Genomic DNA, 72,089 nt, shown 5'->3' with positions numbered 1-72,089 from the left:
AGCTGCTGCTAATCCAGGACTGATTCATTTTGATAGATGTCAGCCTTTCCACAGAGTCTGTGGACAGATGCACTCTCTTATGTGATACAAAACCTCCGGCAGCACTGAATGCCCGTTTGTAAAGCACCCCAGATGCAGGGCAGCCCAGCAGCTCAATTGCTTACTGGCTAAGTTCTGGCCAGTGGTCTAGTCTCATGATTCAGCAAGCCAGTGGATTGTCAACTGGTAAACTCTCTGTGTCTGTTTTCACCCCTTAAAGTGGAGTTCCATTCAAAAGTGGAACTTACGCTCATCTGATTCCTCCCCCCCTCCGGTGCCACAATTAGCACCTTTCAGGGGGGGAGGGGGGTGCAGATACCTGTATAATACAGGTATCTGCACCCACTTCCGGGAATAGACTCCCACGGGAGTCACGCCCCTTCCTGCACCACGTGCTGTCTCCTGGGAAACACACAGGTCCCAGAAGATAGCGGGGACCACTTATGACACGCAGCGCGGCTTGCGCATGCGCAGTAGGGAACCGTTAACTGAAGCCGCACCGCTTCACTTCCTGATTACCTCACCGAGAATGGCACCGGCAGCAGCCAAAAGCGGAACGATGGCTCTGCTTCGGCTGCTGACGTTACCGGACTCCAGGAAAGGTAAGTGTCCATTTATTAAAAGTCAGCAACTGCAGTATTTATAGCTGCTGGCTTTTAATATTTTTTTTTAAGGTGGACTCCCTCTAATCTCCTACTATATGATTCAGACGCTGATGATGAGATGTGGAACCTGACAGCCCTGGGTGCCGAGGACTAAAAACATTTTGAAAAGCATCACGGAGGTGGCACTCTTCTCCACTGCTACTCTCTTGACCAACAGAAGTGCGGCCCCCCCACCCCAAAGCACCTTGTCCCCATGTTGATGAGGACTAGGGCCTCATCCCGACAACCCTGGCCGTTGGTTGTCGGGGTCTGCAGGCGGGGGGCTTATCGGAATTCGGGAGCCCCCTTTAATAACCGGCCCCCCCTTCCCCAAAGCACCCCCTATGTTGAGGGCACGCGGCCTGGTATGGCTCGGGGGGGGGGGCGGTCACTGACTTTTTCCTCCGGCACACTTTTTCGGATCGGAGCGGGTCAGATGTCAGCAGACTTGTCACCGCTGACATCCGACGCTCCATAGACCTCTATGGATCGTCCGTGTGAAAGGGGCCTAAGTCCGCCGAATAGTCTGATACGTGTGTACGCGGCATAAGGCTTGATTCACACTAACACGTTTTTTGATGCATTTTGCAGAAAAGCAGGGAAATTTTTTAAATGGAATGGAACATGTTCACATCAATGCATTTTTGTGCCTCTGCGTTTTTGGAAAGGGTTGGGGACTTTTTTTTCATGCAAAATGCAGCGTTTTGCATGTATTAGAAGTCAATGGACCTGCATCAAAAACGTACTGCATTTTTTCCGAGATTTTGCAGTGATTTTGCCGCGATTTGCGTTTTTTCTTCTTTTTTTTGTTCACTGTATATAGCTGGTTGCAAAGCAACCACAGCGCAAAAAACAAAATAAAACGCAAAACACGGCAAAATTGCACCTACTATGTAACTGAACTGTCAAGCAAGTAAATGGTCAGTTCATGGAAAAGGGAAAAGTCCTGGAAGTTGCACATCAAAGCTAATAAAGGGTCTGGAGGATATTAGTTATGAGTATGGATGAGCCGAACAACCCCCAGTTTGGTTCGCACCAGAACTTGCAAACAGACCTTAACTTAGTGTGAACTTTAAAACCCTATTAAAGTCTATAGGGCTTGAACGTTCAAAATCAAAAGTGCTCATTTTAAAGGCTAATATGCAAGTTATTGTCCTAAAAAGTGTTTGGGTTTTAAAAACTGCAGTTTTATTGGGAGCAGTGATTTTAATAATGCTTAAAGTGAAACAATAAAAGAGTAATATTCCTTTAAATTTCGTACCTGGGGGGTGTGTATAGTATGCCTGTAAAGGGGCTCATGTTTCCCGTGCTTAGAACTGTCCCTGCACAAAGTGTCCTTTCTGCAGGAAAAAAAGTCATTTAAAAGCACATGCGGCTATAATGAATTGTCAGCTCCCCGTAATACAGAGAACAGTCATTTATAAAAAAAAAAAAGAGTGGGGTTCCCCCAATTCAATTACCAGGCCCTTCAGGTCTGGTATGGATATTAAGGGGAACCCAGTGTCAAATTAAAAAAAAATTATGTGGGGTCCCCCCAAATATCCATACCAGACCCTTCAGGTCTGGTATGGATTTTAAGGGGAACTCCACGGCGAATTAAAAAAAAATGGCGTGGAGTTCCCCCCAAAAATCCATACCAGACCCTTTATCCGAGCACGCAACCTGGCAGGCCACAGGAAAAGAGGGGGGATGAGAGAGAACACCGCCTCCTGAACTGTACCACGCCACATGCCCTCAACATTGGAAGGATGCCTTGGGCCCCCCCAAAGCACCTTGTCCCCATGTTGAAGAGGACAAGGGCCTCATCCTCACAACCCTGGCCGGTGGTTGTGGGGGTCTGCAGGCGGGGGGCTTATCAGAATCTGGAAGCCCCCTTTAACAAGGGGACCCCCAGATCCCGCCCCTCCTGTTTGAAATGGTAAGGGGGTACAAAAGTACCCCTACCATTTCACAAAGAAAGTGTAAAAAAAATGTTAAAAAACACACACACACACCATTGCAAAAGTCGGTGAACAGGCGAACAGGCAATGTTCAAGTCGAACATGAGTTTGACTCGAACTCGAAGCGACACTTGAGAGGGGATAGGATTTAAATCTATAAATACCATACTGGTGACCCCACAATAGGGATAAAAAAAATTCACGGACGGGAGTTTAACAAGACACGTGGCCACTCATTAAAATTAGAAGAAAAGAGGTTTAACCTTAAACTACGTAGAGGGTTCTTTACTGTTAAGCCCCATACACACTATCAGATTTTCTGTTGATTTTTTGTCTTCAGATTTACCAAAACCATGTAGTGCAAGGGCCTGCCTGATTGCATACAAATTGAAACTCCTAAGGTTTGACCTCATATTATATGATTTTGGTAAATCTGAAGGAAAAAATCTGCAGAAAATCTGATAGTGTGTATGGGGCTTAAGAGCAGAAAGGATGTGGAATTCCCTTCCACAGGTGGTGGTCTCGGCTGGGAGCATCGATAATTTCAAAAAACAATTAGATAAGCACCTGAAATACCACAACATACAAGGATATACAATGTAATACTGACATATAATCACACTCATAGGTTGGACTTGATGGACTTGTGTCTTTTTTCCAACCTCACCTACTTTGTAACTGAATTGTCAAGCAAGTAAATGGTCAGTTCATGGAAAAGGGAAAAATCCTGGAAGTTGCACATCTTTGCAAAACCCTCCAAGAAGGTGCACCACAGCCTCAGCCCGGGCTCAAATCAGGCCACACCCCCAATGTGTATAACTCCGCCCATGGAGCCTAGTCATGGGGGATAAGGATCCCATACATATTTTTCTTAAATGGGAGCCGATGATGCATTTATTTCCCCTCTGTGCATGGGATCCTTATCCTCATAACTAAGCTCTGTGGGTGGAGTGAAATGCATTGGGGGCATGGCCTGGTTGGAGCCCGCTTGAGCTGTCGTGCAACTTCTTGTTGCCTTCCGTTCCTTTAAACAAAGTTGGCATCCCCACTGCAAGGGAACATTTTTTTAGTTGCCTGGAATTAGGCTTTTAGGAAGTTAAAAAATAACTTCTTGGCAGGATCACCAGGTGAAAAGAAGGGGGTGAAGCTTTTTTTTTTTTAAATAATGCAGCCACATCTATTTATTAGTAAGCTGCAATATTACATTTTGTTTTTAAGCACAACTGTAAGCATATTACATTCCTGTGATTTTTTCATTTTTTTCTTTTTTACCATCAGGAGAATGTTGCTGGCATCTAGTGGTCAAAGTAGGGTATTACGCCTCAAATTGTACCCCTAATATTTTATTACCTAGACTTGATCTGTTTTTCAGAGAAGATAACAAACTGGTTTGCATGAACACCGGAACCGCCACTTTGTTGAAATTTTGTTTTTTGGAAGACTAGAAAAATTTCACCACAAGTTTTGACTAGTAACAAATTCTTTCACCCATCATCTCTGTTTGCCAACTGACTCTAAATCTGTCTAAGTAGGAAGGTTTGCCTTTACAAATATCACCTACGTAATCTGTGTTCTTGTAAGAAAATCTGCAGCCTCAGTGTCTTTTTCTGATCACTTTGCTGATGATAGCTTTTCTCTGCATCAGAACACTTTTTGTGGTTTGAAAAGAGTTCTTTCATGCATATGATTGTTCTGTATGTCTTCACTCCAATGAGTGGAGAACGTGGAAGTCCTGAGATGGCTGTGACCTGCCTTTTTTCCTTTTATGCCCCTCATATCCGCCCACTGTCTGCCAGCTTACTCCAATTGTAAGAAAAGAGAGGAACAAAAGTTTCGAAAAAAGTGACTACAGATTGCTACTGGATTTGCTGGGGGTACGAGCGTGTTTATGTGGATGCAACAACAAAAAAAAGTAAGGGAGAATTCAAAAAAATTAAATAAAATTCAAAACAAACCCCCTACCCAAGTGCTAGAATTGTAGGAATAAATAAATTATCATCCTATAAAGAATTGTCTGAAATGTAGAAAAGCATAGTCAAACCATACAGTGGGGAAAATTATTATTTGATCTCCTGCAGATTCTGTAAATTTGCCCAGTTACAAAGAAATGAAGGGTCTATCATTTTTATCATAGGTGTGTTTTAAATGATAGAGACAGAATATCATCCAACAATCCAGAAAAAAAACCCACATAAAGCAAATGTTATAAATTGAGTAGCAGTTCAGTGAGTAAAATAAATATTTGATCCCCAAGCAAAACATGACTTTGTACTTGGTGTAGCAACCCTTATTGGCAAGCACAGAGGTAAGATGTTTCTTGTAGTTGGTTACCAGGTTTGCACACATCTCAGGAGGGATCTTGGTCCACTCTTCCTTACAGATCTTCTCTAAATCCTTAAGGTTTCTTGGCTGTTGCTTGGCAACTCGAAGTTTCAGCTCCCGCCATAAGTTTTCTAGGATTAAGGTCTAGAGCAGTGATTCTCAACCAGGGTTCCTCCAAAGGTTGCTAGGGGTTCCTTCAGCATTGGGCAATTTCTGCCTCTCAGATAAGTTCCCACTGACACCATTGATCTTTTTAGCTATCTGTAAGAAGGTAATTCTTCCCAATGACCACAAGTGTAAGGACCATTCTTCCCACTGACCATCACACTATTGTGTCATGAGTTTTAGATTTCTATTTTTTAGCAGGGGTTCCCCGAGACCAGAGAACTATTTCAAGGGTGCCTCTGTGTTGAAAAGGTTGAGAAAGGCTGGTCTAGAGACTGGCTAGGCCACTCCATTCATTACCTTAATGTGCTTCTTCTTGAGCCACTCCTTTGTTGCCATGGGTCGTTGTTATGCTGGAAGACTCATCCACGACCCATATTTAGTGTTCTGGCTGAGGGAAAAAGGTTCTCATCCAAGATTTTACAATACATGGGCCAATACATGGCCCAAAGGTACAGTCTGCCTGTACCTTTGGCAGAGAGACAGCCCCAAAGCATAATGTTTCCACCTCTGTGCGTGACTGTAGGGATGGTGTTCTTAGGGTCATAGTCAGCATTTTACTTCCTCCAAACACTGCGAGTCGAGTTAATGCCAAAGGGCTCAATTTTGGTCTCCTCTGACCAGAGCACTTTCTCCCAATCCTTCTCTAAATCATTTGGATGTTCATTTGCATACTTCATTGGCCCCTACATGTGACTTCTTGAGGAGGAGGTCCTTGCGGGTGCTGCAGGATTTCAATCCATGGCGGCGCATTGCTTTACTACTGGTTTGTTTGATGACTGTGGTCTCAACTGCCTTGAGAACATTCACAAGCTCCTGCCATGTAGTTCTGGGCTGATCCCTCACTTTTCTCATGATCATCCTTACCCAATGAGGCAAAGTCATGCATTCAGCTCCAGACCAAGGGCAATTGATGGTAATTTTAATTTTTTTCCATTTGCGAATAATCACTCCAACTTCTTGCTGATGGTCTTGTAGCCAATTCCAGCCTTGTGCAGGTCTACAATCTTGTCCCTGACATCCTTTGACAGCTCTTTGGTCTTGCCCATGATGGTGAAGTTTGAGTGGAAGATTCTGTGGACAGGTGTCTTTTATACACATAATGAGTTGTCATTAGGAGCACCTTCTTAAATTGACAGGACTTATCTGTGTACCATGTGAGCACATAATGTAGCCAGTCTATGGGAGCCAGAATTATTGTTGGTTGGTAGGGGATCAAATACTTATTTACCTCACTGAACTGCAACTGAATTTATAACATTTGTATTATGTTTTTTCAGGATTTTTGGTTGATATTCTGCCATATAACCCTGCCAGGTCTGTACGGTGTACGACCCTACAGAAGTGCCTCCAGGTGGCCAATACCTAATTTCTGCTTCTGCTATGAGCTCATGATCACTTCAGTGACCATGAACTCATAGCATAATTGTTCAGCAGGTACTGCTGAACAAATGGAAGGCTTTGATCAGTGGCTAATAAGACAGGACGGTGGCTACTGACAGGACGGTGAGGAAGCAATGTGACAGCTCCTCACTGCCAACATAAGCCCCATTTTAGTATTTTCTTTTCACATTTTTTCTGTGAAAATAGCGATCTGTACTGGTGGAAAAGGAGGCAGAATAAGCTACTCTGGCAGCTGTGGTGGACTGCACACTAGTCTCTGCTTGGGTGTTGGAGGATGATGAGGATGAGGATGGTTTAGTAAGCTGGTCCACCACATCCTCTGTGGCTGGATAGCAAGGGCAACATCACTATACAGGTGAAATGATGCCCTGCCTGAGGACTGACCATGTCCACCTTTGCCTGTGGACATATACACTGCTGGTCCCCTCACAGTATAACACTGCCTTGGGAATGTCTGCCTCTCCTTGTTGTACTACCAGACATGATGGGGGGGGGGGAGCACTTATTAACAAAATTTAATAAAGATGGAAAAATGTGGATGTGGATGCACTTTAATCAATGGAAAGTGGTGTTTGGTGCACTTTAACTTGAGTACTTGAGTCTCCCTGCACAGACACACTCCACTGATACACTGCAATATTCTGCAGTAAAACTGCACTGACGCACTGCAATATACTTTGGTAAATGTGCAATAATGCACTGAAATATACTGTGCTAAACATTCACTAATGCACTCCAATGTAATGCAGTAAACCTGCAATAGCGCACTGAAATATACTGCATTAAATTAAATGTGCAGTACGCACTGCAATATACTGCAGTAAATGTTCACCAACGCACTAAAATATACTGCTGTTAAACGTGTACTAACACAATGCAATATACTTCGGTAAACCTGCCATAATGCACTGAAATACACTGCATTAAACGTGCACTAATGCTCTGCAATATACTGCGGTAAACTTGCAATAACACACTGAAATATACTGTGATAAACATGCAGTAATACACTTGAATATACTGTGTTTAACGTCCACTAACGCACTGCAATATACTGTAGTAAACCTGCAATAATGCACTGAAATATATTGCGGTAAACATGCACCAACGCACTAAAATTTACTGCGTTAACCACTTGCCTAACAGCTCACACACATTTACTGCTGCAAGTCGGCTCTCCTGCGTGAACCGACGTACCTGTATGTGTCTTGTTGAAAATATGAGTGGGAAGGAGGGATGGGGAGGGAGGGAGGGAAGGCCATGGATGTTTTAGAGCTTCGGTAAAGTGTTTCAGTGTGTTTCTGAGGTGGAGGTTGTGCATGAGGGGCATCTTCAGGTGGGGAAAGGTGCGGGGGGAGGTGGTTAGGGGAAGATGCAACAGGAAAAGGGTTCCTTATGCCGCGTACACACGGGCGGACTGTATGGCGTACTTAGTCCGTCGTACAATCCGACGGACAGTCCGTCATACTTTCGACTGAACGGACTTGACCACACACGGATACCCAAACAGTCCGTCGAAAGCTTGCGCGATGACGTGTACAGCACGTATGACGGGACTAGAAATAGGAAGTCCAATACACAGCAAAGCACCCTTCCGCCGTGTAAATCCTTTCTGGGCATGCGCCATTCTTAGTCCGTCGAACTAGCCTACTGACGAGCGGATTGTCCGCTGAAACCAAAGTACGACGGACAGAATTTCGAAAAATCCGAAATACTTAGTACGCCAGACTGCACGCTGAAAAAGTCCGCTGAAGCCCACACACGAGCGGACTGTCCGCTGAAATGTGTTTCAACGGACTAAGTACGCCATACAGTCCGCCCGTGTGTACAAGGCATTAGGCAATACATTTCTCTACCATTGCTCTCAGTGATCATTCATGTGATGGAGCGTTGATATTTGTCGGTCGAGGTAAAATGTAACCAGCAAGACCATGCTTTACAGAATTTAGAGGGTGTGTCATGCACCTGATGTATCAGTTTCTCCATTTCTACAGACTTTTATATTAATTTAAACCATTCCGTTCTAGATGGTGGTTCTGAGGAGCGCCATTTTGCTGGGATTCACATTTTAGCTGCGTTGACCATATCCAGTGATTAATTAATGTTAAGTTTCCCAAGTATAATTTTAATTCTGTCCTCTGTTAACCATGGATGTGCTTCCTGTGATGTGCCATAAAGATAAACACTGCAGTTTTGGTTACTGAAGCCCCCCCCCATTCCCTCGTGAAGACTGAGGAGAAGAATAAATTCAATACCTTCGCCATCGCCCCATCCTTTGTAACCAGATGTCCTTCCTCATTCTTTATGGGGCCAATATGGTCTGTCCTCCCTTTTTTACTGTTTACATACTTAAAGAATTTCTTGGGATTTTCTTTCTCTCCTCCGCTATGTGTTTTCGTGTTCTATCTTAGCTGCCCTAATTGCAGCCTTACAAAAATGATAATTTGGGTGTTCATTGAATGGGCAAACAGCCAATGTTTGGCCTGAACTTATGCTCGGGTCAAACCATTCGCTCAACTCTACTTGCAAGTATGCTGTGCACATTATGGCAGGTGGCCATGTGACCAAGGCTACCTCTCTCATGGATAAGACTAATTTCTGCTTTATAAGACCTTTTTTTCTCATGGGGTTGCTGTCCTTGTTAGGAGGCACCTAATCCAGCATCTCTGCAGAAACAGGTCACTGAAAAAAGATTCAAACAACAGATGTAGGGGAGGGAAATAAGGACAGAGCTGGATCAGTTCTTCTCTGCTACAAGAAAACTGCTGGACCTTCGAGGAGATGTCATAATAGGAAATGTTGAAGCATTAAAGTTACTTTTTATTATTAAGTTCTTCCTGTCTTTGCCCCGGACCCCAGCTAACACTATTAACATTTCCATGGTTGGTACTTCAGTCCCTAAATCAGATCAGTGACAACTGATAACTATTCATCATTTTATAAGGACATCTGGGACTCCAGCGATTGAAGACAAAATTAAATATGTAATATTTTATACAAGTAAGCATGAACGATCCTTCCTCGCCTAACCTCCTTAGCTGACATTAGCATATTTACAGTATCCCAAACTAAATTAATTTTTCACAATTGCTAGTTATTATCCTTTTGTTGAAGCATTTTATATTGTAAATGCTCTCTGTGGATCATTACCCCTTATTGACGGAAAGTATCCATTTCATATTACCACATCTTATTAGTTATACAGTAAATGTCACATTTTTCAATTACAAGAAGGAACATTAACAAGATCGCAGCATCTGCTGAGCACCAACAGACTTTAATTATTAATGACATTTTGTAGTTAGCAAAGCTCAAACATTGCAGTGAGGGACTAATTATAAACTATAACAATCTTTTTTTGGATAATTGAAGATCTGTCTTTCATTTGCTCTCTAAAAGCCACACAGGATACAGAACAATTAGTTTTTTAAGTGCAAAGCAACAGGTTTGCTTTAACTCTCCCCCATACCCCCTTAGAAATTTCTTACCTTTCTTTCACTACTCTGCTGCTTCATTTGTTACAAGGGGTTGATTGAAAAACTGGGTACATATGGGCAGGGCCAGGACAAGGGGGTCGGGAGGGGCACTTGCCCGGGGCACAGTCTTTTGAGGTTGGATAGAGGGATGGGGGGGGTGGCAGATTTCCAGCTGCATTTACATGTAGGAAACTCCACCACATCAGCTCGCTGTGACAGCATCCAGTGCCCTTCTGTTACCAGAGTCAGAGATAATGGCTGGTAGGTAGGTATGTGGGGTTTCTCCGTCCCTCCAAGACCAGAGCGCCCCACTTCCTGTCATTACTAGTGGATGGTTGCTGAGACCACCAACATCCTAGCAACCAATTACATGCTTGCGCTGCCCCCAGGCTCTGACATTCAGAGGAGAATGGAACTTCCTCATCTAGACCTACTGGGTCCCAGTGCCCCAGCTTCCACCTGTCTGTCCTGTAGCTGCCTGCTGCACTGATGTAAGTGGGATCTCTGGGGACCATGATCCGAGGGGGAGTTCTTGGGGACCCTGATATAAGGGAGAGACTTTGGGGACCATGATGTGAGGTGGGGAATCTGGGGACACTTATGTAAGGAGAGAAGACTCTGGGGACTCAGATGCCAAGAAGGAGGATTCTGGAGACCCTGATAAAAGGAGGGGGTAATATGGGAACCCTGATGTAAGGAGGGGAACTCTGGGAACCCCGATGTAAGCGGGGGGACTTTGGGGACCCTGATGTGAGGTGGGGAATCTGGGGACACTGATTTAAGGGGGATCTTTGGGGACCTTAAAGAAAGGGGAGACTCTGATGGAAGGCAGGAACTCTGGGGATAAAGTCATAAGAGCGGAACATTGGGGGACTCCGAGCTGAGCTCCGATCGGCTCACATACATATATGGCAGCAGGCTAGCTCTCCTGCGCGATTTGCCGTATATGTAGGGCGGCTCCTTTTAGAGCCATATCAGGCTCGTGGGCACAAGAGCTAGAACGGGGAACAAATCCCTATACTGACAGGGGAGGAAAGACAGATTGGCTGTCCCTACTAAGTAGGAAGAGCGATCTGGCTCCTCCTCTAGTCGGTCCCATCCCCTCACAGTTAGAAACACACCTAGGGAACACACTTAAACCCTTGATCCCCCCTAGTGTTAACCCCTTCGCTGCCAATGACATTTATACCATGTACATAATATAACTGGGTACTAACATAGGTAAAGTTGACCCAGGGAAAATCCGATCGCCTCTTGGGGGATCAGGAAGGAATTTTTTCCCCCTGCTGTAGCAAATTGGAGCATGCTCTGCTGGGGTTTTTTTTCGCCTTCCTCTGGATCAATTGTGGGCATAAAATTGGGTATTTGGATTGTACGATTATTTTTTATTTTATTTATTTGTTTTTAAGGTTGAACTGGATGGACTTGTGTCTTTTTTCAACCTGACTAACTATGTAACTATACCGTAATCAGTGCATTTTTATAGCACTGATCGCTGTATAAATGTCAGTGCTCCCAAAAAAGTGTCAAAAGTGTCCGATCTGTCCACCGCAATTTCGCAGTCCTGCTAAAAATCGCAGATCGCTGCCATTAGTAGTAAAAAAAGAAAAAAATAATAAAAAAGCCACAAATCTATTCCCTATTGTGTAAATGCTATAACTTTTGCGCAAACCAATGATTATACGCTTATTGAGATTTTTTTAACCAAAAATATGTAAAAGAATACATATTGGCCTAAACTGATAAAGAAAATAGTTTTTTTTACATTTTTTGGGGGGATATTTGTTATAGCAAAAAGTTAAAAATATTGTTTTTTTTTTTCAAAATTGTCACTGTTTTTTGTTTATTGCGCAAAGAATAAAAACTGCAGAGGTGAGCAAATACCACCATAAGAAAGCTCTATTTGTGGGGAAAAAAGAACGTCAATATTGTTTGGCTACAATGTCGCACGACTGCGCAATTGTCAGTTAAAGCGACGCAGTGCCGTATCACAAAAAATGGCCTGGTCATTAAGGGGGAAAATCTTTCCAAGGCTGAAGTGGTTAAAGAAGGGGGACTCTTTAGGAGGAGGATCCTAGTGAAAGGCAGGACTCTGATGTAAAGGGGAGCAGGGTGGATTTGATTTAAATCAAGTTGATTTGAATCACGATTTAAATCATGATTTAAATCACTAGTAAAAAGGCTTGATTTAGATCAACTTGATTTAAATCATAATTTTTAAAAAGCAACTTTCATCTCTGTCCCGCAGTGGCTCCCCTGACCTGCTGTTGACTCACAGTCCCATTCACTTTAAGTGGATGTCTGGTGATGCCACAGTGACACAACAAGGTGAGGGAGGTGACGGCAGCAGGTGAGTGGATGCCCGCTAACAGGCACTGCCATGATGGATCTGAAATTACATTTGCTCTTTAAATGTGAGGACTTATTCTTACTGGTAGTTAGAATCTTTAATATTTGCAGATGTAGCGCCCTGGAGTTTAGGCAGGGTTGGCCCTCACAAATTTACTTGCCAGGAATAATTATCCTGGTTGATTGTTAGAGAGTTATTGATTTCTCCCTAAGTTTGGCCTTGTTGCACTTTTCTCTTTTACCACTAATAGGCCGGGTGCTTGGTGGTACTAGAAATGAGAAGGGAAATGCAATGTCAGGTTATGGGTATATGGGGTATCTCAGCCAATGTGCAAGGGTTTTCTTGAATCCCTTGGCCTGTGAGAGCCTATATATTTGGGTGGAGTCAGGTGATCTATGTTCTGTGCCACCTGAACGGCTGTCTGGGTTGGGATTGCGACTTGCAGTCCAACCAAAAGTGACGGTTCTGCCGGCCGGAAGAACCTGTCGTGGTTGGAGGTAGTGGCGAAGCTGGCGCCAGTATGGGACTATCCGCCTAATTACCAGGGACCACAGTGACTAATGAATAAGTGCACCTGTTAGTGTGTAAAACGCGTCTACCATTTGAACTGTCTGTAACACTTGGGATGTTCGTTATTAAGTAAGAAATTGGATCTTGGAGTGCAGCCATTTCTTCAGTGTTGACCACAGTGAGTAACTGAAGCAAGTCACCAACCGGGGACGGTGAAGAATTGGGAACCTTCAGTGGGTATCAAGCCAGGGACCCAGCCAGTGTAGGTAACGCTTGCAGAGCAGCCTTGTGTGTCAAGCCAGGGACCGAGCAGGCCAGTGAGGGTGAAGCTTGAGACCCAGTAGAGGAGCAGACGCTTGAGGAAGATACCACCGTGAATATTGGAGGAGCTCAAGGGATTCAGTGACAGTGGGTTGAAGAACTACAAGAAGCGATTAGTGGAATAGAAAGGAACTGTTCAGCTTTGTGTTAGGAACTCAGACTGTTACCATAGGAGACAGCATTCCTGCTCATACAGATGTGGCGTCTTGCTGGATGCCTTTTCCTGCATGGCTGTCCTCCTGTTGAAGTCTTGGAATCTGCCAATTAATCTTGCAACTACCTAAGGGTGTCCTAGCCTTAATCCTCCCAAAAAGTTTACATTCAAGAAGTGTCTGGCGCCCAATAACTTTAACTACTCTGCAACCACCATGCCTCAAAACCCACTACATACAGAAGGATGTCAGCTATCCCTGGCCCTGGAGATCATCATTAGCTGGGACCTTGCTACACAAACAAAATGAAGGTTTCCTATTTAGAATAATAAGCTATCAGGTTAATAAAATAGTGATATCATAACCAATTCAATTATACAGTTTGTAGTGTACATAGATTTGCAAAACAATGGGATAAAGCAATATTCCTGAATTCTGTTTTATCTCATGGTTAGAGTAAAATTGTGTGAATGCATCAATGCAGTGAATGTTATCTTAGCTTGCAGAGCTTGGATTCATTGAATTTGTTTATTCTGCAATATTTACATTTTTGGTATGCAGCCTCATGCTACATAACTAAGCTCCATTTCATGCTGAATAAACAAAATTATTAATGTATCTTGAATAGAAATATCTTTAGATAGATTCTTACTCTAAAGGCATTTTATTAAAATAAATTTGATAAAAATCAAAAAAATTGATTTAAATCAAAATAATCAGATTTAAATAAAAAATAAAAAAATAAGATTTATTTTATTTTATTTTTTTAAATCATCGATTTTTATCAACCCTGAGGGGAAGGGACCCTAATGTAAGGGGGGGGGGGTGCTTGGGACCCTTATGTAAAACAGAGGGGGGACTCCGATGTAGGAGGGGACTTTGGGGACCCTGATGTGGGGGGGGGGACTCTGGAGGCCCTCATGTAAGGGGGGACTTTGGGGACCCTAATTTAAGTTGGGATTCTGATGTAAGGGGGGAACTTTGGGGACCCTGATGTAAGGGGGGTGGATCTAGTAACTTTGATATGGGGGGGACTCTGGGGACCCTGATTTAAGGAGAGGAGGTCTCTGGGGACCCTGATGTGAGGTGGGGAATTTGGGGATCTTAATATAAGGGGGACTTTGATGTAAGGCGGGATTTCTGGGGACCCTGATTTAATGGGGGAATTGGGGGAACCTGATTTAGGGGGACTCTGAGGGCCCTGATGTAAGAGGGGAACTGGAATTTTGGGGACCCTAGAGAAAGGGGGGACTCTGATGTAAAGAGGGAACTTTGGGGACCCTGATATAAAGAAGGGGGGCTCTTTAGGAGGAGGATCCTAATGAAAGGCGGGATTTTGATGTAAGCGCTAGGGACCCTAAATACCCTGATGTAAAGGGGAGATGCTTAGGACCCTTATGTAAGACAGAGGAGGACCCTGATGTGGGGGGGGGGGACTCTGGAGGCCCACATGTAAGGGGGTGAATCTGGGTACCCTGATGTAAGGGGGGGCCCTAATTCAAGGGGGACCCTGATGTAAGGGGGGGTTTGGGGACTCTAGTGAAATTGGGGACACTGATGTAAGGGGGTGGTGGGTGGATCTGGTAATTGCGATGTATGGGGGGGGGGACTCTGGGGACCCTGATTAAAGGAGAAGGGACTCTGAGAACTCTGATGTAAGGAATGGTGACACTAGGGACCGTTCGGGATCCTGAATTAAGGGGGGGGAACTCTATGGACCCTGATGTAAGGGGGGGCACTTGGGACCCTTGTGTAAGACAGAAGGGTGATGCTAGACTTGCACCACTGATGCAGGAACATTTTTCCTACTAGTGACATAATAGAAGGGGGCATGGCCTGACATGGCATGGAGTAGGATGTGAGTGCACAGAGCTCCGCTAACTAATACTCCTGTATTGCTGATCTTGTGACCCTATGATCTCTTGTTCGGGCTCAATCTACTTTGGAGGGATCCCTACTCCTGCCCCAATATGTCCCCACCCAAAAAAAAACACAGACACTGTGGCTAAACTGGATCAGTATCGTCGGCAGGACAAGGAAAATCCTGGCGGTGCCGCAGCAGGAGAGACTGAATCAGCGGGAGGTGACACTGCCAAGGTGCTAGAGGCCACCTTGTCCTGCCAAACTACACTGACGATAAAAATTGAGAAAGTAAAGGTGGATATATGACTTATTAGTCAGAACCTCCAGAAGCTTAGAGAGCGCGTCAAGACATCTGAGACTAGTCTGAGTAGGATGGAAGACGTTATCTCGCCATTACAGACTGTCTCTAACTGCATGCAACTTCAGATTAGCCAACTGACATTTTTGCAGATTTATTAAAAAAGAAAAACTGAAATATCACATGGTCCTAAGTATTCAGACCCTTTGCTGTGACACTCATATATTTAACTCAGGTGCTGTCCATTTCTTCTGATCTCTGTACCACCTTAGAACATTTAAGTGTACTGTGAAACATTGCAAAGACATATTTATAACATATATTTATACTATTTCTGAGAATGTATATTATTACATACTTTGTCACCCGAAGAAGTAATTTTTATTTCGAAACGAGTTGGAGTTTTACGTCTTGCAGCAGTTTTCGTCCAGCTGTAATATGCCTATACAATTATGTTAACTCGCACATTTTTGTTATGTACCCATGGTTCTTTCCAATTGCACACCAGTTGTTTCTTGTTGTATGCCAGGTTTTAAAATGCAATAATAAATTTGTTACATTATATTTTTGTCTATACATGACTTTACCTTTTTACTTTGGGCTGCTATAATTCCATTATATTGGCAGACTAAGAGACGAGGACATGACTAGTAAGAGGAGTGCTCTGACTGCAGGGGATGCAAGTAGGAGAAGAGCGCTCTGACTGCGGGGGACGAGATTAAGAGAGAAGGACATGACTAGAAGAGGTGAGCTCTGACTCTAGGGGAAATGACTAGAAGAGAAGGAGTCTGATTTCAGTGGACATGACTACGAGAGGAGTGCTCTGACTGTGGGAGACATGACTAAAAGAGGGGCACTCTGACTGCGGGGGACATGACTAGGAGAGGAGCGCTCTGACTACCGGGGGAGTGGCTAAAAGAGGAGCTATCTGACTGCTGAGGACACGACTATGAGAAGTGCTCTAACTGCAGGGGACATGACTAAAAAAAGAGCGCTCTGACTATGGGGGCCACGACTAGAAGAGTAGGAGAGGAGTGCTTTTACTGTGGGGGACACAATTAAAAGAAGAGCGCTCTGACTGCAGGGGACATGACTAGAAGAGGAGCGCTCTGACTGCAGGGGGACACGACTAGAAGAGGAGCGCTCTGACTGCAGGGGGACACGACTAGGAGAGGAGTGCTCTGACAGCAGGGGACACGAGGAGTGCTCTGACTGCAGGGGACACGACTAGAAGAGGAGCACTCTGATTGCAGGGGACATGACTAGAAGAGGAGAGCTCTGACTGCAGGGGGACACGACTAGAAGAGGAGCGCTCTGACTGCAGGGGACACTACTAGAAGAGGAGCGCTCTGACTGCAGGGGACACGACTAGAAGGGGAGCGCTCTGACTTCAGGGGACACGACTAGAAGAGGAGCGCTCTGACTGCAGGGGACATAACTAGAAGAGGAGCGCTCTGACTGTAGGGTGCATGACTAGAAGAGGAGCGCTCCTACTGCAGGGGACACGACTAGAAGAGGAGCACTCTGACTGCAGGGGACATAACTAGAAGAGGAGCGCTCTGACTGCAGGGGACATAACTAGAAGAGGAGCGCTCTGACTGCAGGGGACACGACTAGAAGAGGACCGCTCTGACTGCAGGGGACACGACTAGAAGAGGAGAGCTCTGACTGCAGGGGACATGACTAGAAGAGGAGCGCTCTGACTGCATTGGACACTACTAGAAGAGGAGCGCTCTGACTGCAGGGGACATGACTAGAAGGGGAGTGCTCTGACTGCAGGGGACACTACTAGAAGAGGAGCGCTCTGACTGCAGGGGACACGACTAGAAGGGGAGCGCTCTGACTGCAGGGGACACGACTAGAAGAGGAGCACTCTGACTGCAGGGGGAAATTACTAGAAGAGGAGCGCTCTGACTGCAGGGTGCACGACTAGAAGAGGAGCGCTCTGACTGCAGGGGACACGACTAGAAGAGGAGCACTCTGACTGCAGGGGACATGACTAGAAGAGGAGCGCTCTGACTGCAGGGGACACGACTAGAAGAGGAGAGCTCTGACTGCAGGGGACATGACTAGAAGAGGAGAGCTCTGACTGCAGGGGGACAAGACTAGAAGAGGAGCGCTCTGACTGCAGTGGGACACGACTAGGAGAGGAGCGCTCTGACTGCAGGGGACACAACTAGAAGAGGAGCACTCTGACTGCAGGGGACATGACTAGAAGAGGAGAGCTCTGACTGCAGGGGGACACGACTAGAAGAGGAGCGCTCTGACTGCAGGGGGCACGACTAGAAGGGGAGTGCTTTGAGTGCAGGGGACACGATTAGAAGAGGAGCGCTCTGACTGCAGGGGACATGACTAGAAGGGGAGCGCTCTGACTGCAGGGGGCACGACTAGAAGAGGAGAGCTCTGACTGCAGGGGGACATGACTAGAAGAGGAGCGCTCTGACTGCAGGGGACACTACTAGAAGAGGAGCGCTCTGACTGCAGGGGACACGACTAGAAGGGGAGCGCTCTGACTGCAGGGGACACGACTAGAAGAGGAGCACTCTGACTGCAGGGGGAAATGACTAGAAGAGGAGCGCTCTGACTGCAGGGGACACGACTAGAAGGGGAGCGCTCTGACTGCAGGGGGCACGACTAGAAGAGGAGTGCTCTGACTTTGAAGGACTCGGGCAGAAGTGGAGAAGAATGCTCTGACTGGGGGCTACTTTGCCACATTTGTTGCATGTAAGGCAGCCCAATGAAATGAATGGACTACTATATGCATGTCGTGTGAAAAATGCACACAAACAATGCTAGCTGGGAAGTGGGCCTTATAGGGAGCAGAAGCTTAGCAGCTACAGTGTAACAAATAGCAGGTTTTTCTAAGCCGCTACAAAGAGACTTTAGAGCCTTGAGGGTGCCGCTCTCTGAAAAGTGAACAGGCGGTCACCTATTTTGACCTGCACCACTGGGCTGCAACCCCTCAACTCTTTGCATTACTTATTTCTGACCCTGTGATCTGGGTGTTACTTAATCTTGAGGTCTGATTAAATAGGGGGCATGTCAGACCTCTACAGAGAGGTAGCTGCATCTACACAGAGTCCAAGGGTCCTTCTCTGTGGCATGCTGGCTGGGGACAGGCTTTTTTACTCAGGCTGTGGCTGATTTCTGAAGAACATGAATCGTAAGGCTTTCCATACCTTTGGTTTTGATGGACCTGAATGTATAAGCTGCTTTGAACTGAAAGTTGAATTTCTAAATGCTTCTAAAGCCCCGTACACACTATCAGATTGTCTGCTGAGTTTTTCCTTCAGATTTACCAAAACCATATAATATGAGGTCAAACCTTAGGAGTTTCAATGTGTATGCAATCAGGCAGGCCCTTCTACTACATGGTTTTGGTAAATCTGAAGGAAAAACTCAGCAGACAATCTGATAGTGTGCACTGGGCTTTATACACACTCACCAGACACTTTATTAGGTACACCTTGCTAGTACCGGGTTGTATCCCCTTTTGTCTTTGGAACTGCCTTCATTCTTTGTGGCATACTGTAGATTGAACAAGGTGTTGGAAACATTCCTCAGATTTTGATCCATATTGACATGGCATCACGCAGTTGCTGCAGATTTGTCAGCTGTACATCCATGATGCCAATCTCCCACCACATCCCAAAGGTGCTCTATTGGATTGAGATCTGGTGACTGTGGAGGCCATTGCAGTACAGAGACCTCATTGTCATGTTCAAGAAACCAGTGGTGAGATGATTTGAGCTTTGTGACCAGGGCTGTGACATCAGTCCCGATCAGCAGCCCCCTTCACATCAGAGTGTCCTCCCTCCCACATGTACTCACAGTTTTGAAGGCAGCTTTTCTTCCTCTCTCCAGTCATGTGATAACAAGTGATAAGGGGAGAGAGGAAGGAAAGTCTGCCGCTGTCTATCTTCCCCTGCAGGCTGGAGGGAGCATAACGCCTAATGCTCTCTCCAGCAAGTGACGGAGTTGCTCCTCCTGACAGGAGTGAAATCGTGATCACTCACTGTCAGACAGGAGCAGCTCCAGGACTGCACCTGATGGGCCCACTGAGCCAACGGCCCTCTCGGTAGTCCCGATGGCCAGTCCATGCCTGTTTGTGACATGGCGCATTATCCTGCTGGAAGGAGAAGCGACTGTCAGGAAAGCTATACAGGGAGATTGGTACTTTTAAAGCGGGAGTCCACCGGGACTCCGCGTTTTTTTTTTTTTTTAAAAGCCAGCAGCTACAAATACTGCAGCTGCTGACTTTTAAAATAGTGACACTTACCTGTCCAGCGCGCCCGCGATGTCGGCACCCAAAGCCGATCTCTAGGTCGCCTGTCGGGTCCTGCCGCCGCCATCTTGGGTATGGGAATCAGGAAATGGATCCTTTCGGCTTCATTTCCCGGTTCCCTACTGCACATGCGCGAATCGCGCTGCGCAATAAGGACGCTCCCCGCTGCCTCTGGGATCTGTGTGTTTCCCAGCAGGCAGCAGGGCACTTGCGGGAAGGGGCGGGCACTTGCGGAAAGGGGCGTAAGTTACGCCCCTTTCCGCAGAGAGCTATCCCGGAAGTGGGTGCAGTTACCTGGATTATCCAGGTAACTGCACCCCCCTCCCCCCTGAAAGGTGCCGATTGTGGCACCGGAGGGGGGGAGGGTTCCGATGAGCGGAAGGTCCACTTTAGGGTGGACCTCCGCTTTAACTGCCCCCACCGCTGCACACGCTCCTCTCCCGAGCATCGGAGTATTTGTATGGAGTACCGATACTCGTAGAAATGCTTGGTATCACTGCATCCCTACTTAAGGTAAAACTTTTTGTCTAGTTTATAGATGGCGGAGAGATGGAGTAGAGCACTTGTCCTTATCATTGCTTTCTCTGCCCCGTTAGTGAGATTCAGCCTCTCTATTGGTCCTGTTTACCATTATCATTGAAAGTAAAAGAAGGTTCGCAGAAAAGTAATACATCTTCCAATGGTGACACTAGTTCTGGTGACCTGGGGGTCCCCAATGAATTCCCCTCCTCCCTGTTTGGCTATAGGACAGGAAGTGAAGGGACATTTATGCAATGGTACACAGAGAGCAAACAAAAAATTCTGACGGGTTATAACCCTTCCTTACTCTATCCAAAATGAAAAAAATACGTTTTGCCCATAGTTCTACCTGAAAGATGACTTATGAATTCTAAACTGAGACAGGCTTGCAATCAGCCCCGCCCCTCTTATCATGTGACCTCTCTTCCTACACGTGCTTTACCCAGACTTTGTGCGGCGGGGGCGTGTCTTTCAGCTAGACGGCCGTCCATCCCAATTGGCCACTCTGCTGACAGCTGACTTGTACGCATCCAATCAGAGCCCTCCGGGGAAGGTCGCGTCCTTGGTTGCCGGGGTCACAAGATGGCGGGGCGTAGGATCTTCGGCAGGCTGCAACACAATCTCGATTTACCGGCCGCCCTGCTCCTCCCCCCGGAGCCCGCCGTGCCCCGCACCTCCCTCTACCCGCCGGTGGTGGCCTCTATGACCGCCAAGAGCAAGGCGTCCCGGCGGCGGCGGATAGAAGGACACTACAGCCGGGTACACGCTCAGACCGACATCGTCAGTAAACTTCAGCTGATCACCGGGCAGCAGCGCCTGAAGTATGTGGTGTACCCGCAGAGCTTCGCCCTGAACTCCGACCGCTGGTACCAGCACTTCACCAAGACCGCCTACAGAGCGGGACTACCGGGGACAGGGAGTGGACCGGAGGAGGGGGAGGAGCTAGACCGGATCCGATCTCAGCTGTGTGAACTCCTACTACATCATTACCACTACACCCGGAGAGGGCGGAGCATCCTGTACAAGGAACACCTCACCTCCTCCGCCCCCTTCATCACCGACCTCGCCTCCCTCCTCACTACCCACTGCAAACACTCAACAGACGGGGTGCTGGGTAAGGGGCATCTACTCATCACTATGGGGGGGCATCTACTCATCACTATGGGGGGGGGAGTTGGAGGATCTACTCATCACTATGGGGGGGGGGAGAGGGGGCATCTACTCATCACTATGGGCGGGGGATCTACTCATCACTATGGGGGGGGGAGAGGGGGCATCTACTCATCACTATGGGGGGATCTACTCATCACTATGGGGGGGGAGTTGGAGGATCTACTCGTCGCTATGGGGGGGGGGGAGTTGGAGGATCTACTCGTCGCTATGGGGGGGGGGGAGAGGGGGCATCTACTCATCACTATGGGGGGGGATCTACTCATCACTATGGGGGGGAGTTGGGGGATCTACTCATCACTATGGGGGGGAGTTGGAGGATCTACTCGTCGCTATGGGGGGGAGTTGGAGGATCTACTCGTCGCTATGGGGGGGAGTTGGAGGATCTACTCGTCGCTATGGGGGGGAGTTGGAGGATCTACTCGTCGCTATGGGGGGGAGTTGGAGGATCTACTCGTCGCTATGGGGGGGAGTTGGAGGATCTACTCGTCGCTATGGGGGGGAGTTGGAGGATCTACTCGTCGCTATGGGGGGGAGTTGGAGGATCTACTCGTCGCTATGGGGGGGAGTTGGAGGATCTACTCGTCGCTATGGGGGGGGAGTTGGAGGATCTACTCGTCGCTATGGGGGGGGAGTTGGAGGATCTACTCGTCGCTATGGGGGGGGAGTTGGAGGATCTACTCGTCGCTATGGGGGGGGGGAGTTGGAGGATCTACTCGTCGCTATGGGGGGGGGGGAGTTGGAGGATCTACTCGTCGCTATGGGGGGGGGGAGTTGGAGGATCTACTCGTCGCTATGGGGGGGGGGAGTTGGAGGATCTACTCGTCGCTATGGGGGGGGGAGTTGGAGGATCTACTCGTCGCTATGGGGGGGGGGAGTTGGAGGATCTACTCGTCGCTATGGGGGGGGGGGGAGTTGGAGGATCTACTCGTCGCTATGGGGGGGGGGGAGTTGGAGGATCTACTCGTCGCTATGGGGGGGGGGAGTTGGAGGATCTACTCGTCGCTATGGGGGGGGGGGAGTTGGAGGATCTACTCGTCGCTATGGGGGGGGGGAGTTGGAGGATCTACTCGTCGCTATGGGGGGGGGGAGTTGGAGGATCTACTCGTCGCTATGGGGGGGGGAGTTGGAGGATCTACTCGTCGCTATGGGGGGGGGAGTTGGAGGATCTACTCGTCGCTATGGGGGGGGGAGTTGGAGGATCTACTCGTCGCTATGGGGGGGGGGAGTTGGAGGATCTACTCGTCGCTATGGGGGGGGGGGAGTTGGAGGATCTACTCGTCGCTATGGGGGGGGGGGAGTTGGAGGATCTACTCGTCGCTATGGGGGGGGGGCAAGTTGGAGGATCTACTCGTCGCTATGGGGGGGGGGCAAGTTGGAGGATCTACTCGTCGCTATGGGGGGGGGGGGCAAGTTGGAGGATCTACTCGTCGCTATGGGGGGGGCAAGTTGGAGGATCTACTCGTCGCTATTGGGGGGGGGGGGGCAAGTTGGAGGATCTACTCGTCGCTATGGGGGGGGGGGGCAAGTTGGAGGATCTACTCGTCGCTATGGGGGGGGGGCAAGTTGGAGGATCTACTCGTCGCTATGGGGGGGGGGCAAGTTGGAGGATCTACTCGTCGCTATGGGGGGGGGCAAGTTGGAGGATCTACTCGTCGCTATGGGGGGGGGCAAGTTGGAGGATCTACTCGTCGCTATGGGGGGGGGCAAGTTGGAGGATCTACTCGTCGCTATGGGGGGGGGCAAGTTGGAGGATCTACTCGTCGCTATGGGGGGGGGGGGGGCAAGTTGGAGGATCTACTCGTCGCTATGGGGGGGGGGGGCAAGTTGGAGGATCTACTCGTCGCTATGGGGGGGGGGGGGCAAGTTGGAGGATCTACTCGTCGCTATGGGGGGGGGCAAGTTGGAGGATCTACTCGTCGCTATGGGGGGGGAGTTGGAGGATCTACTCGTCGCTATGGGGGAAAGGGGGGGGGGGATGTACTTGTCACTGTGGAGTGTGCTTTCAGTAAAGGCCACCTTCTTTACCACCACACACACGCACTAGGTGGGGAACAACAGATTAAACAATCAACTTCATCCAAGCAGTGGCGGTCACACGCTTAATGAAAGATCCCGCTGGATGAGCTGGAATTCAATCTGTGTACAGCCAACTTTATTAGAGTGCAAAGGGTGTTAAGTAGGTTGTTGGGTGAACTTCAAGAATCTTTTGAGTTTCCTTAGTATTTTTTTTTCCATTTTGTAGATGTGAATCCTCAGGTCAATTTCTATTGGTTTCGTGGAGAGACCAGAGTTACTAAGGGCTGCAGGAAAGGACGTATTGATCCTGTCCGCTTTCAGATTGATGATAGTCCCCTGGTCCAGCTCAGGGTGGCCAAACCACTTCCAGAGGTAAGTTCAGGCACAGATATTGGGAGGGGGTTCTTGGTTGACCTGTGAGTCCATGAACATGCATGCATGGCAGAAAAGCTGCTGCTGGACAACTCTATTGTCACATCTATGGGGGAAATATTAACCATAACCGATTTTGGATTTGCCCAGGCTCAGTCAGGGGTGTCTGCCAGCTTGTGCGTCTGCCCAATAGACATGAGAGCTGGCTATTGTCATCTCTTATGTTTGGGTCATATGGGAGGCTGGCCCTTCTTATATTATTGAGTTATAAGAGAAATATGGAAGCTGCTTTTGGCTGTTGCCTGTGTGCCCAGATTCAATGGCTTCAGCTATTTGGGGTTTCTCATTCAGAACAAGTAAGTGGAGTCTGCTAATAGATAATCTGCTAATAGATAAACGAATGTAATCCCAGTGATATTATATATATATATATATATATATATATATATAATATATATATATATATATATATATATATATAATGTAGCACTCTGGGAGGCCGGTCCTTGTTTGTGGTATCGGCGTTCCTCCAAGATTTAGTATATAAAGAAGAGAAAGGTGCCCATAGCGTATTACCGCTTAAAAACCATTTATTTTGATAAAAAAGGTGTTGTGATATACTCACATTTAATCAGACAACATCAAACATATATTGCTGACATAATTGTTGAGGAAAAACACTGTCTACGGCCTCAAACGGAAGTGATGTAAGACGTACTGTTGTCTGACCCCCACACATTTCATCACACTAGAAGTCATTTGAAGCCTACCTGATGGACTAGAACAACCCCCTCTAAATTACCCTTCCCAGCACAAATTCTTACCCCCTCCCCAAATTCTCCACCCCCCTCCTAGCACAAACATTTCCTTCCCTCTTCTTCCTTCTAGCACATACTGACCTTACACTTCCCAGCACAGATAGCCGTCCATCCCCCTCCCCCAACTTACAGGGGGAATCACTACAAAGCCAGGAGGAAGTGCGCTCTGTTGTGCTCTCGCTTGGTGTCAGAAGAGCACTCATCTATACAGCACATGAGACCGGATCTTACTGTAGTTTGCATTGCACTGTACACGCAGCACCCCCTATCTCCCCCAAGGGCTGTTTATCTCCTGGCAGCAGGAAATATGGGAAGGAGGCCATAATCAATCTGTGTGTGTGTGTACAGTGCAATGTGATCTACAGTAAGAGCAATCCGGTCTCGTGTGCTAGATGAATGCTCTGCTGTCACAAAGTGAGAGCACAACACACAGTGCACCACCTCCTCAGTGGTGGCCGGCCAGGCACAGCTTCCAAGGGAGGGCTGGCCTGGGGGACAGAACTGAAATCTGGGTGAGCACCAGCCCCCCTTTAATCTGGCCATGTGCGTCTCACCCAGCAGCTGGGAGATGGAAGAGGAGCGGGAGAACCCGGCTTTCAGTTGCTCAGGGCATTGTTCTGCCATCTTTCGTTCTCTGCTCCACTGATGCTCCTGCTGCTCGGGCCCCATGCAGGAGGACTGGTGGTCCCCCCTCTATCAGCGGCCCTGGCTGTCTCTGGGGTGGTCAGCATGGTCCTGTCTTCTCTACCTGGTGAGAAATGTATCCTCAGTGGTTGTTCCTGCTCAGACATAGGTTTGTGAAGGCTGGATTATGATGCCTGTTCTACAACCTGCACTTTTTAAAAGTCAAATCGGCAATGGCCGTACCATGTTTGTCATCACAGGTTTCACATTCACTTGCATCTTGCTGGATCAGTGACTCAAAATATTGTAGGCATTGCATCGGAATTTAGCTAGTCTATTATTTTCCAGAGGTGGTTGGCAAAGGCAGCCTATGCATTTCAGTGGAATTTCCCTGTAACCCCATTTCTTTTTTTCTTTTTTGTCATCAACTTAAATGTTCTGTAAAGTTTTTCATAACAACTGAGATTAGGAGCACTCCCTTTTAAGAGTACTCCTAATCTCAGCGTGTTACCTGTATAGAAGACACCTGGAAGCAAGAAATCTTGCCAATTGAGAGGGGATCAAATACTCATTTCACTCATTAAAATGCAAATCAATTTAGAACTATTTTGGAATGTGTTTTTCTGGATATTTTTCTTCTGTCTCTCGCTGTTAAAATAAACTGACCATTAAAATTATAGACTGATCATTTCTTTGTCAGTGGGCCAATGTACAAAATCGGCAGGTGATCAAATACTTTTTTTTTTCCTTCACTGTACAGACTTGCATTGCTCCAAGATGGACCAATGTAGCTATGCAATATTATTATTATTATTATTATTATTATTATTCAGGAGTTATATAGCGCTGACAGTTTACGCAGCACTTTACAACATTAGAAAAGCAATAAAATCCATATCTGGAGTTCAGCTTCAAAGGTTGCAAGGAATCTTGTGTAAAATAGGTGATTGCAACGCGTGGGACTTCAGTCGCACCTTTAACAAGGGCTGCCTGTATGATTTCTTGACCATTTTTCAGAGAATGAGTAACACAAAATATTTTTTCAGTCGTGGTTAGTGTTTTGGCTGAAGCCATTTATTATCAATCAACTTTTTTACTTTTTATTTTTTATTTTTTTTTCATAATGACAACAGAAACTACCCAAATGACCCTGATCAAAAGTTTGCACACCCCAGTTCTTAATACCATGTATTGCCCCCTTTAACATCAATGACATCTTGAAGTCTTTTGTGGTATTTGTGGATGAGGCTCTTTATCTTCTCAGATGGTAAAGCTGGCCTTTCCTCTTGGCAAAAAGCCTCCAGTTCCTGTAAATTCTTGGACTGTCTTCCATGAATTGCACATTTGAGATCTCCCCAGAGTGGCTCAATGATATTGAGGTCAGGAGACTGAGATGACCACTCCAGAACCTTCACTTTATTCTGCTGTAGCCAATGACAGGTCGACTTGGCCTTGTGTTTTGGACCATTGTCATGTTGGAATGTCCAAGTACGTCCCTTGCGCAGCTTCCTGGCTGATGAATGCAAATGTTCCTCCAGTATTTTTTGATAACATACTGCATTTATCTTGCCATCAATTTTGACCAAATTTCCTGTGGCTTTTTGTAGCTCACACATCCCCAAAACATCAGCGACCCACCTCCGTATTTCATAGTAGGAATGGAGCACCTTTCTTCATAGGCCTTGTTGACTCCTCTCCAAATGTAGCATTTATGGTTGTGGCCAAAAAGCTCAATTTTGGTCTCATCACTCCAAATGACTTTGTGCCAGGTTTGAACTCTGTGCTGTTTGGCGTATTGTAAGTGGGATACTTTGTGGCATTTGCATAGTAATGGCTTTCTTATGGTGACTCCACCATGCAGCCCATCTTTCTTCAAGTGCCTCCTTATTGTAAGTCTTAGAGGAAGTAAACCCTGATGAGTTTACTTCCTCTTTCATTCCCTGCAAAGGTAAAGCATAATGGACTACTATGCAATGCATAGTAGTCCATTATGTGTCACTTACCTGACACAGGAGCCAGCGAAGTCACCGCTGTCCCCTGTAGTTCCGAGCGTCCATCTTCTTGGTGGGTCTCGCTGCTCTGGCGCTGTGATTCACCGGAGCAGCGATGACGTCACTCCCGCGCATGCACACGGGAGCCGACACTCGCGGCATATCGCCGCGATCTGCGGCTTACCCAGTGTGCCTGCGCGCCGCTGTCTACGGCGCATGCGCCGTAGACCGCAGTGGCTGTCTTCAGGTAAATATCTCCTAAACCGTACAGGTTTAGGAGATATTTCTTGGACCTACAGGTCAGCCTTAATCTAGGCTTGCCTGTAGGTCAAAGTGGTTTGTAAGGGTTTAAAACAGCCACATCACATGTTTTCAGAGAGTCCTATATTTCTCAAGTCATCTTCCAGGACGGCACATCTGAGAGATGAGAGGCTCCTCCCTACAGGAAACACAATCAATCGACAGCTGTTTTAAGTCCCCACCCTTCCCCTTGATCCTCAGTTTTTGATTGTGTTTCTCCCTACACAGCGAAACTGTTTGTTTTTTTCCAAATGACCCGAAGCCTGGGGCTGGTGGTCTCCCCCTGGGAGCCGGACCACAAGCCTGGGAAGCCTCTGGGTCTGGTAGGATATTCTTGTCCTTCCTGGGGGGTTCCCCTATCTTTTCCTCAGGGCGGGCAGCAGAAATTGGAAGAGCCCCCCTGAGAGCTGAAGGACCCTGGGTACAGTGGTGTACCCAGAACTTCAGGGGCCATTATCCTGTCTCCCCCTCCTTACCTGTACAGGTGGCTGTTCAGACGGGGGTGCTGGCCATCGGTTCTTTCCAGGGGGATCTTGTCCCTGACTCCTGGGTCCCCGGTAGCTCGCGTGGGCTGCCGGAGAGGGCGTGGCAACAAGCACCCGCGTCATTTTCAAACTTCGGGAAAATGGCAGCGGCGTTCTTACCCAGGAGGGAAGGCTGAGAGTCAGTAGGAGCAGGCGCCCACATCCTCCTTTCTCTAGAGCGAGGAGGCACCAGTTTACTACGGTGGATGTCTGCCTTAACCACCTCAGATATGAAGATGGGAATGAGGAATGGAAGGCATTGCCCCCCCCCCCCCCCCCATGTATATAGACTGACTGGTACAGTGCAGGACACAGCCTAACCTGGCACCTCCCTATGGGGACAGCAGTTGGGGGGGGGGGAGCACTTTGGCGGCTATCCTCCTTGCGTGTGGACCATAAGGATGGAAAAGCAAGCCCGCTGGCTGTGGCAAAAAGAGGAAGACGACAACGGTGAGTACTTTCCTTTTGCCGTGGGAATTTAGCTGCAAAATCCCCAATTCCAGCCAGAGGGTTCCTGGGCATTTGAGATCTCACCTGGGGTCTGGATTCAAATAGCCCTTAAGCTTCTGCTAAAAACACCAGCTGCAGCCCCTCTTACATCAGAGAAGCTGTATGGTGGACAGGTGGTGCAGAGGAACGAGTGTGCCTAAACCACTTCAGATGAGAAAGAGGTAGGTAGGCCATTGCTCCCCCTTCCCCGTGTATATACTGACTGGTGCAGTGCAGAACTTGGGGTCGGGATACAAATAGCGCAGACGCCACTGCTAAAACCACCAGCCACAGCTCCCTCTTACAGCAGAGACACTGTGGTTATCGCAGCAGTAGGTTGCCAGCCTCTCCCTACATGCCCAGTTGTGGTACATTTAGTAGGGATGAATATAGCGTACAGAGGGGACCTGGTAGATACAAAGTTACTTACAGGCCAGGTATACCACTGAACAGGTTATTAATTGGGCAGTGGTTGGTGGATTCAGAAGCTCCCCTGGTCAGCAGGTGCACTAGGTTACCGGCCCTATTAGCCCAGCTGCTAGGAATCTGAAGTTGCTTCACAATGTTTAAAAGCTGACCTAACATTCAAGGATGGGCAGAGACCAAGCTACTGTGTGGCACAGTAGGGGTTCCCTTGTCACAGATCCTCCTTTTGGGGGTTGCCTGCTATAGTTAACTTTCATAAGCTCCAACCTCCCACTCCACCTTTACACTGTGTTTATATTATAGTGTAGGAGGTAAGAAGAAACTTTTTTTTTTTGGTTTGGGCTACAATCCACTCAGTGGCAGATCTAAAGGCGATTCACCAAAGATCGCTCCCTACATCCTTTTAATTGAGGATTTTCTGTGCAAACCTATGCAAGAGCTACATAATTGATTGTTTGAAGCCTGCAAATAGCTATTTACCTCCCAGGCTAAACTGGTAACCACCTCTTCTAGAGGCTGTCTTAAATTGGTCTCTAGGGCTGGGCTCATTGAGACTTTAGTTGCTAATCAGCACCACCTGGATATGTGCTGGCTAGCGTTTGCTCAGTCTATGGAGGTAAGGTAGGACAACAACTACTACTAATAGTAGAGGGTCCAACAATTTTAGGATCTGTTTCTTCTCTGGTGGTGAAGGTTTAGTATCTACAGCCCAGGCTATGCCTATGAAATAAATTGCCTGTTGGTTATTTCATAAAGGGATAGACCATGACTCCTCATTGGCTGCACACCAGTAGACCTCAGTAGTGAAGGTTTGTGCTTGCTGGGATGTTTTTGTGGCACAGCAGAAATACACATTGAGATTTGTGACATCTCTGCTTATAAGGGCTATATTGCTGTACATCAGAAATGCACTGCACTGAAGCTTGTTTTCTGTCCTTTATATACTAAAGGTACTGCTTTGTTTGGCTACAGATCAGAAAAATACAACAGTGAAGGGGGTCTGTACTTTCTGGTTTTGTGTTGCACAGCGGAAATGCACATCATTGTGTCTGGTGACATCTCTGCTCATAATGGTTATATTGCTGCACATCAGACATACACAAGATTGAGGTCTGTCTGTGGGGCTTTGTGTCCTGTTTTACTGCCTTGTTGGTTACTTATCAGAAAGGCAGCAGTGAAGTCTGATGGTCCTGATTTGCGTGGCGCTGTGCTGATTCAGACAGTGCTATTAACAGCAATGGCTGCCGAGTTTAAACATGCGATTTGACATGTTGAGTCGCATGACAAATCATTTCAATATTGGTGTGCTATCTCTATTCATAGTGTTTTATTGTTGCACATCAGATTTATACAGCATTAAGGTCTGTGAGGTTTTGTGTCCTGTATTACTGCCTTATCAGAAAGGCAGCAGTGAAAATTGATGGTTCGAATTTGTTGGGCTACATAGCAGAAATACAAATTGAACCCCTGCCAGGTGTAGTACATATACTGCCTTTGGTAATCCATGTAGCACCACAAAGTGGTGTTGTGCTGATTTTAGCCATGCGATTTGACATGTTGAGTCGCAAGGCCAAATCGCTTCAATATGGATGTGCTATCTCTATTCAGAATTGTTATATTGTTGCACATCAGACATATACAAGATTGAAGGTTGTCTGTCCTTTTATGTCTTGCATATTCTGCCTTATTGGCTGCATATCAGAAAGGACACAGCAGTGAAGGTTGCTTGTCTTTTTCTGATTTTGTTTTTGCTGCTCAGCTGAGAGACACATTGAGGATGGTGGCATCTCTGCTCAGTATTGGTATATTACTACACATCAGACATACACAAAGATTGAATGTTTGTGTCCTGTATGTCCTATATTTACTGCCTTATCGTTTGTATATCAGGCTAAGCAGTGTTTCTCATGGATCTACCTTTCTGCATCTTAGGGATACACAGCAGGGGTTTGTTGGCTGCAATCCTCCAGGGAGTCACAGCATTGGGGACCCCTTACTTGTTCGACCTGAAAATTGCTATTTGTTTTTTTTCCCTGCGACCTGTGTAATCTTGAGGTCTGTGGATCCAGGAATCAGGGACTGCTGGTGTCGCACAGACACAAATGGTACCCATTGGAAGCCATAGTATATGACTTCTCATGCGTCTTGCAGTCCCAAGTCGCAGGTTGGGTCGCACGGGTGTGGGAACCCTAAACTTATCTGTCCCTTCTGATTGAGGTTTTGCTACACAGCAGGAATACTCATCATGGCGTTATTGTTTTATTTTGCAGCGGACCAGAAAGATTGCAGCTGTAAAGGCTGTCTGTCTTTTTCCTCAGTGTCTGCTTTTATTTTGTTGCACAGCAGAAATACTCAAGATTGAAGCTTGTTGGTGCTTTCTGTTTCAGAAAAACACAATGCTGCAGGTTGCTCGTGTCCTTTCTCAGTGTTGGTTCTATCTGAACTACACTACAGAAGTGCATGACAGAAAGGATTGTCTTGTGTTCCATATTTTTCCCTGTGGCATAGCAGAAATGCACAACACGCGAGTTGGTGTTCATATTAATCTTATAACTGTGGTGGTTTGTCAGAAATACACAACATAGAAGTTTGGGTCTTTCTGTCTTTATAGCCTTGTTTTGCTGTACATAGGTAAAGCACAACAGTAAAGGGGGTTCCTGTCCTTTCCGTATTTATATATCAGTTATGACCTAGCTAGCTGCACTAAAGAAATACGCAGCATTTAGGGTTTGCTTGAGTCTTAATGTTTTTACGTCTTGGCAGCACATCAGAAAACCAGACTATGAGGACTGTTTGTCTACGTTGAGGTTCAGATTTGGGTCTCTTCCCATATTTGATATATTGGTTTAGCTAGTCACACTCAGGCACACAACATTGTTGTCTATGCTTGTGTCCTTTCTGTCTAAATCTATTGTGCCGTGCCCACAATCTATGATCATTTTATTTGTGATATTAATAATGCATGTATCACCTTTTGTATTTCAGCCTTCTTTTCCATGGAGTTCGGGCTGCAGATGCCACATGTCAGAAAACCTTGACCACTTGCATTCAGGGATGCCAGAACCATTTCCTAGGGTTGAAGCCCTGTAGGGTTATGGGACACTGGAGGAAGGGGATAATGAATCGCCCTGTTTAGTAAGAACTTGGAGAGTTCTGTTCAGAGGAGTATTAGGGCCTGAGGATGAAGTATAAAGATGTATACCCGATCGAATAGGTTTCGGCTCGGTGCATGGCCTTCATTTTGCCCTTTTAGCAAAACTAGACATAGCAATATGGGTAGTCTACTCCTGCTAGGGACTTTAATCTCCTGAAGAAGGCTCTCAGGCGTAAGTAAGGACATAGATTGGGCGTGCCTTAAACCCAGGGTTCAAGCTTCTGTTAATCTATTTCCCTTAAGTAGGCTTCCCTTTAGTCTTTTGCTGACATAAAGATAAAAGGGAAGCAGTTTTATTTCCCTCAACAGGATAGTGTTAAGACAGGCCCTCTTATTGATTAATGTAGTGTCCTTGTCTTACACAGGTCTCTTATTTATCTTTTTAGTGGTTCTAAGTAGCACCTACAGGCATAATAGGCCATGGTTGTTAGATGTGTGAGATAGGCAACATTGCTAACCTACAAGTTTAACATGTTTTCTGATTCCATTTTTAAGAGCCCATTTCACCTAGATACTGCATCTGAAGCGAAAAAGGCAGGAACATCTGTGGAGCAGACCTGCAGATCAGCCGCATGATCCAGCTAACATGCCTTCATCAAGCATATGAGCGTATGGAGTGGAGGTAAAGCTCACTGCAGAGCCAAGGTTCGCCAAGAGGGTTTTGCAGTGGCCCCACCCTAAGGTAGGCCTGAGGTACTTGTTTATCCTCTCAGATGTGCCGTCCTGGAAGATGACTTGAGAAAAGTACCAGTTACTTACCGGTAACTGTCTTTCTGGGAAATCTTCCAGGACGGCAGGCCTACTTCCCGCCCGTTGGAGGAGGGAAAATTCTAGAACACTAGAAGGTGAGTACCTATGAGGAATGATTTCCCTTGTGAACCTGGTTCAGGAGTTACTTCTCTACAAACTGAGGATCAAGGGGAAGGGTGGGGACTTAAAACAGCTGTCGATTGATTGTGTTTCCTGTAGGGAGGAGCCTCTCATCTCTCAGATGTGCCGTCCTGGAAGATTTCCCAGAAAGACAGTTACCGGTAAGTAACTGGTACTTTTCACCTGAAGAGATTTGTGGTCTTTTCTTTTTAGTTGCTCTACCTGACCGTGGTTTGGTTTCAACAGAACCCCCCCATTTTCCACTTCTTGATTAGAGTTTGAACACTGCTGATTGGCATTATCAATTTCTTGGATATCTTTTTATATCCCTTTCCTGTTTTATACAGTTCAACTACCTTTTCCTACAGATCCTTTGCTTTCCCCATGACTCACAATCCAGAAATGTCAGTGCAGCACTGGATGAAAGATGCAAGGGTCTGTCAGGAGTCCAGAAACTCATTGACCTTTTATACTTTTTTAAGCTCTGATTGCTGTAAAAATTTCAGTGGTCCCAAAAAAGTGTCATAAGTGTCCAATCTGTCCGCCACAATGTCGTAGTCACAATAAAAATTGCAGCTCGCCGCCATTACTTTTATAGTGCAAAAAATAAGAAACGCAGAGGTGATCAAATGCCACCAAAAGAAAGCTCTATTTGGGGTGAAAAAAGGACATCAATTTTGTTTGGGTACAATGTCGCACGACCGCGCAATTGTAAGCTAAAGCGACGCTGTGCCATGTTGCAAAAAATGCTCTGGTCAGGCAGGGGGTAAATCCTTCCGGGGGGTGAAGTGGTAGAGCTGCACGATTCTGACCAAAATGAGAATATCACAATTTTTTTTTTTTTTTGTGCTTAGAATAAAAAGATCTCAATTCTCTCATGATTCTTGTGACACAATCTTTCACATTATACAAAAAAAAGCTAACTTTACTGGTTAGTGTGGTTTTTTTTTTTTTTTTTTTTTTTTTTTTTTTATTTTGTTTTTTTTTACCGCTTAAAGAGGAGTTAAACCCTGATGAGTTTACTTCCTTTCATTCCCTGCAAAGGCAAAGCATAATGGACTACTATGCATTGCATAGTAGTCCATTATGTGTCACTTACCTGACACAGGAGCCAGCGAAGTCACCGCTGTCCCCTGTAGTCCGGCGCATCCATCTTCTTGGTGGGTCGCCGCTCCGCCGCTGTCCGTCGGTGAGAAAGCCGCGCTCAGTGCGCCTGCACGCCGCTGTCTACGGCGCATGCACCGTAGACAGCGGTGCATGTCTTCGGGCAAATATCTCCTAAACCCGTATAGGTTTAGGAGATATTTCTTGGACCTACAGGTAAGCCTTAATCTAGGCTTACCTGTAGGCCAAAGTGTGTTGTAAGGGTTTACAACCACTTTAAGGACCGCCTCACGCTGATGTATGTCTGATGTATGTCTGCAGAATGGCACGGCTGGGCAGAAGCACTTACAGGTACATTGCCCTTTAGTGCCCAGCCATGGGTCGCGAGCACGCCGGCGGCACACTCGCAACCCGGTCCTGAGCTCCGTGGCCGCTGGACCCAATCACCGCTGGTGTCCCGCTATCGGGTCACAGAGCTGAAGAACGAGGAGAAGTCTGTGTAAACAAATCTCTCCTCGTGCTTCCTAGTGAGGCTGCCACTGATCGTCTGTTCCCTGTTATAGGGAAAGACAATCAGTGATGTCAGACGCCACGCCACCCTACAGTTTAGAAAAAAAAAAAAAAAAACTTAACCCCTTCACTGCCAGTGACATTTTTACAGTAATCAGTGCATTTTTAGTTGCACTGATTGCTGTATTAATGCCAATGGTCCCAAAATTGTCCATGTCTGCCATAATGTTGCAGTCACAATAAAAATCGCTGATCGCAGCCTTTACTAGTAAAAAAATAAAAGTGCCATAAAACTTTGTAGACGCTATAACTTTTGCGCAAACCAATCAATATACGCTTATTGCGATTTTTTTTTTTTATTTTTTTTTTTTTTTATTTTTTTTTTTTTTCTGTACCAAAAATATGTAGAATAAATATCGGCCTAAACTGAGGAAAAACATTTTTATTATATATATATATATATATATATATATATATATATAATATATAGCAAAAAATATTGCTTTTTTTCAAAATTGTTGCTTTTTTTATTTGTTTATAGCGCAAAAAATAAAAACCGCAGAGGTGATTAAATACCACCAAAAGAAAGCTCTATTTGTGGGGGAAAAAAGGACGTCAATTTTGTTTCGGAGCCACGTCGCACGACCACGCAATTCAGTTAAAGCGACACAGTACCGAATCGCAAAAAGGGGCTTGGTCCTTTAGCTGGAAAATGGTCTGGGGCTTAAGTGGTTAAAGTTTAAAAAAATAAATAAAAAAATTGCATTTGAAAGACCTGTGCAAGTACAGTGTAACATAAAATATTGCAACAACCACCATTTTATTCTCTAGGGTGTCTAATATAATAAAATTATATATATATATATATATATTTTTTTTTTGGCAGTACTAAGTAATTTTCTAGCAATAAAAATAAAATAAAGATTTTATCTTGAAACCAACAAATGTCAGAAAAAGGGTTTCAGTGGCTACACTTTTATCACTTACACACAGTCTATTCCTTTCACAAATTGTTACAATGTTTATAATTAAGGTCAACTTGATAAAGAATGTTCTGATTCTTGGCAGACTGCCCAGTTTTTCTCTTCCTTTCTTTTGATGGCTGTGGCTTCAGAAAAGCAGAGAGAATCCTTTGCATAGAATTGTGAAACACTTTTTAGTCAAGATTGCGATAACGATTCTTGTTGTTTGTGCAGCTCTATGAATTGGCTAACGTTTTATTTCTATTTTTAGGTGTTATAATTTCATAATTGTTAATTTTTAGAACTGTATACATAATGAGCTCTTTGTATATTTTCAGTTTGTTCCTCTGGATCATGTTGTACCTGAAGAGGTTCCATTCATCCCTTATGAGCCGAGCAGATTACCTCTCTTTACAAGACAGTATGAGAACAACATATTCATTGGTAAATTCCATTTGTAGTCCGCATGCATTACAGTCAGCAGTAGCTGCAGTTAAAGTGGATGTAAAGCCACTCTCATCCTTTCTAAACTACTGCAATATTGGTTATCTAGAAGGATATACATGCCTCCTGCATGTATACTTATCTGTCAAATGTCTCCCCTCTGTCTGCTATGAGACCTGAAAAACTGCAGATTCTGTGGGTGGGTCTGTTTTCCAGGGCTCAGTGGGTGGAGTCGTGATGTCAGTAGACTCCCCGCCCACCTCTACACTCCCCTTATCAACATGCATTTTCTCCTGTGTATTTCTTACACTAAACTTCTGCTATGATCTCTAACATCCAGTAAAAACCCAGAAAAGTCCCCACATGACTTCAGCATGCCAAATCATGCTGAGGTGTGGAATAGCCAATCCTTGCAGAGCTACTGAAGAAAGGAGTGGGTGGGAATTAAAAAAAAAAAAGAATGCATGTCTTAGGCTAGTGCACAAGATATGTAAATCGCCTGTCACTCACACCAAGGGGGAAGAACAGACAAATTTCACAGTTTGTCCGTTTTTTTTTTTATTTCACTGAAAAGATATGAGGATTGCTCAGAGCTGGATTAAAGTTGGCCATACACCTATAGATTATCTGCAGATTTTCTATGGTTAGGTGAAAAAAGTGGGAGATTCCTCCATCCACACAGTTTAACAAACATGGAGAAATCTGTTGCACTTTTTCCATCTAACCATAGAAAATCTGCAGATAATCCTATAGGTGTATGGCCAGCTTTACTCTTTGTGGCAAGACTGGGCACAGGTGATCTGAAATCCCATACTCTATATTGTGCCAGACAAAAATCAGGTTTACATCCACTTTAATTCTTAGGATATGGGCACCTTGTGAGGGTTTTTTTTATCCACTTAAGCTGGTGGGATAGAAGTGATTTAAAGCAGTGGTCACCAACCCCCTGTCCTCAGGGCCCACTAACAGGCCAGGTTTGCAAGATAACTGAAATACATCGCAGGTGATATCATTTGCTGCTCAGTGATTGCAGTATTTTAGTCTGCATCTCCCCCAAGGTAATACATAAAACCTGGCCTGTTAGTGGGCCCTGAGGACAGGGTTTGTAACCACTGCTTTAAAGTGTAACTAAAGGCAAAACTGTGGAGAGGAATTAGGGCCCCTGTCAGGTGTTGTGTGTGTGTGTGTGGGGGGGGGGGGGGGGGGGGGTTGCTTAGTTAGGGAGATTCACCCTCCTCCATTTGTCCTGTTTTACTATTAAAAGTAAAAGAAAATCCCAAATTTGTCCCCAGAAAAGTAATAGAGGGGAAATCTTCCAATGGGGACACTAGTACTGGTGACCTTTTGGGGTCCTCGAGAATTTCCCTCAATTTGCAGGGGTTTCCTCTTACTTCCTGTTTGGCTATGAGGAAATTAAATGAAATCTCTGTAATGGGACACAGTTGGTGAAAAAAGTCTGACGGGTTATAAGCTTCCCTTGCTATAGTTTTACCAATACTGTGTGTGTGTGTGTGTGTGTGTGTGTGTGTGTGTGTGTGTGTGTGTTAGTGAACACAAGCTGTTCTGACCAATCATAGAAAGCCCTGTATTAACCTCTTGCCGACCACACTATAGCCAGATGACGGCTATAGCACAGTCGTCCACTTCTGGAAAGGTGTCTATTGAAGTCCTCCCAGAACCACACCCGGCATACGTTGTGATCACTATGTCTTGTTGGGACATTCACAGTGGCATTTTACTACATGATCAGCTGTGTCGAATCACAGCTGATCACAATGTAAACACACTTTCCAGTTATTGGCATTCCTTTCTTTAATTCGTACATCATGAGACACAGAGCCATAGTAATTACTATGTGGGTTATAGTCCACCTTCAGTTGCTGGACACTGGCAGACCCTCAACAGAAATATATAATATAATATAATATAATAATATAATATAATATATATATATATATATAATCGGGAGAATCTCAGTTTTTTTCGCCAGTGTCTAAGGTGTTGGTCACGAGTGAAGATGTGCTGTGCTGAGCTCCACTGGAGCAATCCTTGCTGGGGCTAGCTATGCAGCCGGATCCATTCAAAGTGTCTTTCTCCAGTCATCTTCCAGGATGGCACACTTGAGAGATGACTAGTCTCATCTGACAGGAAACACAATCAACAACAGAGTTTAAAAGTCCCGACCCTCAGTTATTGATTGTGTTTCCCACAGATGGCAGCGAAACCATTTTTTGTTTTTATTATAAGGATTAAAGGTCGGGGACCTTGGTCTCACCCCCTAGAGAGAGAGACCCAGAGCAGCCAGTGGTGACAACAAAGGTCTGATTGGGCTTTGCCCTTTCCAAGGGTGTTGCTTTCCAGAAGATTTCTCTGTATAGAGAGAGCTCAGGGGGGTGTTGGTCCAGGCTGACTGGGGTACAAAAACCCTCTGAGATGCTGTGTAGTGGGACAGGTGAGGTGTCTCTTCACAGTGACCCCAAGATCCTGCCTTCCCTCCTACCTGACGGCAGTGGATGGTGGAGAGGGACCGTGCTGGTATTCCCCAGATTCCAGGGAGGCTCTGCGCCAGTATGCGGGTAGCTCCTAGAAGGGAGCTGAAACTCTCCAATGGCCGTTGTGCGCGAGCAGCGGGCACTACTGCGCATGTCCGGAAGCCTTCGTGAGATCATTTCTGGTGATTTGAGCAGACGGAAGAGCATGGAGAAAGCGGGTGGACCTGAACAAACAGCAGCTGAATGCGCCACAGGGGGCGAGTGATCCTGCTGCAGTGGGGAAGTGATTTGAGGTAGCTCTATTTCCCTCTTCCCCATGAGACAATGGGTGGCTTAATCACTTTTATTGTCATTCATAGGTATTGAATGCCCTGCCCAGGGGATGGCTAGTAGGTCTAAACCCAAAGCCACATCCAAATCTAGGTGCTGTGGGTACTGTAACGATAAGCTTTCACAAAACCACAGCATGCCCTTTTATGACCAATGCATCTTTAAGCTAGCAGGCAAGGAGACAGCACAGGTTGTGAAGGAATACCGGGCGCTACAGTCGGAGATGCTAGCCACCCTTCAGTCCTTTAGGACAACGTTTGAGAAATGCCAGGTCGATACCCCATCAGGAAGGGAAAGCCCCGCAGGAGGACATGTACATCAGTTACACGGGGGGTCCCAGAAGACTGCCCCCTACCATTCAGATGAAGAGGAGGTCAGGCTTCAGAGCTGAGTTCCTGAGAGGAAGGGGAAGAATCCGATCAGGGCAGCCAGGTGGAGGCTAGGCCTCGAGGACACCTTTTTTCAGATGAGGACATGGAAGGTCGTCTTAAAGCTATTTATATGTCTGAGGACATTCAGATGCCTTCCACCCAGGTATCTGCTCAGGATAGGGTGTATAGGGGGTTGGATAAGCTTCAAGCTTGATCCTTCCCGGTACACCAGTCCCTTAAAGATATAATTCTAAGGGAGGGGAAAGAGACTGAGTGCAAGCTTCTAAAACTAAAGACCTGGAAGCGTAGATGCCCCTTTGAGGAGGAGGAAGAGACTTTTTTTTTTTTTTTTTTTTTTAAGGTCCCTCGCTTGGATGTGTCCTTGGTGCAGGTGTCCAAGAGGTCGGACCTGTCCTTTGAGGACTTGGGCAACATTCAGGATCAGATGGATAAAAAGTCTGAGACCTTGTTGCGTAGAGCCTGGGAGGCCAATGCTGCAGCTGTGGGCCCAGCATTGGCTTCAGCCTGTGTGGCCATAAACGCAGACACTTGGCTTAATAGGTTGATGGACCACGTCTCGTGTAAAAGAGTCCAAGAAAGTGGTTGACTCCTTCGAAATAATCGGGAGAGTGGTAGCCTTTTTGGCAGACGCAGCAGTGGAGACAGTAAGAACGACTGCTAAGCGACTACTGAACTCCGCTAGGAGGGCCTTATGGGTAAAAACTTGGGCTGGAGATTTTACCTCTAAGTCCCGACTTTGTGGTATTCCCTTTGAAGGCTCCCTGCTGTTTCGTTTGGGACTTGAGTAAGTCCTTTCCTGATCCACAGAAAAGGATAAGAGGTTCCCTACAAAGCCGAAGAGGGAACAAGGGAAGACATTTTTTTTTAGGCCCCTCAGCAAAAGGTCAGTCTAAGAGTGAGAGTGACCAAAGAAAAAAGTGGGGGCTCGGGAAGGGCAAGGAAAAGAGTGGGATCCTTTTTTCCGGCTCTGGACCTTCTAACAAAGAAACCAAATGATGCCAACATAGAGGTTGGCGCAAGGCTCTTGTGTTTCCTCCCTCAGTGGGAGAAGATCACACAGAAGCCCTATAATTCTAAATCTGGCAAGAAAAGGATACAGGTTGGAATTTCGGGCGAACCCCCCTCAAAATTTTCTTGTTACCGGTCTTCCCAAAGACCCACTCAAGGCAAGGGGCCTTTTGGGCAGTGTCCGAGAACTCACAGAGCAGGAAGTAATTATCCCTGTTCCAGTGATTCAGATGGCTCTGGGGTTTTAGTCCCACATTTTCGTGGTCCTGAAGCCATCGGGCAAGTTTTAATTATAAATCTGCGGAAGCTGAACCGGTACTTGCTATACAAAAATTCCGGATGGAGAGTATCTATTCGGTCAGAAAACATCTCCGGAAAGGTGTCTTTAAGATCACGTTAGATCTGAAAGATGCGTATTTACATGTGCCTGTTGCCTCGAACATCATCAGAAGTACCTGCGTTTCGTGTTACGCACAGAACAGGGGGTACAGCATTGGCAGTTCAGGGCTCTCCCCTTCGGCCTTGCGGCCAGTCTGAGAATCTTCACCAAGGTTCTCTCTGAAGTGGTATCTTTTCTACACCTCCAGGGGATAGCACGAATACCATACTTGGACGATATGCTGATCTACAGCCCAGCCTGAGAACAGCTTCTGATAGACCGGGACATAGTGTTGTCCAGCCTGGATTCCTTGGGTTGGATGGTCAGCCGGGAGAAATCCTCCATGGACCCATCGCAGTCCAAGTTGTACTTAGGCTACCTGTTAGACTCGGTGGCCCAAAGAATATTTATTGCTCCAGAAAAGATTTCAAAAGTTCAGGGAGCAGTGGCAGCTCTCCTCGATTCTGGAGAGGCCTCGTTAAGGAACATCATGAGAGTACTGGGGCTCATGACATCTTGCATCCCAGTCGTTCCCTGGGCCCAGCTCCATTCCTGGGAGCTCCAGGCATTTCTTCTATCCTCTTGGGGCGGGAGAAGAGAATCCCTGGAGGAAAGAGTGCGGCTTGGAAGGGAGGTAATGTTCTCCCTAGACTGGTGGCTCAACCCGAGCAATCTATCGGGAGGTCAAACTTGGTCACAGTTAGATCCTTTAGCCATAACTACAGACGCAAGCACCTGGGGTAGCCAGAGCAGTGCTTCCTCCAACTTCAAGGAACTCCTGGCAGCCGGGAAGGCACTAAGCTTTTTCAAGGATCAGGTCCGAGGGAAGGAGGTTCAAGTTTTCTTGGACCACGTGGTAGCAGTGGCCTACCTGAACCACCAAGGGGGGACAAGGTCAGGCAGGTTAAGGAGATTACCTCAAGAAATTCTAGGAGACGCAGAGAATAATCTCTCTCGCTTTCAGCAGTCCACATAAAAGGGTCACTCAACCTTCAGGCAGACTTTCTCAGCAGGCAACCCATTCATCAAGGAGAGTGGGAACTGAACAAGGAAGTTTTCTCTCTGGTAAGCCGTCATTTCGGCAAGCCAGAGATAGATTTGTTTGCCTGCCAGAAGAACACGAAAGTTCGGAGGTTCTTCTCCCTCATCAGGGAATAGGGGTCCTTGGGGGTGGACGCCTTCGCTCAGAGCTGGGATTTCGCTCTGGTGTGTGCATTCCCCCCGGTGCTCCTACCCCGACTGTTGCAGAATTTATCCCAGTTGAGGGTAGACCTCATTCTGATTGCACCCTTGTGGCCGAAGAGGGCTTGGTTCCCCATCATGCGTCATTCATCCCGACCCAGGATTTCTCTCTGACGGCCTGGCTTTTGAGAGGGAGATCCTCAGGAATAGGGGGTGCTCGGAGAAGTTGCTTGATACTCTTGCTCAGAAGAAAGAAGGTCGCCAGACAGATCTATGCTAAGGTCTGGAAGGTCTTCTCCCACTGGGTTCAGGCAAAGGAGGGAGCTCTCCAAACAGTTCCGACTGCTTTAGATTTTCTTCAGGATGGGGTGGACCAGGGGTTAGCGGTCAGCACCCTTAGGGTTCAGGTAATGGCCCTGTCAGTATTTTTCTACAGTAGTCTTGCTCAAGACCCCCTTGTAAAAAGATTTTTGTTGGCCAGGAAGAGGTTAGCCCCGGTAAGGACAATCGGGTTTCCACCGTGGGCTTTATCCCTGGTATTGGATGCCGAAAGGGCCCTTTGAGCCAGTGGCTTAAGTTTCATTTAAATTTCTTTCCCTTACGATGGCCTTCCTTCTGGCCATCACCACAGCCAGAAGGATTGGCAACCTACAAGCTCTGACGATTAAAGAGACGTTTTTTTCTTAATCCTGGAGGATAGGGTAATCTTCAGACAGGATCCTTTATATTTACCAAAAGTGATTTCTGGGTTTCACAGGTCACAGGAGATTATTCTTCCATCTTTTTGCCAGAGCCCTAAAAAATTAGAAGGAAGAAAGATTGCACTTAGGCTAGGAGACAGCGCCTAACGTCTATCTAGAGAGAGTGAGAGAATTTGAGATCAAACCATCTACTGATCACCTTTTCTAGCCAAAGAAAATCTGCAGGCCTCCATACCAACAATAGCCAGGTGGATCAAACAGACCATAGCGGTAGCTTATAGGCACTCGGGTAAGCCGGTCCCAGTCCACCTTAAGGTGCACTCAACTAGCTCTATGGGCAGAGAGGGCAGGTGCTTCAATTGATCAAATCTGCAAGGCAGCAACATGGAAGACCCATAAGACGTTTGAGGCACTACAGAGTGGAGCTGTTGTCCCCTCAGATCTTGGCATTTGGCAGGAAGGTCCTACAGGCGGTGGTCCCACCTTAAGGTAGGCCTGAACTTCTTGCTCTTCATCTCAGGTGTGCCGTCCTGGAAGATGACTGGAAAAAATTACCAGTTACGCTTACCGGTAACGGGTATTCTGGGAAATCTTCCAGAACAGCAGGCCTACTTCCCTACCCTTAAATGTTGGTGATGTTTTTTCATTCTTCACAGAATGTTCCTTCTGACACTGGCGTGGGCCTATACTTTGTCATAACTGAGGATCGGAGGGAGGGGCGGGGACTTTTAAACTCTGTCGTTTGTGTTTCCTGTCAGGTGAGACCAGTCATCTCTCAGGTGTGCCGTCCTGGAAGATTTCACAGAAAACCCATTACCGATAAGTGTAACTGGTAATTTTTAGGCCAAATTGAATGGTGCCCGGGCCTTTTATCTGAAGAAACAAGGTTTTGCTTGTAAAAGCTTCTCTTTTTAGAGATCTGCACCCCGGGATCCAATACTTTTGATATTAAGGCCATAAAGTTTTACTGGGGGAGGGGGAGGGGGGGTGCTATTACAGGTCCAGGATTGTGGGTTCCCCGAGAGTCCCCGGTTCCTGAAGGTTTGTTAACGGAACCCACCATGAAGATTGGGTCTGTTGGTTTTACAACAGAAAACTCTACGGCAGGAAAGGTAAGTGGAGTTTTCTTATGAAATGTCTCCTTTTAAAGTAAATGTCATGCCTAAGTGTCACCACTGGGGCTGTATGGAGCATGTACCTGCTCATGCTTTGCTCAGAGATCACGCTGTGTCACAAAAGCAAGACTTTTTTTCCTCTGGCTAGCAGGTAGACCTCCGGTAAGTTTGGAGTGGGTGGGGGGGGGGGGGGGTTTGCTTCCTCCAGACACCCCCCACCTGGGCTGAACTCTTTCCCCTCTTCATGAGGCTGAGTATAAGGGAGAACTGAAAACAATCGGCAATGCCGTTTTTTCTTTCACCGCCCCTACTCGGAGGTGATGGCGGCTTCCAGGTCTCCATAACATTCTTCCCTCACTCACAAGCCAATCCCATCAGATCGGAGGCCCGTGCATGCGTGGGAAAACTTTTTTTGAAAGGGAAAGGAGGAGGAAGCCATGCAAGGCTTAGCGCAGCGTTGGCATCCCAACGTGGGAGTGTGTTTAAAAAAAAAAAACACTCCATTTGTGCTGACTGCGCAATTGTCAGATAGTCATAAGAGAAAAAAGGGAGGTTTTGGTGATACAGGCATTTCCTATTTGACACATTTACTATTTGCATCAGGCTGAGCATTAATAGCAACGGCTGTGACTGGAGTATTGCTCAAGCAGTGGATGTGATTTCTTCTGGTAGTACCTCTGCTCTTTGCATCGGGCTAAGGTCAGAAGGGGGGGGGGGGGGTTGAAACAGCCCCCAAAAAAAAGCTATAAGGGTCTCCCTCAAGCTCTGGAAAGCCTGCTCATTTCTACAAATGGCATCCTCCCCTGAGAGCGGGTGGCTGGTCAGTGAGCATTGGGGCCATGAAATGTTTGAAACTGTTCAACACTGCAGCCCCTGTGTTTTTTTGTTTTTTTTTTTTTGTTTTTTTTTTTTTTTCCCTCAGCCATGATAGATTTGGGGAAAAAAAAAAAAAAAAAGTTTAGCGACTTTAATCGTTTCCCTGTATGGGTCAAAATACGACAGGTTCTCTTCCACTGTCAAACTGAGGAACTAGGGGCGGGAAAAGGCTAATTCCCTCAGGGGACCGTGGTGAGGCTGGTGACCCCTCTTCTGAGGTGTCAAATGCAGGAGAATCGGCTGATTCAATTTTAAGATTGATGATGGTCTTGCTGAATGGTCCGCTCCACATTTATGTACCCTTAACGGAGTGTTTTGCGTTCGCTAAAACCTCCTCAAGCTGTGCATGCCTTTTCCTTTACATTCATTGTTGGAAAAGCTTTTTTGTATCTGACAGGATCACCCAGATGAGCTTTATTTTCCCTCCTAAAGTTTTCACACTTTATCCTATGGTGGAGGAAAGTCACTAAGTAGGGTATACCAGCAACCAACGCTGTTGTATCCTCTGTGAATAAGAGTTTGACTTGTTTGCCAGACAATGTTCAAATGCTTAGGGATCCAACAGATTAAAAAGTTGGAATTCCTATATAAAAAACAAAAAACACTTTGGCAGATTGAGTGAGTGTCTCAGCCTGCGCTGACAGTGATTGCTAAATTGTTGAGAGACCAGTTTAAACAGGTGTTCAAGGTTATCCTGCTCAGCAGGCCCAGGATCCGACAGCTTTGTTTGCAATAGTTGCTATGAGAGGTTCAATCCTTCAGTCCTTGCACCCATCGCTAAGCACCATGCAGTAGCTCCTGGCTAGTCTTTCTTTTGTGGTGAAACAACTATTTGGGGATGTTTTGGATAATACATACAAAGAAATTCTAGTGGAAAAAGTACCTCTTTTGCCACTTAAGAAAAGGAGTAAATGTATTTTAGTCTTTTTTTTTATTTTTTTTTTTTTATTTTTTTTTTTTTTTAAAGCTCCTTCTGTGCCAGGGGCATCAGCCTCAAGGCGGTCACGACCTGGCTTCCACCGCCAGGTCAAAAGGTAATCCTCAGGGTTAACCCCAGGAACAAAAGATGTCTTGGGGGAGGAAACCTACAAGATACTGAAGCCTCCTTATGAGGAGGCACCCCTTCTCACTCAATAGGGGGAATTTTTCTGCAGTTCTCAAGGTTCTGGCAGGAAGAGTGTCAAGATGAATGGGGGACTTCCTCAATAGCTCCAAGGAACAAACTGTAGTTCCAAGAGTTCCGGTCTCCTCGTTTTCTCAGATCAAACGTTCCTAAGGATCCAGAGAAAAAAGTGTTTTTCTCAAGCATTGGACCATCTTTTGGCAAAAAGTGATCGTGGTGGCCTGATGTCAGAGCAGAGGTTGATGTTTGGCTAAATTTAAATGGACATTCTCTGGATATCAAAAATCGAAATTCAATTCCTGAATATAACTACTTTTTTTTCGCATGGAGTCAATCCAATCAGTTATCTCCATCCTACAAGGAGAACTTCTGGCATCAATCAACGTCAAAGATGCATAACTCCATATGCCCATTTCCTCTCTCACTAGTAATATCTACTTTTCAAGGTGGAAAAATCTTCATTTTTGGTGTGTAGCTCTGCTTTCCGGTCTAGCTACTGCACCTTGAGTGGCCCCTCTTCTAGCCAGATTAAGGGCCCAGGGTACAACGATTATGGTTTACCTGAACGATCTGTTCTTGATAGTCCAGTCGGTAGCCCGCTTAGACCCCAAAGTTTGGTCACCACATTCAACTACCTAGAATATCTAGGTCTGTTTTTCAGCCTAGGAGAAATCTTTTTTAAAACCATGAAAAGGGCTAAGATACTTGGGTCTGGATCATAGGTACACCCAGAAAAGGGTATTCTTGCCCCAGGCAAAGATCAGCGCCATAAAGGAACTGATTTAGGTGGTGGAAGCAAGATGAATTCTTCTATGCAACTTTGCATGAGGTTGTTCGGAAAGATGGTGGCTTCATTCGAGGCCATTTACTTAAGCTCAATTTCATTCGAGACTGCTGAAAAACTTTATCCTATTGGCTTGGAGCAAAGGGTTCAAGCTCTAGATTCCCAATGTGTCTAACTCCAAAGCCTACGGCCACATCACCCTGAAAGCGCCTGATCTCGTTTGATCTTGGAGGCCAAGCAGGGTCGGGCCAGGTTAGCACCCGGATAGACCACCTGGAAATACCAGGTACTGTAGGTTGGGTACGCCGCCCCCTCAGTTTATGGTTAATATCAAAAAATCTGCAAGGGGCGAAAATCCTTCAGTTACCATGGAAGTGCCCCAGATCAGAAATGACCCTGCCCATTCTACAAATTCAGGCAGAGCACTTGATTCTGAGGGCCTGAACATTCAGTTTACGGTATTGTCCTGCCAGGTTTCAATTTGACTATGCCACAGCAATGGCCTATATTAATCCCCAAGAAAAAGTAAGAAATCGACCAGCAAATGATACTAACCACCACCATATCCCTATTATATAAAGCCAGGAAAAAAGGAGAAAATGCCCCGAGGGATTGTATAGGTGGGGTTAAATAACACAGTAGAAGCAAGTGTATAAAAAAACAAGGATAGGCAAGAAAAGACAATAAAAGACCCATCCAAAGATGTAGTGCCTTATCAACAGATATCTGCGTCACTGCATGGCATTAAGCCATCATGGTCCGGATGAATGCAGCAATTGCAATATCGACAGGAATAATTCTCTACCCCGACGAATACAATTACTACAAAAGCTTCTCAGAAGCCTAGCTTAGTTTATTCTTTGAGGTTTTGTTACTGCCTACTTTCATGCTGAAAACCCTGTGCAATTGCTCAGGCTGCGTGTGCATTATTAGCCTCCTATCGTTATGAAAATTGCTGCTCCTGAGGAAGCGTAATCCACGAGCAACATGTCGGGCTTTTGAATTTTTTATTTTTTTTTGATATACCCGGATCTAGACTTGGACACACAACCTATTGGATACCTACATCGGGCAGTGTTTTAAGAACCTATCTGGCTCATGGTTATGAGTGTGGTTATATGAGTTGTCATTTTCTATATGTACAGGGTATATTAATAATTAACCTTATTTTACATGTCACTGTAATAACACTACCTCAGTTCTTTTATATATTTTTTTAATTAAAATATTATTAGTACTCTTCTAGTTTTTTACTTGGGTGCGTATAAAGTCCATTTCTTGTAGCATTTTACCAAAGGTAGTATCGGGTTTTTATCTAAACCAGGATATTGTTCTATATTTTTTCCAGAACCCTGTTCTATGGAAGAAAAATCACTACATTCTCTTGATGTGGTGAAAGCAGTCTAATTAAAGACTGCTCAGATTTGGAAAAATGTATTTTATTTTTTTTTGGTTTGTATTGCCTGAAGGTCCTAAAACAGGACAGGCAGCATGGAAATCTAATATTTTAAATGAATTCAGCAAGTGTGGCATGTCATTCTAGCTTATGGTTTAAAGAGGTAGTTTCTACCCTCTCAAATCAAAATGCACTCCTCTAGGGCTGTTAGTGCTTCGTGGGTAGTGCATCACCAAGCCTCCTTGTCTCAAATCTGCAAGGCCGAAACTTGGTCTTCAATCCATACTTTTACCAGATTCTATCAGGTGGATGTAAAAAGACACGAGGATGTCGCCTTTGGGCGCAGTGTACTGCAGGCAGCAGTATAAGTCCTCTGATCTCGTTGTGCCCTACTTTTGTTGTCTCCCTCCCCTCAGTTGGCATTGCTTTGGGACATCCCACTCTCACGTAATTACCATGGCTCCGTGTCCCATGATGTATTAAAGAAAATAGGATTTTTATAACGGCTTACCTGTAAAATCCTTTTCTTTTGAAGTACATCACAGGACACAGAGGTCCCGCCTCTTTCTGGTATACATGTGTATTGCTTTGCTACAAAACAAGGTACTCCTGGTATGGGAGGGGTTATATAGGGAGGCACCTTCCTGTTTAGGGTGTTCCAGTGTCCAGCATCTGAAGGTGGACTATAACACACATAGTACTTATTATGGCTCTGTGTCCCCTGATGTACTTCAAAAGAAAAGGATTTTTAAAGGTAAGCTGTTATAAAAAATTATATTTTACAAATGCTGTGACGGCATGAGGAGAGCCGGTAACTGACTAGTGTGAAAGGGGACATCTCCAACGATAATGATCATCGGTGCAGCCTCGTCAGCACTCACCGGTGAAAGATTTTATTTATTTTTTCCTTTAGCAAAAAATTAACCCAGTGATGATTAAATGCCACCGAAAGAAGAGGGCACTATTTGTGTGATTGTTTGTTTGTTTTGTTTTTTTTAACAATTTCATGTGGGTACACTGTTGTATGACTGCAATTCTCATTCAAAGTATAACAGAGCTGTAATCTGAAAATTGGCCTGGGCAGGAAGGGGGTGAAAGTACATGGTAGGCAAGTGGTTAAAAATAAAAAAATGTGATGAGTGTACAGAGGGAAAGCAGGGGGTTCTAAGTGATTTCTCAACAAAAAAAAGCACAGACACATTGATGGACAGGGGAGTTTGCTTTTAAGTATTAAAAATGAATTAAATAGCGTTTTTGGCTTGTGGCACTGAGATGCAGTGAAGATCTGCTTTAAGAGACAATTTGCCGCAGCATCTAGAAGTGATACATATTCTAGTAAAATTCTCATTTATGTGAAGAAGCTGACGGCTTGCCGTTAAACATTAAAGTTCAGCTGGCGTGTGGCTGTGACAGCCCTACAATACCCCTGTGCATCATTGTATTGTTCTTATTTTGTCTTGATGGAGAATCTTGGCCTAATCGGTTTCCACCTTCCACATAGGTGCCAAAGTAAACAGTCCCTGTAGCTTTGGCCATACACAGTTTCACCTGGTGCCCAATCGTTTCCAGAGGAATCGGCTGGAGAAGTTGAATCTTGCAGACCAGATTGAAGTATTTCTACGTGCCAATGCTATAGCAAGTCTCTTTGCTTGGACTGGAGCACAAGCTATGTATCAAGGTAACACTATTTTATGTTTTGTCCTTTTGTCAAATTTGCACACCATGCGAACATATTGAAGTGTGCTCTACCTGTTGTTTTTTTTTTTTTTTTTTTTTTTTTGTTGTTTTTTTATTCTGCTCCAGTCTGGTCACAGACAGAGGAGATGAGGGAGCTACTGACAAAGGCTGGGAATTCCAGGGGCGGTGACTTTGCCCGTGTCCCAGCTGTTGTCGGTGCTCCCTTCTCTCCCCTGTAGCAGCTATTGACTGACACGGGGGAGCTGGAGCTGCAGATTATGTGACCAGATTGGGCTAAAGATGGGTAAGTATACTTTATTTTTTTTATTTTTTTGCAGGAATTCTACCTTTTAGCCTGTGCAGTGCCATACCACATGTTTCAACACAAACTAAAACTGCTGACAACAAATAGGCAATAATTCACACCATGATCAATGCCCATCTTACGCAGTTTAAAAATATAAGGTGTAGGCAGGAACCTTTTTACTATGCCTTTTTAAAGGATAAGGTCACATTTAACCTCTTATAGACTGCCCACCGTGGATATACGTTGCTACTTTGGCGTTAAATACTGTTGTTATAGCAGCAGATGGCTGCCATAACCCTGGTATTTCTTTTCAGCGGCAGGTGGTCCTCTTTAAGATAAAGTGGTCTCTCCGGCGGAGTCACCGCAAGATCTTTTATCGGCGATGAGAGAGGTGCCCACCCCCCCTCCCGCTGCATCCTGGTTATCTCCACCGATTACCGGATCAGTCGGTAGCGGCGGAGAAGGTCCGATGTTTTCACCTGAGAGTCAGGAACTTGAGCGAGAGAATGATGGCCCCCACTCGAACCCAATGCCATTGGATGACAGGAATGACATCTAACGACACTTCTGTCCAACGGCCTTAAAGGGACAATTTTTTATTTTTTTTATTTTTTTTTAAGTTTTTTTTTTATTGCTTTTAAGTGTAAATGAGATCTGAGGTTTTTTTTTACCCCCAGGTCTCACGTGAAAGAGGAGCTGTCATGCTTTTATGCTATTGCAAGGGATGTAATGGGGCACATTTGGCCGCTAGCAGGGGTTAAAAGCAACCTGCTAGCGGCAGAATAGCGCTGCTAAAACTAGCGGTGCTTTACTGCTAATGGGGCCCACGGCTCAATGTGAAAGGGCTCTGTGGAACAGAAGAGCATGGGGATGGCCTCCTTCCAAGCCCTGTAAAGTGATTGATTGGGCGGCTGTATAGCTGCTTGGATCATTTTTCAGTATGTAAAAGGTCCTAGTGTAGTGTTTCTGTGCAGATGGCTACAAAGGGAGGGATTTGCATGGCACAACGGGGTTGAGTTGCTAAAACCGGAGAGTGCAAAATCTGGTGGAGCCAGTGCTGGGGCAAGCTCATCTAGAGCCCAGGGCAAACGTATGTGTCAGCAAAAATCCCCCCACAAACACTGAGCACCCTCCCAATTTCCCTACCTAGAACAATACCTACCCCCTGCCGCGCTCCCCCTCCCCAAAATCTCCTTGTGGCGCCCCTCCATCCCTTGTCCTGGGCCCTGGGTGCAGCTGTGAATGGTAACCAATCAACTTCTAACCAGTGTGTTCAATAAAAAAAAAAAAAAAAAAACTGAAAGCTGATTGGTTTCTATGCAGAACTGCACCAGATTTTGCACTCTCCGGTTTTAATAATCCCCCCCCCCGGTCTGACTGTGATTTCTAGAGCTAGGGGTGAGTATGTTGTTTCCTAACATAAATGGCACTTTTTTTTACTTGAAATAAAAATGATTTGATGCTTCTAGGTTAAGCCGTGTTTTTTTTTTTTTTTGATTTGCAGGTTTCTGGAGTCAGGCAGATGTGACACGACCATTCGTCTCACAAGCAGTTATTTCCGATGGGAAGTATTTTTCATTTTTTTGCTACCAGCTCAATACAATCGCTCTAGCAGTGGACTCTGATAAGGATCCCAACCGCAAGAACATTTGTTGGGGAACACAGAGCGCTCCTCTCTATGAGGCTGTGGAAGAAGGGAACATTAAAGGGTTTAATGAGGACGTTTTTAGGCAGCTTGTTGTCTTCTTTCAGAATCGTCCAGAATAGCAGTTATATAATATGTATATATTTACAGATCTCTGAATGCACTTAATTATTTGAATAAAGTGCCAGCGGCTTTATTTCTAAGCACAGTGTTGTCTAATTATTATTATTATTTTTTTTTTTTTGGAAAGATAACCAAAGGATCTAACCCTATTGTTACATTCAGTGGGGTTGATTTACTAAAGGAATTAGACTGTGCAGTTGCTCCAGAGCTTGATAAATGAGGTAAAGCTTCACTTTGCAAAGAATACCCAATCACGTGCAAGGGGAAAAGGCATTTTTGATTGGATGATGGGGGAAGTCAGAGCTTCCGCTCGTTTTACTAAGCTTTGAAGCAGCTGCACTTGTAAAGTGCACAGTCTATTTGCCTTTAGTAAATGTATCCCATTGTATACTTTCTTCTGTAAGCTTAAAGAGGAGGGCCGTTTAAAAAAAAAAAAAAAAAAATTAAAAGTCAGCAGCTGCAAACACTGCAGCTGCTGACTTAATAGGCCAACTTACCTGTCCAGGGCGCCCGCGATGTCGGCCGCCCGAGGCCGACCCGTCCCTCAGCTCTTGGGTCCCGGCGCCGCCATTCCTTCTAAGGGAAACGGGCAGTGGAGCCTTAAGGCTTCACTGCCCGTTTCCTACTGCGCATGCGCGAGTCGCGCAGCGCTTTGTGACTGGGACGCGCTGTGTTCTGGGACACACAGTTCCCAGAAGACAACGCGACGAGGAGAGAAGAAAGAAGATCTCTGCGGAGGAGGAAGAGGAAGATTAGGATTATGTGCCTAGCAACAGGCATTTCTAGTAAGTAAAAAAAAAAAATTTTTTTTTTTTAGATTTTTTTTTTTAATTTTTAATACATTTTTTATTTATTTTTTTTTTTTTTTCAGGGTGGCCCTCCACTTAAACCCACAGTTCTGCCAGTTACTTCAGCTTTTTTTAACTTTTGGACTAAGTCGTCATTTTTAGTATTCCTGCTTTTTGGGTTAATTTAAAATAAACCTTTTTGTTTACCCCATGTACTCAAATGGTGCCAGCTGTTACAGGCATTTGATCACTCTGGGTGGGCAACATACATGGGCAGGAGCTTCTTTTCAGGCAAGAAGACGCAGAGGGAAACCTACTCAAGAATGATGGCCCTATGTGGCACACAAAATTGCATGCAAAATGCCCAACCCAAATCACAAGCGGGAGCGCTTGTTCCCACTATGTGAAAGTGTCAATGTAGTTGTGTCCTTTTGAAAATATTTTTAAATTTGCGGATATGCAAACTAGTCGTAGCATTATCGTTAAGACGCAGGCTAATGCTGCTATATTTGGCCCTGGCATCTAGGCATTATTGACCTCTGGTTACGAAAGGGGTAAGGCATTGGTAAACTCACTTGTACCTACAGGTACGTTTATAATAAGGCTTACTTTGTAGGTACAGTGAATATTTTCTACTTTTTAGTAGATCTTTCATAGTTGCCGCAGCTGGTGATGTCACTGGCACATACACATTGCGTTCTGCATTGAAGACGCACTAAACCTGCTGTCAATTCAGAGCACCATGCCACAATTGTGATTTGCATGGGTGACATCATCGCGACTATTCAAACGGCTGGAGTGTGCAGGTCTCAAAGGAAAACTGGGCAAAGATGAAAGTGTCAGGAGTGGTGATGGCGTGCCACTTGAGGGCTTAGTTTATGACAGACTTTATCTTTTAAAGTGCTAGTGTGTGGCTCTCACTGGCGCTAACATGCAGGGGGGCACCTATTTCATTAACAGCTTGCCGACCAGCCGCCGTCATAATACTGCGGCAGGGCGGCACGTTCCCGTGAGCTGTTGTAGCTGTGCATCGGCTACTTTAAGTGGGATAGCAGGCGCCTGCTGCACTGCGAGGGTGCCAATGCTCGTGGCCGACGGTAGCGGGCACAAGAGGCAGAACAGGTGTGTGTGTGTGTGTGTGTGTGTGTGTGTGTGTGTGTGTGTATACACACAATCCCTGTTCTGTTCTGAGAGGAGATGCAGATCGTGAGTTCCTAATGGCTAGGAACAACGATCTGTCCTCCTATAGTCAGTCCCCTACCCTGCAGTCAGAACACAGTCTGGGAATGCGATTAACCCCTTGATCGCCCTTCCTAGTGTTAACCCCTTCCCTGCCAGTGACATTTATACAGTAATCAGTGCATTTTTATAGTACTCATCACTGTATAATTGTCATTCATCCCAAAAATGTATCAAGTGTCCGCCATAATATCGCAAACATTGTCGCCATTACTAGTAAATAAAATAATAATTAAAATGCCATAAATCTAACCCCTATTTTGTAGAGGCTATAACTTTTGCGCAAACCAATCAAAATATATATTAAAAACAAAAATTTGGAATAAAAATGCGAGCTCTATTAAAGAAAAAAAAAATATTTTTTTTTTCAAAATGATCGCCCCTTTTGTTTTATAGCGCAAAAAATAAAAACCACAGTGGCGATCAAACACCACCAAAAGAAAGCTCTCTTTGTGTGGGGGGGGGGGGGGAAGGGGTGTCAATTTTGTTTGGGTACAGTGTTGCACGGCTGCGCAATTGTCAGTTAAATCGACGCAATGCCGAATCACAGAAAATGGTCTGGTCATTGAGCAGCCAAATCTTCCGGGGCTGAAGTGGATAATAAAGCTTTACTGCTGCTTTAAGGTGGCACTATTCTGATGTGACTGGTCAGATTAATGTTACAATGTGATACACTTCACTCTGATTATATTGTGATGCTTTCTGCTATTATCAGATGTACTGTACACTGTCAAGTGGTTTTCAATCACCGGGCTGCAAGTCTCCCTCTCGCCTGGCTGTGGCTTCCTGTCTGTCCCATTAGTGCAGTATGAGGGCACCACTATATTACACAGAGATTGTTACATTCCTTCCCCACCGACGGGCAGAGCCAAAGCAGCATGTCTACCTGACTACACTATAATATACTCGGGTGTCCTGTAATCCATCAGTAGGCCGACTCTGAGAGAGAGGTTAGCAGCAGCATATCTTCCCAATAGCACTATAATATTCAAAGGTTCATTCTGTATTTTATAGCACAGTTGCTGAGACATGCCGCTGCCGACCTCCTGTTTCTCTGGACCTGCCTGCTGATGGATTGCAGAGGGCACTGTTGGATAGGAAGCATTTTCACCCTCCAACACACATCTTTCTTTCTGTCGGTATACAATTGTTTCTGATTTATCAGACCGTAATGCTGCTTTCACACTCATCAGTGTTTGATCAGTAAAAAAAGAAAAAAAGCAGAAGAAAAATATAATCCCTTTTAAATGGAACTCTGCACATCTGAACAAAAGCGCATGGAAAACTGCCCAGTGTTAAGGGGCCATTAGTCCCCTCCTTCCACCTTTCATTCATCACTAACATCACCATCAATTTACGTGTCACTTTTGCCCCACAGGTTCACAACGCCTTTCCTTTACCGGTATCCTATAGTTATCCCTCTCCCTCCCTTTTCTTTATCGTACATCATGGGACACAGAGCCATAGTAATAACTATATGTATGTAGGGCACCTTCAGGTGATGGACACTGGCACACCCAAGATAGGAAGTTCACTCCCTATATAACCCCTCCCATTACCGGGAGTACCTCCAGTTTTTTCACCAAGGTATTGGTCACGTTGGAAGATGTCCTCTAAGGAGCTCTGCTGGAAGGATCCTTTCGGAATAAAAAACAGCTTCTACAGACCAGATCAATCCAGAGTGCCACTGAGGCCAAAGTGAATAGTACCCGGGCCTCGCATAAAGGAGAACGAGGCCTGTAATGCCTCTCCTTGCAGAGCTGGACCGCAGGACCCAGTGCTTTGGTCATGCTCACATTACCATAAATTTTTTCTGCCGGGCTGCTATACAGGTCCAAGGGAGTGGAACCCTGATTTAAAAAAAAAAAAAAAAACGCATTCAAGGACTGGGTCCCTTTTTAACGCAGCCCGCTGTGATGGGTGAATGTTGGATCTGTCTGATATTGGCAGAATCCTGCAGCGGGGATCAGGTAAGTGAAGAAGAATAGGAACTGTAAAAAATCCAGCCAGGTCCTGTCCTGCACAGTGCTATTTCTCCAAGTCCCAAGGCAGAGTACAAAGTAATTAAAAAAAAAAAACACACCTATTTAATTCCCCCATACACAGCATGATGTGCCATCTGTGCAAGTAGGTTGTATAACATGCCAATGCCTGGAATTCTTTAAAGGGTAAGTTCTCCTTTACAGAAAGATCTGTAAGGTGAACTTGACACAGGACCCCCTCCACTACCCCCTGGTCCCGCTGACCTGAACCGTGGCAATCGCCCATTCTGAGCCCCGGTATATCTGCGTCGGCAGCCCAGGGCTTGGAAATACCCCTCTGCATCCACTCGTTGTCTTTCCAGCTGACCAGATGGGCTATGCAGCTCCTGATTGGTTGGCACTGCCTATGTGATGGTGCTGACCAATCAGAATGCTCTGAAATGTCCCTCCTGACAAAGTACATTTTGGGCATTCAGCCAAGGGGATTTCTAAGCCCTGCGCTCCTGGTGCAAATATACCGGGGCAAAGAACGGGAGATCGCCACACTCCAGGTCAGTGGCACCGGGGGTGGGTGAGGAAGGGGGTCTTGTGTAAGGTCACCTTACAGATTTTTCTGTAAAGGTGAACTTGCACTTTAAAATCTTTTTAGGCCTGAAGATTTGCTAAAACCCTCAACATTTCTTGTCATGTGATATTAACACAATGATTTATCAAGCACACGTTTAGCTAACGTTGACAACTAAAATATATTACCCAAATTTTTGTTAAAGTATAAAATATAAGGGTTGCGCTGAGTAAATAAATACTCAAGGGGGGAGATTCACTAAAACTGGAGAGTGCAAAATCTGATGCAGCTGTACATGGTAGCCAATCAGCTTCTAACTTCAGCTTGTTCAATTAAAGTGGTTGCAAAGACTCAAGGTTTGTCACCTTAATCCAACCCCCCCCCCCCCCACCTTTTCTTACCTGAGCTTGATCTGATCCAGCAATGTGCATGAGTGCAGCGGCTCCAGCAGCTGTCACTCTCCTCATTGGCTCCTGCTGTCAATCAAATTCAGTGACATGGGAGTAGGGGGGTGGGGCCATGTCTCACTGTCTGTCGGTGCACCCATTGAAAGCTGCTTTCTGTGGGGGCACCCAATGAAGAGGACGGGCCTGGAGCATCAGCGGGGCACCCAAGAAGAAGGTCGGGGCTGCGCTGTGCAAAATGATTGAACAGAGCAGGTAATTATAACATGTATGTTTTTTTTTTTTTATTTATTTATTTTTAAAACAAGGGTTTACAACCCCTTTAACTGCTTGCTGACCAGCTGCTGCTGTTGTACTGCGGCAACATGGCTCGGCTGCGCGAATTGCCGTCATGTTACGTTGCTTCCTGATTTGTCCACTAGGGGCGCACGCGCCCCCAGGGCCGATGTGAGTGCCCGGCGGTTACGCGGGGCTCCCTCGATAGCTCAGGGCACATGAGAACTGGGATCGGTGTGTGTAAACACACAGTTTACGGTTCTCTGAGGGAAGAACAGACAGATGTCTGTTTATACAGAGTATGAACAGCGATCTGTCATCTCCCCTACACAGTCCCCTCCCCCATCAGTTAGAACACCCACAGGGAACACAATTAACCCCTTGATTGCCCCTAGTGTTAACCCCTTCCCTGCCAGTGACATTTTTACAGTAATCAGTGCATTTTTATAGCACTGAGCGCTGTATGAATGCCAATGGTCCCAAAAATGTGTGAAAATTGTCCGACATGTCCGCAATAATGTCACAGTCCCGATAAAAATCTCAGATCGCATTACTGGTAAAAAAATAAATAATAATGCCATAAAACTATTCCTTATTTTGTAGATGCTATAACTTTTGCGCAAACCAATCAATAAATGCTTATTGCATTTTTTTTTTGTTTTTTTTTTACCAAAAATATGTATAAGAATACGTATCGGCCTAAACAGGAAAAAAATTGTTTTTTTTATATATATTTTTATTATAGCAAAAAGTAAAAAATATTGCTTTTTTCAAAATTGTCGCTCTTTTTATGTTTATAGCACAAAAAATAAAAACCGCAGAGGTGATTAAATACCACCAAAAGAAAGCTCTATTTGTGGGAAAAAAGGACGTCAATTTTGTTTAGGTACAACGTCGCACGACCACGCAATTGTCAGTTAAAGTGACGCAGTGCCTAATCACAAAAAGTGCTCTGGTCAGGAATGTGAGCCAGTGGATGCTGTGAGATATTCCATTCTGCATAGCTCAGTTATAGTGTTAAGGAGCATAGACATGGTAGGTGGATCTCTTGATATCCAACACATTGGGATAACTCTCCTTGCGGCAAGTAATATGTAGGAGAACTATTTTTTAGCTGCTTTTTTTGGAACCAGGGAAAGGGAGTCTTAATAGTTGGTGTAGTGGGTCAAGTGATAAGGATGTGTCGCCCAGGGTTTGGAGAATGGACATCAAGTTGATCCAAAAGGATTGTATCTGTGGGCAATAGGGATGGCCGAACTGTTCGCCTGGTGGTCGGTTGGCAGCGAATTTGGCGTGTTTGCGATTCACCCGATCGGCGGACTTTTGCCGCTGTTCGCCCCGGCAGACATATGTGTTTACAGTGTGAAAGAACTTTGACCCATGATGACACATCCATCATGGGGGTACAGGACAGCCAATTGAGACATTTCAGCACATGGACAATTGGACATTCCCCCTACCTTATAAATAGACCTGATCTGGCGGCCATTTTACATTCTGTCTTATGTCAGTGTAGGGACAGGACGCTGTGTGGAGCAGGGAAAGACTGTAGTTACACAAATCGCTAGCTATTAGGTCCACAAAAGTCCTTTTAAGGACTGGTATAGATGTAGTACAGTATATAGGGTTCAGTGCACTGCTGTGCTGGTGATTGCAGCAGCCTGTCTTTTGTCAGTATAGGGACAGGACGCTGTGTGCAGCAGGGAGAGACTGTAGTGACACAAATCACTAGCTATTAGGTCCACAAAAGTCCTTTTAAGGACTGGTATAGGTGTACAGTATATAGGGTTCTGGTGCACTGCTGTGCTGGTGATTGCTGAGTGCACTGCTGACTGATTCTGCAGCTGTCTTTTGTCAGTGTAGGGACAGGAAGCTATGTGTGGCAGTGAGGGACAGTCAGTTTAATCACTGGATATTACTATTAGGTCCACAAAGGTCCTTTTAAGGACTGGTATAGGTGTACAGTATATAGGGTTGTACACGTATAATATACTTTCTTCCAAATATAGAAAGAATATTATACTTGACTGCTGCCCGATTCTGCAGCTGTCTTTTATCAGTGTAAAGACTGAGGGACAGTCTGCAAATCACTAGCTACTAGGTCCACAAAGGTCCTTGTAAGGACTGGTATAGGTGTACAATATATAGGGTTGTGGTGCACTGCTGCTGACTGCTGCCCTATTCTGCAGCAGTCTTTGACTGAGGGACAGTCTGCAAATCACTAGCTACTAGGTCCACAAAGGTCCTTGTAAGGACTGGTATAGGTGTACAATATATAGGGTTGTGGTACACTGCTGCTGACTGCTGCCCTATTCTGCAGCAGTCTTTTATCAGTGTAGGGACTGAGGGACAGTCTGCAAATCACTAGCTACTAGGTCCACAAAGGTCCTTGTAAGGACTGGTATAGGTGTACAATATATAGGTGTCAGGGCTGGCTTGGCCCTTCCTCCTCTGGGCTGGCTGCTCAGCTGTTGGCTAATTGCCAGCTCTCTTCTCTCTCTTCTGTTGCCAGCTGTTCACGATGATGCTCGTCTGGCCTGCCTATGTATGGGTCTTCCAGCTCATTTCTCCTTTGCCTTCACGTTTGGTAACATCACTGGAACCATCTCCTGCTGTTGTTTCAAGACTGGCTTGCTACATCCCTCCTGGCTTCCATCCTGCTTGCAGTTGCTCTCCGTGGATACCTGAGGTCTGGACTGGCTGATTACCGGATCTGGCTTATGAACTTTGGACTGGCTGACTACCCGATCTGGCTATTGGACTCTGGCTTGCTTGACTACGCTTTTTCCTATTTATCTTTTTATTTTTATTAATAAACTAGTGTGATTAGATTGTACTTCTGTCTCTGTCTGTTTCATGGTTCCTGACAGTACACTGGAGCATGAAGGCCCCCATTTGCACTAAACTGGAAGCGGTGTGGTGGCCTGGCTCCAGTGTTTTAACAGGGACCCCCGTATAAAAAGCATAAGGGTCAAGGACCAGTACTGGGTGGCAACGTACTTAGACCCCCGGTACAAAGACAAAATGGCGGAAATGTTACCATCATCACAGAGGGCTGTCAGCATGGAGCACTTCCAGGCCTTGCTTCGAGAAATGCTGCATTCTGCTTTTGCGTGCGCTGGCAGAAGAGGAATTCCCACTCCCAGAGAAAGAGTTGCGGGTACCAATCCAACAGCGCCTGCAAGAAGAGGGCGGTTTGAAGATGTGTTGGTGACTTCTGATATGAGGTCATTCTTTCAGCCGACCCATCAACAGGTCTCATCCGGATCCAGCATCAGGGAATGCCTAGACCGTCAGGTGTCCGACTACATCGGGTTAACGGCCAATGTGGACGCTCTGAGGAGTGATGAACCCCTGGACTACTAATCGAGCACACAGACTTTTTTCTATATTTGGCTTATTTCCTTGTACAAAAAGAGCACACCATACTATATGCCCGTACCCTCCTGTTTGAAGAGGTTGAGCGGTGTTATATTTTTGGGGCCCAGCAGCAAGTTGCTGATATCAGTGCTGGTGTCAGTGCTCTCTATCACGGTGCTGGTGTCAGTGCACTCAATCACAGTGCTGGTGTCAGTGCACTCTATCACGGTGCTGGTGTCAGTGCTCTATATCATGGTGCTGGTGTCAGTGCTCTATATCACGGTGCTGGTGTCAGTGCACTCTATCACGGTGCTGGTGTCAGTGCTCTATATCACGGTTCTGGTGTCAGTGCACTCTATCACGGTGCTGGTGTCAGTGCAGTCTATCTTGGTGCTGGTGTCAGTGCACTCTATCACGGTGCTGGTGTCAGTGCACTCTATCACGGTGCTGGTGTCAGTGCTCTATATCACAGTGCTGGTGTCAGTGCAATCTATCACGGTGCTGGTGTCAGTGCTCTATATCACGGTGCTGGTGTCAGTGCACTCTATCACGGTGCTGGTGTCAGTGCACTCAATCACGGTGCTGGTGTCAGTGCACTCTATCACAGTGCTGGTGTCAGTGCTCTCTATCACGGTGCTGGTGTCAGTGCACTCTATCACAGTGCTGGTGTCAGTGCACTCTATCACAGTGCTGGTGTCAGTGCTCTATATCACGGTGCTGGTGTCAGTGCTCTATATCACGGTGTTGGTGTCAGTGCACTCTATCACGGTGCTGGTGTCAGTGCTCTATATCACGGTGCTGGTGTCAGTGCTCTATATCACGGTGCTGGTGTCAATGCACTCTATCACGGTGCTGGTGTCAGTGCTCTCTATCACGGTGCTGGTGTCAGTGCACTCTATCACGGTGCTGGTGTCAGTGCTCTCTGTCACGGTGCTGGTGTCAGTGCACTCGGTCACGGTGCTGGTGTCAGTGCTCTATATCACGATGCTGGTGTCAGTGCACTCTATCACGGTGCTGGTGTCAGTGCTCTATATCACGGTGCTGGTGTCAGTGCACTCTATCACGGTGCTGGTGTCAGTGCTCTATATCACGGTGCTGGTGTCAGTGCACTCTATCACGGTGCTGGTGTCAGTGCTCTATATCACTGTGCTGGTGTCAGTGCACTCTATCACGGTGCTGGTGTCAGTGCTCTCTATCACGGTGCTGGTGTCAGTGCACTCTATCACGGTGCTGGTGTCAGTGCTCTATATCATGATGCTGGTGTCAGTGCACTCTATCGCGGTGCTGGTGTCAGTGCACTCTATCGCGGTGCTGGTGTCAGTGCTCTATATCACGGTGCTGGTGTCAGTGCACTCTATCACGGTGCTGGTGTCAGTGCACTCTATCACGGTGCTGGTGTCAGTGCACTCTATCACGGTGCTGGTGTCAGTGCTCTCTATCACGGTGCTGGTGTCAGTGCACTCTATCACGGTGCTGGTGTCAGTGCTCTCTATCACGGTGCTGGTGTCAGTGCACTCTATCACGGTGCTGGTGTCAGTGCACTCGATCACGGTGCTGGTGTCAGTGCTCTATATCACGATGCTGGTGTCAGTGCACTCTATCACGGTGCTGGTGTCAGTGCTCTATATCACGGTGCTGGTGTCAGTGCACTCTATCACGGTGCTGGTGTCAGTGCTCTATATCACTGTGCTGGTGTCAGTGCACTCTATCACGGTGCTGGTGTCAGTGCTCTCTATCACGGTGCTGGTATCAGTGCACTCTATCACGGTGCTGGTGTCAGTGCTCTATATCATGATGCTGGTGTCAGTGCACTCTATCACGGTGCTGGTGTCAGTACTCTATATCACGGTGCTGGTGTCAGTGCACTCTATCGTGGTGCTGGTGTCAGTGCTCTATATCACGGTGCTGGTGTCAGTGCACTCTATAACGGTGCTGGTGTCAGTGCACTCTATCACGGTGCTGGTGTCAGTGCTCTCTATCACGGTGCTGGTGTCAGTGCACTCGATCACGGTGCTGGTGTCAGTGCTCTATATCACGATGCTGGTGTCAGGGCTCTATATCACGATGCTGGTGTAAGTGCACTCTATCACGGTGCTGGTGTCAGTGCTCTATATCACGGTGCTGGTGTCAGTGCACTCTATCACAGTGCTGGTGTCAGTGCTCTATATCACAGTGCTGTGTCAGTGCACTCTATTACGGTGCTGGTGTCAGTGCTCTATATCACGGTGCTGGTGTCAGTGCACACTATCACGGTGCTGGTGTCAGTGCTCTATATCACGATGCTGGTGTCAGTGCTCTATATCACGGTGCTGGTGTCAGTGCACTATATCACGGTGCTGGTGTCAGTGCACTCTATCACGGTGCTGGTGTCAGTGCTCTATATCACAGACTACCCGATCTGGCTACTGAACTCTGGCTTGCTTGACTACGCTTTTTCCTATTTATCTTTTTATTTTTATTAATAAACTAGTGTGATTAGATTGTACTTCTGTCTCTGTCTGTTTCATGGTTCCTGACAGTACACTGGAGCATGAAGGCCCCCATTTGCACTAAACTGGAAGCGGTGTGGTGGCCTGGCTCCAGTGTTTTAACAGGGACCCCCGTATAAAAAGCATAAGGGTCAAGGACCAGTACTGGGTGGCAACGTACTTAGACCCCCGGTACAAAGACAAAATGGCAGAAATGTTACCATCATCACAGAGGGCTGTCAGCATGGAGCACTTCCAGGCCTTGCTTCGAGAAATGCTGCATTCTGCTTTTGCGTGCGCTGGCAGAAGAGGAATTCCCACTCCCAGAGAAAGAGTTGCGGGTACCAATCCAACAGCGCCTGCAAGAAGAGGGCGGTTTGAAGATGTGTTGGTGACTTCTGATATGAGGTCATTCTTTCAGCCGACCCATCAACAGGTCTTATCCGGATCCAGCATCAGGGAATGCCTAGACCATCAGGTGTCCGACTACATCGGGTTAACGGCCAATGTGGACGCTCTGAGGAGTGATGAACCCCTGGACTACTAATCGAGCACACAGACTTTTTTCTATATTTGGCTTATTTCCTTGTACAAAAAAAGCACACCATACTATATGCCCGTACCCTCCTGTTTGAAGAGGTTGAGCGGTGTTATATTTTTGGGGCCCAGCAGCAAGTTGCTGGTATCAGTGCTGGTGTCAGTGCTCTCTATCACGGTGCTGGTGTCAGTGCACTCAATCACGGTGCTGGTGTCAGTGCTCTATGTCACGGTGCTGGTGTCAGTGCACTCTATCACGGTGCTGGTGTCAGTGCTCTATATCATGGTGCTGGTGTCAGTGCTCTATATCACGGTGCTGGTGTCAGTGCTCTATATCACTGTGCTGGTGTCAGTGCACTCTATCACGGTGCTGGTGTCAGTGCACTCAATCACGGTGCTGGTGTCAGTGCTCTATGTCACGGTGCTGGTGTCAGTGCACTTTATCACTGTGCTGGTGTCAGTGCTCTATATCATGGTGCTGGTGTCAGTGCTCTATATCACGGTGCTGGTGTCAGTGCACTCTATCACGGTGCTGGTGTCAGTGCTCTATATCACAGTGCTGGTGTCAGTGCAATCTATCACGGTGCTGGTGTCAGTGCAATCTATCACGGTGCTGGTGTCAGTGCACTCTATCACGGTGCTGGTGTCAGTGCACTCGATCACGGTGCTGGTGTCAGTGCTCTATATCACGATGCTGGTGTCAGTGCTCTATATCACGATGCTGGTGTCAGTGCACTCTATCACGGTGCTGGTGTCAGTGCTCTATATCACGGTGCTGGTGTCAGTGCACTCTATCACGGTGCTGGTGTCAGTGCTCTATATCACAGTGCTGTGTCAGTGCACTCTATTACGGTGCTGGTGTCAGTGCTCTATATCACGGTGCTGGTGTCAGTGCACACTATCACGGTGCTGGTGTCAGTGCACTCTATCATGGTCCTGGTGTCAGTGCACTCTATCACGGTGCTGGTGTCAGTGCACTCTATCACGGTGCTGGTGTCAGTGCTCTATATCACGGTGCTGGTGTCAGTGCACTCTATCACGGTGCTGGTGTCAGTGCACTCTATCACGGTGCTGGTGTCAGTGCACTCTATCACGGTGCTGGTGTCAGTGCTCTCTATCATGGTGCTGGTGTCAGTGCACTCGATCACGGTGCTGGTGTCAGTGCTCATTATCACGGTGCTGGTGTCAGTGCACTCTATCACGGTGCTGGTGATCATCTCCTGCACCCTCTTCATAGCCTACCCTGACCTTTCCTCTCCTCCATTGCCTTCATGCGCTCCTGAGTCCTGATTTGTCAAAATTTCACAGATAAAAAAAGAATGCTTGTAGTTGTCGATCCCAGATTCACTTCATACATGTGTTATGTCAGTGGCCATGTGGTGGGACTATGTGTGCACAGCTAGTAAGTATTTTGTGGCTGAAAATATGACCTGTAGGTTTTTAAAGTTGCCTGCCATTGAAGTCAATGGGGCCCGCCATGAACTTTGCGGTTCGCAAACTTTGTGCCGCGTTCGCGGTTCACGTTCGCGAAACGTCCCATCGGAAGTTCGTCCATCTCTAGTGGGCAATGCCAAAAAAGGGGCAATGTGAGCCCACGGAGGAGGCACATCAACAAATGGAGGATACATTGGGATCATGCCTATGTAAAATTTCTGGGGTCCTGTACCAGAACATCAAGATTTTTACAGCAGTCTCTCTCTGCACTACACATCTGGATGAACTAAAAGTAGAGAGCCATATCTTTTTCCAACAAGAGAGGGGGATTGGCTTCTGTAAAATATGGGACCATTTTTGCATATAAGAATGAGTGATATCTGAGAGGGTGATAGCCTCATGTAGTAGTTTATAGATAGTGGAGATTAACCACTTGCCGACCAGCTGCCTCAGTTTTACTGCAGCAGAATGCCACGGCTGGGCGAAGCGACGTTATGTTATGTCGCTCTGCCTTGTGGCCACTAGGGGTGCTCGCCCCCTGAGCCGATGCGAGTGCCCGAGATTGTCAGTGCTCTATATCATGGTGCTGGTGTCAGTGCTCTATATCACGGTGCTGGTGTCAGTGCACTCTATCACGGTGCTGGTGTCAGTGCTCTATATCACGGTTCTGGTGTCAGTGCACTCTATCACGGTGCTGGTGTCAGTGCACTCTATCACGGTGCTGGTGTCAGTGCAGTCTATCTTGGTGCTGGTGTCAGTGCACTCTATCACGGTGCTGGTGTCAGTGCACTCTATCACGGTGCTGGTGTCAGTGAACTCTATCACGATGCTGGTGTCAGTGCTCTATATCACTGTGCTGGTGTCAGTGCACTCTATCACGGTGCTGGTGTCAGTGCTCTGCATCACGGTGCTGGTGTCAGTGCACTCTATCACGGTGCTGGTGTCAGTGCTCTATATCACGGTGCTGGTGTCAGTGCTCTATATCACGGTGCTGGTGTCAGTGCACTCTATCACGGTGCTGGTGTCAGTGCACTCAATCACGGTGCTGGTGTCAGTGCTCTATGTCACGGTGCTGGTGTCAGTGCACTCTATCACGGTGCTGGTGTCAGTGCTCTATATCACGGTGCTGGTGTCAGTGCTCTATATCACGGTGCTGGTGTCAGTGCTCTATATCACGGTGCTGGTGTCAGTGCTCTCTATCACGGTGCTGGTGTCTGTGCACTCAATCACGGTGCTGGTGTCAGTGCTCTATATCACGGTGCTGGTGTCAGTGCACTCTATCACGGTGCTGGTGTCAGTGCTCTCTATCACGGTGCTGGTGTCAGTGCTCTATATCATGATGCTGGTGTCAGTGCACTCTATCATGGTCCTGGTGTCAGTGCACTCTATCACGGTGCTGGTGTCAGTGCTCTATATCACGGTGCTGGTGTCAGTGCACTCTATCATGGTGCTGGTGTCAGTGCTCTATATCACGGTGCTGGTGTCAGTGCTCTATATCACGGTGCTGGTGTCAGTGCACTCTATCACGGTGCTGGTGTCAGTGCACTCTATCACGGTGCTGGTGTCAGTGCACTCTATCACGGTGCTGGTGTCAGTGCTCTCTATCACGGTGCTGGTGTCAGTGCACTCGATCACGGTGCTGGTGTCAGTGCTCATTATCACGGTGCTGGTGTCACTGCACTCTATCATGGTGCTGGTGATCATCTCCTGCACCCTCTTCATAGCCTACCCTGACCTTTCCTCTCCTCCATTGCCTTCATGCGCTCCTGAGTCCTGATTTGTCAAAATTTCACAGATAAAAAAAGAATGCTTGTAGTTGTCGATCCCAGATTCACTTCATACATGTGTTATGTCAGTGGCCATGTGGTGGGACTATGTGTGCACAGCTAGTAAGTATTTTGTGGCTGAAAATATGACCTGTAGGTTTTTAAAGTTGCCTGCCATTGAAGTCAATGGGGCCCGCCATGAACTTTGCGGTTCGCAAACTTTGTGCCGCGTTCGCGGTTCACATTCGCGAAACGTCCCATCGGAAGTTCGTCCATCTCTAGTGGGCAATGCCAAAAAATGTGGCAATGTGAGCCCACGGAGGAGGCACATCAACAAATGGAGGATACATTGGGATCATGCATGTAAAATTTCTGGGGTCCTGTACCAGAACATCAAGATTTTTACAGCAGTCTCTCTCTGCACCACACATCTGGATGAACTAAAAGTAGAGAGCCATATCTTTTTCCAACAAGAGAGGGGGATTGGCTTCTGTAAAATATGGGACCATTTTTGCATATAAGAATGAGTGATATCTGAGAGGGTGATAGCCTCATGTAGTAGTTTATAGATAGTGGAGATTAACCACTTGCCGACCAGCTGCCTCAGTTTTACTGCAGCAGAATGCCACGGCTGGGCGAAGCGACGTTATGTTATGTCGCTTTGCCTTGTGGCCACTAGGGGTGCTCGCCCCCTGAGCCGATGCGAGTGCCCGAGATTGGATTCACTTAGGTCCTTCAGCTTTACCAGGCTCTTGCTAAGAAGCCAACCCTCGCGTGGCCTTCTTCTGAAGAGTCCTCCCCTGGATAACTACGAAGTTGCTGGGCCTCTCCACAACTTGAGATGGCACCGGACCACTTCCAAATCCCTTCCTTAGTTTCCTCGCCTCAGGCTAGCCAGCCCTGAGACGTAAAGTCGGGTGGATCCACACCCCAGGCCATAGGCATCCTGGGGGCTGGTCAGGAGGACCAGGACTATGGAGTCAGAACATACTTCTGGACCGGAACCCTCGAACCACATGGCATCCGCATCTTAAGTACCCTCTCCCAGAAGGCACAGAAAGAGTGACACTCCCACTGGGCTGGCTCAGAGAGAAAGTAACCTTAAAGCACCCAACCAGACTGTGTTTCCATGCCTACCAGAGGAGACAGCGCCCCCTATGGCCAGGCCAAACACCCTATAGTCCGGTCAGACTGATGCTGAGGTCAAAATTTGAAATAATAATACCCAAACCAAACTGCAGTTTAGGTGTAACTTTAAATTTCAAAAACACATAGCACGTGCTCTTCTGGAGCCGGCGCTACACTAGTAAATAAAAAAATAATAATAAAGATGCCGGGTTTCAATTTCTGTCCATCTGTTGGGAGCATGTTGACTTGACCAAGAGTATTATTATTATTTTTTTAATCAAACTTATCCTCTAACCATGAATATTGAGTCTAGAATTATTGCTCCCACTCTGGTGTCTTTGGAGATAAGGAAAAATGGGAGTCAATTTACATTTTTACAATTTATTTATTTTTCTCTGAATTAAATTTTTGTTACACAGGGCACCAAAAGTCCCTAATGTGACAGCATTTTGTTTAGAGGAGTTTGCTTCCACTTAAATTCAGATTGTGCTTAATTAGCTTCTTCCCCAGCCACAGCAGCCAGGGAAAGTGACATCAGAATTTAGAAGCACATCTCATCCATGTTCTTCCTAGCTAGGTGAGATCGGAGAAGGATGGTTTTCTGGTCTCTCTCCATTCTACCCAGCAACACCTGCCATGGGGTTCTCAGGCCTGCAGGCGGGACAGCAAAGCCTAGAAAATATGGCAGGAGAATGCACTACAAGCAATTTACACACACACACACCACACCATAAATTAGATGTTTTTTTCAGTCCCCTCTTTCTGTGTTTGCAGCATAATTAGCTTTTGCAGTGGATGGTAATTCTCTGCCTTTAAGGATAGCTCCATTGCTTAGCAGATCTCCCTGGAGTCACCCTGATGTGCATGCTTCTGGCCGGGCTTTTCTCAGTCTGTTCCTGCTTGTGTGCCTTGCTTAGGACAGGCATGTGTAGTGTGGCTGCGGTCCTTTTCGACCTTAGAGCATGCACGCTCCCTTTCAAAAGAGAAATGTACGGGTCTATTTATAAAGCATTTGGTGTATGAATGTAAAAAAAAACATCTGTGCACGCTGAACGAAATGTAACCATATATTTTTGAATAGAATAACTTCTGAATCATCAGCTCCATCCAGTTGCCAAAATATGGTATTTTTTCTCATTGTAGCATTTTGGAAATCTGTACTGCATTTTGACCACTAGATGGCACTAATGAAACAGAAATTAATGAAATCAAAGCTATAAAATCTTTCAGTTTGCACAAACGTTTCTGACATTCAACTGTGGTGCAGCTGCATGCGGTGTGGCCCTATTCACTTGAATAGATGGTGGTCCGAATGCTTTACTCCATTTCATTTTTGCAGCTGTTTGTGTACAGCCCTGAGTGTCTACATTTTTGTTTTTGGGTGGGCGGCCAGGGAGAGGGATAAAACCACAGCTCAAGTCAGATATTGTGACATCATTGGTCTGCTTCTCTGACTCAGCCAATCAGAGTAAGCTTTGGATTGATTGATAGAATACAAAGCTGCCTAGGAATGGCTGAGTGCTGCTCAGACCGATGCTTTTTAGTTCCAGATGTGAGACAGGAAGGTCTCCTCTCGCACCTGGAACACAGTCATGTATACTATATGTAGCCTCGGCTACATATAGTTTATATAGCACAGCATCACTCCACTTGTTAGTGAGGAAAAGTTAGTTTGGGCCAGCTTGGACTGAACAAAGGATTTAAAGTGGCAGTAAACACCCATGCATGAATTCCACTGCCCATTTTAGAGTGGCCTTTTATTGTGGCCAGCCTAAGGCACACCTGTGCAATAATCATGCTGTCTAATCAGTATCTGGATATGCCACACCTGTGAGGTGGATGGATTTTCTTGGCAAAGGAGAAGTGCTCACTAACACAGATTTAGACAGATTTGTAATCAATATTTGAGAGAAAAAGGGCTTTTGCATACATAGAAAAAGTCGTAGATCTTTAAGTTCAACTCATGATAAATGGTTCAAACACAAAAGTGTTGCTTAGTGTACATAAGACCAATAAAAGAAAAGGATATTTAATATAAAGAAATGTTGGCTTACTGAAAAGTATGTCCATGTACAGTATAGTATGCACTCAATACTTGATCGGGGCTCCTTTTGCATGAATTACTGCATCAATGTGGCATGGCATGGAGGCGATCAGCCAGTGGAACTGCCGAGGTGTTATGGAAGCCCAGGTTGCTTTGATAGTGGCCTTCAGCTCATCTGCATTGTTGGGTCTGGTGTGTCTCATCTTCCTCTTGACAATACCCCACAGATTATCTATGGAGTTTAGGTCAGGCGAGTTTGCTGGCCAATCAAGCACAATGATACCATAATAATTATACCAGGTATTGGTACTTTTGGCAGTGTGGGCAGGTGCCAATTCCAGCTGGAAAATTAAATCAGCATCTCATTAAAGCTGGTCAGCAGAAGGAAGCATGAAGTGCTCTAGAATTTCCTGGTAGAGGGCTGCGCTGACTTTGGACTTGATAAAACACAGTAGACCAACACCAGTAGATGACATGGCTCCCCTAATCATCACAGACTGTGGAAAGTTTTGCATTTCACTGGAAAATCAAGGAGAGGCACAGAATCCAAATTGGATGAGTTCCAGTGTGACGTTTCCACAGTCAGTGATGATTTGGGGAGCCATGTCATCTGCTGGTGTTGGTCCACTGTGTTTTATCAAGTCCAAAGTCAGCGCAGCCCTCTACCAGGAAATTCTAGAGCACTAGTTACTGACATAAATTTATTTTTTGATGATATTCTAATGTTATGAGATGCACCTGTATAGTTACAATAAATATTTCCTAAACATGCACCATTTAGGACAGGGGTAGACAACCTCGGCCCTCCAGCTGTTTTGAAACTACAAGTCCCATGAGACATTGCAAGACCCTGACAATCACAGGTATGACTCCTAGAGGCAGAGGCATGATGGGATTTGTTGTTTCACCACAGCTGGAGTGCTGAGGTTGCCTACCCCTGATTTAGGAGATATATCCTGTGACGTCCGTCACATGTGCTTTAAAGGAACTGCATACCTGTGCCATTCCTTTAGAGTCCTGTGCCGTAAACGGCGGCTCGCACACGCATGTGATGCACACTAGCACATTATGACATTGCCTTCCAGGTTAAGAAAAAAACAATCCTGCAGTTTATTAGCGTTTTAAACTGAAACTAAACCTGAAGATCAACTAATCTCATTCCAGGAGTTTTTCAAAGTATAACTAAATCCTAAACATTTTTCTATTTTTGAGCAGAGGAGTTAAAAGGCCTGACTGGTTTCTTTTTTCTTTTTTAATACATTGTGTCATCTGTGTCCCATTGGGGAGATTTATGCTTCGCCTCCTGTCTTGTCTACAGGACAGGAAGTTAAAGAAAAGCTTTCCAAGTCAAGGAAGTGAAGGAAAACTTCCCCAGTCTGTGTCTCATTGGGGAAGCTTTCCTTCACTTTATGTCCTGTAGACCCAACAGGAAATTTCCCCAAAGTTTTACACAGGGGTCACCATTGGAAGATTTTTTTTATTTATTTTTTTACTTTGTTTGATTTTCTTTTGACAAACAAGGCTTCCCTTTGTAGTTTTTTTGGAATATATATTTTCTATGACATCTATAAGTGAAAAAGTCTTATGAGTGTATAGATCAGCCTTTCTCAGCCTTTTCAACACAGAGGAACCCTTGAAATAGCTCTCCGGTCTCGAGGAACCCCTGCTAAAAATTAGAAATCTACAACTCATGATACATTAGTGTGATGGTCAGTGGGAAGAATGCTCCTTACACTTGTGGTCATTGGGAAAATTACCTCCTTACAGATAGCTAAAAAGACCAATGGTGTCATTGGGAACTTATCTGAGAGGCAGAAATGGCCCAATGCTTAAGGAACCCCTAACAACCTATGGAAGAACCCAAGGGTTCCACTGAACCCTGGTTGAGAATCACTGGTATAGATGATAATAAATTATATGTTCTAATTGAAAAATTGTCCCATTTCGCTTCTGGTAGCTTTTTTTTTTATAAATAAAGAAAGGGGGGGGGGGGGGTTTGGGACTTGGGACTTTGAATGAGGCATATGGTAAAACGAGCATACACGTCGATCCCTATTGATTAATAAGAAAAAGAAGGGTTGGGATTTTAAATCAGATGTGTGAGCTTTTTTTGCATGTTTGTGCAACACTAAAAAAGTAAAACACAATAAATGAAAACAAGAAAAAAAAATATTAATGGTATATATATTAACTAGTTGCCGACCGCCGCACGACGATGTACGTCGACAGCATGGCACGGGCAGGCATATGGGCCTGCGGCGGTCGGTTTTCGTCCGGGAGCGATCCGGGACGAGGGGGCGGCCATTCATTCATGGCCACCCCCTCGCGATCGCTCCCGACGAATAGAAATCCCCCGTGACATCACTTCCTCTCCTGTAATGTAAACACAGGAGAGGAAGTGATGTATTCTCTCCTCCGTGTCGGTATTTTTCGTTCCGACACGGAGGAGAGCGGATCGGTGAGTTGCACCAACACTCTACACACACAGTAGAACATGCCAGGC

The 72,089-nt window shown here is 46.1% G+C and overlaps 1 protein-coding gene across 1 annotated transcript; it reads left to right on the top strand.

Moving 5' to 3' along the window:
- Positions 1-20,828: 20,828 nt before the first annotated feature.
- Positions 20,829-51,675, top strand: MRPS30 (mitochondrial ribosomal protein S30). Its single transcript, XM_077462773.1, has 5 exons — positions 20,829-21,402; positions 23,704-23,849; positions 35,960-36,065; positions 49,345-49,521; positions 51,332-51,675. Exons 1-5 carry the CDS (start codon positions 20,871-20,873, stop codon positions 51,592-51,594), a joined length of 1,224 nt encoding a protein of 407 aa, XP_077318899.1. The 5' UTR covers positions 20,829-20,870; the 3' UTR covers positions 51,595-51,675.
- The last annotated feature ends 20,414 nt before the right edge of the window (positions 51,676-72,089 follow it).

The sequence above is a fragment of the Lithobates pipiens genome, unplaced genomic scaffold (assembly GCF_037356315.1).
Source record: "Lithobates pipiens isolate NorthernLeopardFrog02 unplaced genomic scaffold, aLitPip1_a1.2 Scaffold_3, whole genome shotgun sequence".
NCBI lineage: Eukaryota > Metazoa > Chordata > Amphibia > Anura > Ranidae > Lithobates > Lithobates pipiens.
This window is presented reverse-complemented; position numbering and strand designations above follow the sequence as displayed.

Bases quoted from the DNA above. Each gene is read 5' to 3' on its own strand.
- MRPS30 (XM_077462773.1), top strand. From the start codon at position 20,871: ATGGCGGGGCGTAGGATCTTCGGCAGGCTGCAACACAATCTCGATTTA. The intron at 21,403-23,703 runs GTAAGGGGCATC...TCCATTTTGTAG, and splicing joins CTCAACAGACGGGGTGCTGG to ATGTGAATCCTCAGGTCAAT. The intron at 36,066-49,344 runs GTAAATTCCATT...CCTTCCACATAG, and splicing joins TGAGAACAACATATTCATTG to GTGCCAAAGTAAACAGTCCC.